Below are 72,089 nucleotides of genomic sequence, written 5' to 3'. Positions count from 1 at the left end.
CTTACCACAAAGTTCCCACCATTGGTTACAATGGAGCGCATAGGCACTACATTGTAACATTGCCGTGTGCTGCCTGTCATACACTACAGGAGCACACAGCCAATCAGGAGGGTGCCACAACGTGGCGCTCCCTGATTGGCTGATGGAACCGTCTTAGACATAAGTCAGAGGGGGTTCCTGGCATTCGGGGAAAGGGGTCCCAAGTGAAAACATGGGGCCCCTTTCAGTGCGAGGTCGGGTGTCCGTTTTTTTATTTTGCAAAGTACCTGGATTACAAATGGATTAAAAGAGGAGCCATCTACACTGGATTTTGTGAGTATAATTTTTTCAACAGGTACACCATGGATTCTACATGGAGAAGAGGACCGACCCTCGTGTGAACATAGGTAAGTATGTGTATATGGAGGTGTGGATGTATGTATTAAAGTTTTACTTTCAAGGTGTGTGTCTTATGTTTTTATTGGGGTATTTTTTTAGTAGTAGTACTACAGGTACCAGCGGGCCCTTTTTTCCTCCGCATGCTGGTACTTGAGGTTCTCCAAGTACCAGCTTGCGGGGGAGGCTTGCTGGGACTTGTAGTACTGCTACTAAAAACAATATTCATTTTTTGACAAAAAGGCTATCAGCCTCCCATCCGCAGCCCTTGGATGGGGGGGACAGCCTCAAGCTTCACCCCTGGTCCTTGGGTGGCTGGAGGGGGGGGACCCCTTGATTGAAGGGGTCCCCACTCCTCCAGGGTACCCCGGCCAGGGGTGACTAGTTGGTTATGTAATGCCAGGGCCGCAGGGACCTAGATAAAAGTGTCCCCCGGCTGTGGCATTATGTATCTGGCTAGTGGAGCCCGGTGCTGGTTTCAGAAATACGGGGGACCCCTACGCTTTTTGTCCCCCGTATTTTTGGAACCAGGACCAGGCGCAGAGCCCGGTGCTGGTTGTTTAAATATGGGGGAACCCCTGACATTTTTTTCCCATATTATTTCAACCAGGACCGGCTCAAAGAGCCCGAGGCTGGTTTGGCTTAGGAGGGGGGACCCCACGCAATTTTTTATTTTATTTTAACACTGATTTCATTTTTTTAAAAGGTGCACAATGAAGCCCAGCACGGATCTCTCAGATCCGGCCGAGATTCATTGTACTAAAGTCGGCAGTGTTTTACAAGTCACTCACGTAAAACACTGCAAAAAAAACGAATGACATCGACATCGGTAAATCCGAAAATGCAGAATACGACAGCTTAGTAAATTAGTCGTAATAAATTCAAAAAGTTGCAACTTTACACTTTCGATGTCATTCGTGATTGAACTTTGACCTCAGACGGGAAAATACGAATTTTAGTAAATATACCCCAGAGTATTAATTCGTCCCCACTGGTATCCACCATCACAGGTCCCTGTGTACTTTCTGGAGGCAATTGCTGGTAAATGTCTCCATGGAGGTATTTATTATAATTAATTTTGATGAACATCATCTTCTCCACATTTTCTGGAAGTAACCTCCTACGCCGTTTGCTGACAAGGTTACCGGCTGCACTAAACACTCTTTCGAAGTACACACTGGAGGGGGGGGGTCAACTTAGGTAAAATAAAGCCAGTTTTTGCAAGGGCCTCCAAATTGCCTCTTTTTCCTGCCAGTATACGTACGGACTGTCTGACATGCCTACAGTGATGCTGTCACTCATATAATCCTCCACCATTCTTTCAATGGTGACAGAATCATATGCAGTGACAGTAGACGACATGTCAGTAATCGGTGGCAGGTCCTTCAGTCCGGACCAGATGTCAGCACTTGCTCCTGACTGCCATGCATCAACGCCAGTGGGTGGTTTTTGGAAAAAAAATTCTTATCCTGGCAGCCCAGTGGCGGTAGAAAATGAAGAAGGAGCTGTTGGCGGGTCACGTTCCGCTTGACTTGACAAGTGTCTCACCAGCAGGTCTTTTAACATCTGCAGACTTGTGTCTGCCGGAAAGAGAGATACAATGTAGGCTTTAAACCTAGAATCGAGCACGGTGGCCAAAATGTAGTGCTCTGATTTCAACAGATTGACCACCCGTGAATCCTGCTTAAGCGAATGAAGGGTTCGATCCACAAGTCCCACATGCCTAGCAGAATCGCTCTATTTTAGCTCCTCCTTCAATCTCTCCAGCTGCTTCTGCAAAAGCCTGATGAGGGGAATGACCTGACTTAGGCTGGCAGTGTCTGAACTGACTTCACGTGAGGCAAGTTCAAAGGGTTGGAGAACCTTGCACAACATGGAAATCATTCTCCACTGTGCTTGAGTCAGGTGCATTCCCCCTCCTTTGCCTATATCATAGGCAGATGTATAGGCTTGAATGGCCTTTGGCTGCTCCTCCATCCTCTGAAGCATATAGAGGGTTGAATTCCACCTCGTTACCACCTCTTGCTTCAGCTGATGGCAGGGTATGTTCAGGACTGTTTGCTGGTGCTCCAGTCTTCGGCACACGGTGGCTGAATGCCAAAAATGGCCTGCAATTCTTCGGACTACCGACAGCATCTCCTGCACGCCCCTGTCATTTTTAAAAAAATTCGGCACCACCAAATTCATTGTATGTGCAAAACATGGGACGTGCTGGAATTTGCCCAGATGTAATGCACACGCAATATTGGTGGCGTTGTCCGATGTCACAAATCCCCAGGAGAGTCCAATTGGGGTAAGCCAATCTGCGATGATGTTCCTCAGTTTCTGTAAGAGGTTGTCAGCTGTGTGCCTCTTATGGAAAGCGGTGATACAAAGCGTAGCCTGCCTAGGAACGAGTTGGCGTTTGCAAAATGCTGCTACTGGTGCCGCTGCTGCTGTTGTTGCTGCGGGAGGCAATACATCTACCCAGTGGGCTGTCACAGTCATATAGTCCTTAGTCTGCCCTGCTCCACTTGTCCACATGTCCGTGGTTAAGTGGACAGTGGGTACAACTGTATTTTTTAGGACACTGGTGAATCTTTTTCTGACGTCTGTGTGCATTCTCGGTATCGCCTGCCTAGAGAAGAGGAAACTAGGTGGTATTTGGTACCGGGGACACACTACCTCAAGCAATTCTCTAAGTCCCTGTGAACTAACAGCGGATACCGGATGCACGTCTAACACCAACATAGTTGTCAAGGCCTGAGTTATCCGCTTTGCAACAGGATGACTGCTGTGATATTTCATCTTCCTCGCAAAGGACTGTTGGACAGTCAATTGCTTACTGGAAGTAGTACAAGTGGTCTTCCAACTTCACCTCTGGGATGACTATCGACTCCCAGCAGCAACAACAGCAGCGCCAGCAGCAACAGCAGCAGAAGGCATTACACTCAAGGATACATTGGAGGAATCCCAGTTAGGAGAGGACTCATCAGACTTGCCAGTGACATGGCCTACAGGACTATTGGCGTTCCTGTCTGAGGAGGAAATGACCATTGAGGAAGTTGTTGGTGTGGTATGCAGGAGCTTGGGTACAAGAGGAAGAAGGGATTTAGTTGTCAGTGGACTGCTTCCTCTGTCACCCAAAGTTTTTGAACTTATCAATGACTTCTGATGAATGTGCTACAGGTGATGTATAATGGAGGATGTTCCTAGGTGGTTAACGTCCTTACCCCTAATTATTACAGCTTGACAAAGGCAACACACGGCTTGACGCCTGTTGTCCGCACTTCTGTTAAAATAATTCCACACAGAAGAGGTGATTTTTTTGTATTTTGACCAGGCATGTCAATGGCATTATTCATCCCACGGACAACAGGTGTCTCCCCGGGTGCCTGACTTAAACAAACCACCTCTCCATCAGAATCCTCCTTGTCAATTTCCTCCTTAGTGCCAGCAACACCCATATCCTCATCCTGGTGTACTTCAACAGTGACATCTTCAATTTGAATTTCAGGAACTGGACTGTGGGTGCTCCTTCCAGCACTTGCAGGGGGCGTGCAAATGGTGGAAGGAGCCACCTCTTCCCATCCAGTTTTGGGAAGGTCAGGCATCGCAACCGACACAATTGGACTCTCCTTGGGGATTTGAGATTTAGAAGAACGCACAGTTCTTTGCTGTGCTTTTGCCAGCTTAACTCTTTTAATTTTTCTAGCGGGAGGATGAGTGCTTCCATCCTCATGTGAAGCTGAACCACTAGCCATGAAAATAGGCCAGAGCCTCAGCCGTTCCTTGCCACTCCGTGTCATAAATGGCATAATGGCAAGTTTACGCTTCTCCTCAGACACTTTTAATTTAGATTTTTGGGTCATTTTACTGAACTTTTGTTTTTTGGATTTTACATGCTCTCTACTATGACATTGGGCATTGGCCTTGGCAGACGACGTTGATGGCATTTTATCGTCTCTGCCATGACTAGTGGCAGCAGCTTCAGCACTAGATGGAAGTGGATCTTGATCTTTCCCTATTTTACCCTCCAAATTTATGTTCTCCATTTTTTAATGTGTGGAATTATATGCCAGTAATATATCTGGAATTAGATGGCAGTAATGTCTGGAATTAAATACCACCAGATAGATACCAGATACCACTGTGACTGGAATGATGATGACCTATGCACGGTGACAGGACACTACCACAGCACCCTACAACAGCAAGATGCAGCAAAAGACACTGGACTTTTAGTAATGTACTGTAGTATACTGAGCACCACAATGCAGCACAAGACAATGAGTAGTGATACTGAGCACTGATGAGGATATAAGAACTGACACAGAGCAGCAAGATGCAGCACTGGACTATTGTACTGTAGTATAATGGTCAACACAATGCAGCACAAGACAATGAGCAGCGATTCTGAGCACTAATGAGGATACTAGAACTGACACAGAGCAGGAAGATGCAGCACTGGACTATTAGTAATATACTGTAGTATACTGGACACCACAATGAAGCACAAGACAATGAGCAGTGATACTGAGCACTGATGAGGATACTAGAACTGACACAGAGCAGCAAGATGCAGCACTGGACTATTAGTAATGTACTGTAGTATACTGGTCACCACAATACAGCACAAGAAAATGAGCAGTGATACTGAGCACTGATGAGGATACTAGAACTGACTCAGAGCAGCAAGATGCAGCACTGGACTATTGTACTGTAGTATGCTGGTCACCACAATGCAGCACAAGACAATGAGCAGTGATACTGAGCACTGATGAGGATACTAGAACTGACACAGAGCAGCAAGATGCAGCACTGGACTATTAGTAATGTACTGTAGTATACTGGTCACCACAATGCAGCACAAGACAATGAGCAGTGATACTGAGCACTGATGAGGATAATAGAACTGACAGCAGCAAGATGCAGCAATGGACTATTGTACTGTAGTATACTGGTCACCACAATGCAGCACAAGACAATGAGCAGCGATACTGAACACTGATGAGGATACTAGTACTGACACTGAGCAGCAAGATGCAGCACTGGACTCTTGTACTGTAGTATACTGGTCACCACAATGCAGCACAAGACAATGAGCAGTGATAATGAGCACTGATGAGGATACTAGAACTGATACTGAGCAGCAAGAGGCAGCACTGGACTATTGTACTGTAGTATACTGGTCACCACAATGCAGCACAAGACAATGAGCAGTAATACTGAGCACTGATGAGGATACTAGAACTGACACAGAGCAGCCAGATGCAACACTGAACTTTTAGTAATGTACTGTAGTATACTGGTCACCACAATGCAGCACAAGACAATGAGCAGTGATACTGAGCACTGATGAGGATGCTAGAACTGACACAGAGCAGCAAGATGCAGCACTGAAATATTGTACTGTAGTATACTGGTTATCACACTGCACCACAAGACAATTAGCAGTGATACTGAGCACTGATGAGGATACTAGAACTGACACTGAGCAGCAAGATGCAGCACTGTTCTATTAGTAATGTACTGTAGTATACTGATCACTACAATGCAGCACAAGACAATGAGCAGTAATACTGAGCACTGATGAGTATACTAGAACTGACACAGAGCAGCAAGATTCAGCACTGGACTATTAGTAATGTACTGTAGTATACTGGTCAACACAATGCAGCACAAGACAATGAGCAGTGATACTGACTGAGCACTGATGAGGATACTAGAACTGACAGAGCAGCAAGATGCAGCAATGGACTATTGTACTGTAGTATACTGGTCACCACAATGCAGCACAAGACAATGAGCAGTGATACTGAGCACTAATGAGGATACTAGAACTGACACAGAACAGCAAGATGCAGCACTGGACTATTAGTATTGTACTGTAGTATACTGGTCACCACAATGCAGCACAAGACAATGAGCAGTGACACTGAGCACTGATGAGGATACTAGAACTGACAGCAGCAAGATGCAGCACTGGACTATTGTACTGTTGTATACTGGTCACCGCAATGCAGCACAAGACAATGAGCAGTGATTCTGAGCACTGATGAGGATACTAGACCTGACACAGAGCAGCAAGATGCAGCACTGGACTATTGTACTGTAGTGTACTGGTTATCACAATGCAGCACAAGACAATGAGCAGTGATTCTGAGCACTGATGAGGATACTAGAACTGACACTGAGCAGCAAGATGCAGCACTGGTCTATTAGTAATGTACTGTAGTATACTGGTCACCACAATGCAGCACAAGACAATGAGCAGTGATAATGAGCACTGATGAGGATACTAGAACTGATACTGAGCAGCAAGAGGCAGCACTGGACTATTGTACTGAAGTATACTGGTCACCACAATGCAGCACAAGACAATGAGCAGTGATACTGAGCACTGATGAGGATACTAGAACTGACACAGAGCAGCCAGATGCAGCACTGAACTTTTAGTAATGTACTGTAGTATACTGGTCACCGCAATGCAGCACAAGACAATGAGCAGTGATACTGAGCACTGATGAGGATGCTAGAACTGACACAGAGCAGCAAGATGCAGCAATGGACTATTGTACTGTAGTATACTTGTCACCACAATGCAGCACAAGACAATGAGCAGTGATACTGAGCACTAATGAGGATACTAGAACTGACACAGAACAGCAAGATGCAGCACTGGACTATTAGTATTGTACTGTAGTATACTGGTCACCACAATGCAGCACAAGACAATGAGCAGTGACACTGAGCACTGATGAGGATACTAGAACTGACAGCAGCAAGATGCAGCACTGGACTATTGTACTGTAGTATACTGGTCACCGCAATGCAGCACAAGACAATGAGCAGTGATTCTGAGCACTGATGAGGATACTAGACCTGACACAGAGCAGCAAGATGCAGCACTGGACTATTGTACTGTAGTGTACTGGTTATCACAATGCAGCACAAGGCAATGAGCAGTGATTCTGAGCACTGATGAGGATACTAGAACTGACACTGAGCAGCAAGATGCAGCACTGGTCTATTAGTAATGTACTGTAGTATACTGGTCACCACAATGCAGCACAAGACAATGAGCAGTAATACTGAGCACCGATGAGGATACTAGAACTGACACAGAGCAGCAAGATGCAGCACTGGACTATTAGTAATGTACTGTAGAATACTGGTCACCACAATGCAGCACAAGACAATGAGCAGTGATACTGAGCACTGATGAGGATACTAGAACTGACACTGAGCAGCAAGATGCAGCACTGGGCTATTGTACTGTAGTATAATGGTCACCACAATTAAGCTCAAGACAATGAGCAGTGATAATAAGCACTGATGAGGATACTAGAACTGACACAGAGCAGCAAGTTGCAGCACTGGACTATATCAGTAATATACTGTAGTATACTGGTCACCACAATGCAGCACAAGACAATGATCAGTGATACTGAGCACTGATGAGGACACTAGAACTGACAGAGCAGCAAGATGCAGCAATGGACCATTGTACTGTATTATACTGGTCACCACAATGCAGCAGAAAACAATGAGCAGTGATACTGAGCACTGATGAGGATACTAGAACTGATACTGGGCAGCAAGATGCAGCACTGGACTATTGTACTGTAGTGTACTGGTCACCACAATGCACCACAAGACAATGAGCAGTGATACTGAGCACTGATGAGGATACTAGAACTGACACAGAGCAGCAAGATGCAGCACTGGACTATTAGTAATGTACTGTAGTATACTGGTCACCACAATGCACCACAAGACAATGAGCAGTGATACTGAGCACTGATGAGGATACTAGAACTGACACAGAGCAGCAAGATGCAGCACTGGACTATTAGTAATGTACTGTAGTTTACTGGTCACCACAATGCAGCACAAGACAATGAGCAGTGATACTGAGCACTGATGAGGATACTAGAACTGACACTGAGCAGGAGAGACACACTACGAGTATTTCTGAGCAGCAAGAATTAAGTACTGATACTGAGCACTGATATTGAGATTTCCACTAAGAGAACATAGCAGCGTCTTTTTCGCTTTCTCTACAATGCACGAGTGAAAATGGCGGCGATGCTCGGCTCTATATATGGAATCCGAATCTCGTGAGAATCCGACAGCGGGATGATGACTATATTTGTATCAATTACTTGGTACAAGTTCTGGCGCTTAGATTGTGCTGGTTCTCTAAGCTGCTGTTAAAGTGAGAGACAGTCAATCTCTCATAGACTGAAAATACAACGTGTGAAACATAAAAACAGCGCTAATAATAAATCTAAAAAACAGGTGTTTCCTTAAAATAAATCACATACGTTTTAATGTTATTCAACATACATATAAAAAATGCTCTCACAAATGTGAACCATAATAGATAGAGCCTCTAAAGCCAGTCTCTGACCACCGACGTTTTGATATAACTATGCACACCTCTTGGTATCAGTAATGTCCCTGTGACCGGTCACAATATCAACAGGATCCTTAGTTTTAAATATGCAGGTATGTCCAATCTTGTGGTATAATTACCAGAATTGCAGTGGATTGGCTGGGTATCCCACCTAGCGAGGGTCCAGAGGCTGTCTTCGATCCGACGCAGATGTTTGGTGGTTTTCCCTCTATTAAGTTTCCACATCCATAGATTGGAGAATATCCAAGATGGTGATGACTGCAATGGTATCCTGAAGGTGGCTTTAGGGTGTCTGGGTCAGGGCTGGTTCCCTTACGCGTTTCGCTGGCGTTTGGCAGCTTTATCAAAGGTGCTCTTACTGGGCTCATATGGCTCTTATATAGGGATAACAATTAACAAAACTTGGAAACACCTGTTCCTATTTCATTAGGTTTATAAACACAAAATCGTCTTATCTATACATATATAGCAGCAGAAAGGCAGACATCTTTTAATGAAGGTAAACTAATAAAAAAACGAGATGAATAAAGGTACTAAAATATGGTTTTTATTAAGTGTCAGAATAGGTCCGGTCACATGACCTATATCATGTGATGTGAGTTTACACTCATCGTGTGTCCCTATTGGTCAGCAGCATAAACTAAATGGTAACCATAGTAACCGCCCCCACTGTTCCCCCGGTCACATGACTGTATCACCCAACTATTCAGTTGTATCTCAATGTCCCTGTTTACATGACCGGTGTTATTTCCTTATAAGGACTTCCGGTTCCGCCACGTCATGCCGTCATGTGATCGTGACTAATCCGCCCGTTACAGTGACGTGCCCTAAGGCCCGATCACGTGATCGCCGCTGGGTTTACTACAGAGTATATGAGTACTTTACATTGCGGCTGCACGGACGTAACATCAGTTCCAAATCACATGATATTATTCGATCACGTGATCGCCGCTGAGTTTCTTACACAGTATAAGAGTACTTTACATTGTGGCCGCGCGGACGTGTCATCAGTTCCAGGTGACATGATATTGTTTACTTTTTCTTAAGGGGACAGAGACCTCTTTTTTAGGGATATGAAATAAACCAATTTTTTCCATACATTTCTACGTGTCTTTTTTCATTCTAAATATCTGAATGGTGGTAAGTATCTCTATAAATTATATTTTATCTTTCAAAAAGAATCAAGTTATAAAATTAAAATTAAGATTAAAATTAAAAATTAATATAGTGCAAGGATGAGAAAGTCAGAGGGGCACAGTGGGATAAAGGAACCCACCTTGGCTGATTGATGAACTAAGGATTTTCAAGTGCAAATACATGTACACACACATGCCGCATGTATGCATACATATACACATACGTGTATATGTGTACATACATGCACACAAACGTCCACGTGCCCAACACATGGATGCAAATACGTGACATATCTGATGGATATTGAAATTAAAATAGATAAAGAGGATGACCATTATATATATCTCATACAGGAGGGATGATACATAAGAAGAACAGTATCAGCCCATATCCCCTAGGTCATTTTTGGGAATGAGGGGGAAAAAGAGGGGGGGGGGGGGAAAGACATAGCAAATCATTCATGGATCATAGTACTGAATTTAGCTCCAGGGCCTCATTCAGACCCTGGGGATGGAGTGAATTTAATTTAAAGGTCCAGAATATCTCCTGTTTACATAGCTTGCTATATCTGTCCCCACCTCTTTCAGTCTGTATGATATGTTCAAGACCAAGTAGTTTTAGCGTACTTGGATCTCCCTGGTGATATTCCAGGAAGTGTCTCAGTACGCTATGGTCCATCTTCCTATTAATAATATTACGGCGATGTTCCATGAATCTAGTCTTCAAGTTACGTGTTGTCCTACCTATGTATCTTAGATTACATCCACATTGCAATAGGTAAATAACCCAACTTGTGTCACAATTAATAAAACTTTTTATATTATATGTGTTCCCATCTCTATCTACATCCACAGTTTTTTTTCCGATTCATTACGTGTTTACATGTTGTACATCGAGATTTGCCACATTTATAAAATCCATTAGGCTTTGTGGACAGCCAGTCCCCTTCTGACGTTTTCTCAATCAATTTTAATTTTAATTTACTCTTCAGCATACTAGGTGCTAATATTGTTTTAAGAGATCTATTCTTCTTAAAAATAACTTTTGGTTGGGGGGGAGTTCATTTTTTAACAGAGGGTTTTGTTTCAAAATGGTATAATTGTGGTTGAATGCCCGTTTAATTTCTCCTGATTTATTATTAAACTTAGAGATGAATGCCAAATCACTCGGGAACATAGTGGGCTTCTTTTTCCCCCCATTAATTAAAGAATCTCTATCTACCTTTGTGACTTCATCAAAAGCTTTCGATAATAATTTCTTAGGGTATTCTCGGGATTGGAATGATTCGATCATAGACTGTGCTTGATCAATAAACAATTCCTTCTTGGAACAGTTGCTTTTGATACGCAACAACTGTCCCTTGGGGATATTTTCCTTCCAGGGAACATGATGTGCACTACTAAAATGCAAATATGCATTACTACTTGTTTCTTTTGTATAATTCGTAGTTTGGATCTTATTATCAACAATCTCCAATGTAAGATAAAAATAATTGATTTTAGACCTATTGAAGGTATGGGTGAAGGATAAATTAAAAGTGTTGGTGTTCAGTGATGTGACAAATTGTGAAGCAGTGTGAAAATCCCCATCCCAAATGAAAAATAAATCGTCGATATAATGGCCATAGAAGACCAGGTGCGCGCCGAGGTCCCCCCCCCCAGATGAGCTGGTCCTCGACCTGGCCCATATAGAGGTTGGCATAGCTCGGCGTGAACCTGGTCCCCATGGCCGTTCCCATCACCTGCAAATAATAATTATCCAGAAACAAAAAATAATTGTGCCTAAGAATGAAAGTGATGGAATCTAATATGAAATTCCTGTGTGCCTCTGCTAGGTCCCCATCTCTAGTTAATTGTTGGCGAATTGCCTCTATTCCCAATGTATGTGGGATATTAGTATATAAGCTCTGAACGTCCAGAGTGAGGAAAGCATATGTTGGTTTCCAAACTATGGACTGAATGAGTTTCAAAAAATGAGTTGTATCCCTGATGTGGGACCTCAGCAGAGGCACACGTGGTTGTAAGTGACTGTCAACATAAAAAGATAAATTGGACGTGAGGGAATCTATGCCTGAAATTATGGGGCGACCTGGGGGTGCTGTGAGGGATTTGTGAATTTTTGGCAGGTGATAATACACGGGTGTGATCGGGTGATGGGAAAATAAAAACAAAAATTCCTCCTTGGAGATGGTATCTTCTAATTGAGCCCTTTCTAGTAATGATTGTAACTCTAATTTATATCTATTCGTGGGATCCCTAGATAACTTTTCATAGAATTTTTTATCTTCTAGTTCACGTAAAGCTTCTTTTATATAATCATCTCTATCTTGTATGACTAGGCTACCGCCTTTGTCGGCTTGTTTTATTACAAGGGATGTATCCTTCAATAGATTATTTAGGGCTTTTCTCTCCCATTTGTTAAGGTTTTGATTTTTCTTTACCTCTTTCTCTTTTTTACTGCAAATTATTTTAAAGTCCTCCAAGGTAGTTTTGTAAAAACTTTCAATGCAGCTGCTTTTATAATTTATTGAGAAAAATTCAGATCTACGTTTGAATAAAGATTTATTCACATCAAATATCTTTTTAGTTGTCATCTCCGAAGGATTAGTACTCTCATTTTGCAATTCTAATAGTATTTGTATGGCTGGATCATCGGTAGAGTCTAGGAGGATAGGTGTTGCAGGATCATTGTTCCTATCTAGTGTTTTTTTAGCGAAGTATCGTTTTCTGCATAGGGACCTAATGTATCTATTAAGCTCCACAAAAAGATCAAAAATATTTGGATCTGTGGCAGGAGAAAATTTCAGACCCTTATTCAGAAGAGACAGTTCGCTTTGTGATAGGGATCTGGATGAAAGATTAAAAATGACGTTATAAGTTGATTTTTTAGTTTGTATTTTAAATCTCTTACATTTCTCCTTTTCCCCCCCTCTCTTTCCTCTGCACTTAAATTTTGTCCTCTTTTTGGTGTTGGTGGCATTCTTTCTCTGCTGGGGATTCGTTCTTTCTGTCTGGCTGTTCTCTGATCTAAAAAATCCAAAAATTGGTTTATTTCATATACCTAAAAAAGAGGTCTCTGTCCCCTTAAGAAAAAGTAAACAATATCATGTCACCTGGAACCGATAACACGTCCGCGCGGCCACAATGTAAAGTACTCTTATACTGTGTAAGAAACTCAGCGGCGATCACGTGATCGAATGATATCATGTGATTTGGAACTGATGTTACGTCCGCGCGGCCGCAATGTAAAGTACTCCTATACTCTGTAGTAAACCCAGCGGCGATCACGTGATCGGGCCTTAGGGCACGTCACTGTAATGGGCGGATTAGTCACGATCACATGACGGCATGACGCGGCGGAACCGGAAGTCCTTATAAGGAAACAACACCGGTCATGTAAATAGGGACTTTGAGATACAACTGAATAGTTGGGTGATACAGTCATGTAACCGGGGAACAGTGGGGGTGGTTACTATGGTTACCATTTAGTTTATGCTGCTGACCAATAGGGACACACGATGAGTGTAAACTCACATCACATGATATAGGTCATGTGACCGGACCTATTCTGACACTTAATAAAAACCATATTTTAGTACCTTTATTCATCTCGTTTTTTTATTAGTTTACCTTCATTAAAAGATGTCTGCCTTTCTGCTGCTATATATGTATAGATAAGACGATTTTGTGTTTATAAACCTAATGAAATAGGAACAGGTGTTTCCAAGTTTTGTTAATTGTTATCCCTATATAAGAGCCATATGAGCCCAGTAAGAGCACCTTTGATAAAGCTGCCAAACGCCAGCGAAACGCGTAAGGGAACCAGCCCTGACCCAGACACCCTAAAGCCACCTTCAGGATACCATTGCAGTCATCACCATCTTGGATATTCTCCAATCTATGGACGTGGAAACTTAATAGAGGGAAAACCACCAAACATCAGCGTCGGATCGGAGACAGCCTCTGGACCCTCGCTAGGTGGAATACCCGGCCAATCCACTGCAATTCTGGTAATTATACCACAAGATTGGACATACCTGCATATTTAAAACTAAGGATCCTGTTGATATTGTGACCGGTCACAGGGACATTACTGATACCAAGAGGTGTGCATAGTTATATAAAAACATCGGTGGTCAGAGACTGGCTTTAGAGGCTCTATCTATTATGGATCACATTTGTGAGAGCATTTTTTATATGTATGTTGAATAACATTAAAACGTATGTGATTTATTTTAAGGAAACACCTGTTTTTTAGATTTATTATTAGCGCTGTTTTTATGTTTCACACGTTGTATTTTCAGCGGGATGATGACGTTTTGCCTCGTTTTGGTTTTCCGAGTCAGGCGGGAATAACCGAGCCAGGCTCGGAACCGTGTTTGACACGTGGAGTTCGGTAGGGTTCGGTTCTCGGCGAACCGAACCCGCTCATCTCTACTTAAAACTATTCAATGCTATATTTTTGTTGAGGCCGTCCGGCACTAGAGTTCTTATGGAAAATAACCAGCAGGCCTCTCTCTTGCACAACTGGGTATATCTGTCCCTGCCCCTCACTGATGCGGCAACTTGCTGGACTCCTTGGATCCTCAGTACCGATACATACATCTAATAGGGTTGTTGCTCTTTCTCCCATATGACAAGCACTTGCTCTAACCCAGTCCCATGTATGGAAAAGACCACTACCAAATACTGCTTCTGATACTATGTGTATAACATCAATAATATTGAAGTGGTGAGAACAAATTTGATTGATATACCACAAAACTTAAGCCAGCTATATGCATATGTGCAGGAATGCAATTGACTAAAATCACTGGGCTTGACTATGGCCCTGAGACACTTTTAAAACTAATTGTAGCATGGTACTCAGAAATGGCCATTAGGTGCTTATATGTTGTCAATATTATTGGGATTTATTTATTTTAATGATTTACTTATTTTATTAAACAGTATTTGTAAATAAATTTGAACTATGACTTTTTTTTTTTTTAATTATGTTTATTGAAAGTTTTTCAGTCATACAGAAGTAAACAGAAAAATAATCAAACATGTAAAGGCTGAACCGAATAAGTATGTAAATTCAAATACAGTGTGGAGAAGAACAGTCTATTACGAAGACACCTTGGTATAGAGAAGAACTATGATATACATCAAATCTTAACATACTTGGAAAAATCCTAGGTGTAAAATCTTAACAAGGCAAACTATTTGTAGGTTATATCCAACTTAAAACCTGCCAGGTTTCGAAAAGGGTGGTAGACCCATACCTATACAATTATCACTGTATAATCAGTGCTCCCACACTGTATTAGTCAATGAAGAGAAAAATTCAAAGAGGTAAAAAGAGGACAGCAAGATAAAGTAGTAATGGAAAATGGGGAAACACAAGAGGAAAAGGAGGGTGAGGGGGGTGGGGGCGGGATGAAGATGAGTGAAGGGGCCAGCCCCTAACACTCAATATATCTACCTATAGTGCCAGAGAAGACCAGTTAACTACATACTTATAAACGATATCAATGAGATAATTTAGTCATATGCATACAACTCATATGAGGCCGAAGAACAGTCAAGAGTTCTTAATATATGCTGTTTGGTTGAAGGAGGTAAAGTGTCTAAGACGGCACCATTTGAGGCAGAACTTTCGTGTGCTAAAAGAGGGTGACAATAACACTGTCTTTCTATCATAGTACATCAATTGCAATAGTTTTTGTTGAACTTCAGTAATGGATGGGGCTGAACGATTAACCCATTTAATCAGTATACATTTTCTGCCAAGCGTGAGAATTACACTAATAATAGACAAATATTTCGGAGCAATCTGCCAGTTTGCAAAATTTAAAGCAAGACAGGCCCACTGATCCGGGAGTACATGCGAGGAAATGAATCTGTTAATATAAGCGAGAAGTTTACACCAAAAGCGCTTAATTTTTCTGCATTCCCACACACAATGTATAAATGTTGCTGAGGACCTCCCACATTTATGACATTCGCCAGTTTCTGAGGGAACCATATGTGCTCGTTGAGAGGGAGAGATGTAAGCTCTGTGCAGAAATCTCAGGTGAACTTCCTGAAAATACGCTGAGGACAAAAATTTAAGAGATCTCTCACAAGTATGTGTGAGATCAGCAATGTTCGACAAGGTAGGTATATCAGCTTTCCATTTAGAAAATAAGTAATCCCATTGTATGGTAGGCAGACAAGTTAGCAAAATAGTGTATGCATATTTCACTTTATATGGCCGTATCTGAAAAGAACGTAGGAGAGCATCAATAGCATGAGAGGTTGAATTCAAGCCACTGGGGTCTCCCCCTTGAGGCTGATCACCATAGGAGAGTACAAAGTGACGCACCTGGAAATACATATACATGTGGCGCGGAGATAATTCATATTTTTGGCATAGATCTGGAAAGGAGTATAAAGTTCCTTCAGGATCAAAAACTTTATGAAAAGCATCGAGACCTTTCTCCTTCCATTGTAAGTATGTGGCATTAAGCAACGAGGGTGGGAACATTGGATTTCCCCATAATGGGATATATTGGGAAAAGCGGGGATCGCGCTGGCATAATTTATTCATAGCTAACCATGCGGAAAAGGTGTCTCTGAATAAGATATGGCCTTTTATTGGCGCAGGTATCCGAGTCGGATGTAGGTGCAAGAGTGCACTAGGGGCGTATGGGGAAAATATCGCTGCTTCTAAGTCATAATCAATATATTGTGATGAGCAATGGAGCCAGTCAGCAATATATCGAAAATGAACTGCTAGGGAGTATGCCTGTATATCTGGAGCTGCAAAGCCGCCTTTCAATTTAGGAGATTTCAATTTCTGTCTGGCTATTCGTGGTCTTTTACCTTGCCAAAGAAACCTCGAAAAGAGTGCATCAAGCTTGAGAATATCGGAACGGGCTAATGAAATAGGGAGCATTTGTATAAAATAAAATAGCTTGGGGAAAATAATGCACTTAATCACTTCCATTCTGCCTAAAAGAGACAGAGGTAAGTCCTTCCATGAGTCTAGTTTGAGGGCTAAATTGTCTATAACAGGGGAGTAATTAATTCTGTAAAGATTGGATAAATCAGAGCAAACATTAATACCTAAATATTTAAAGTGGGAATGTGTCACTTTGAAAGTAGTTACATCTGTGTGGGAGAGTAAGGATGGGGACGGTTTACCCAATAGTAAGAGTTCCGATTTATTAACATTGATTCTATACCCGGCTATTTTCCCAAAGGAATATATCAATTGTAATAAGGAAGGTAGTGATTGCTCTGGATTTGTTAAAAATAAAAGAGTGTCATCAGCAAATAATGCAATTTTCAGAATCTGCGAGTCAATTGTAATTCCGTGTATATGAGGTGAATTACGTATAGTTAGTGCTAGGGGTTCAATCGAGAGATCAAAAAGGAGAGGGGAAAGGGGGCAGCCCTGCCTCGTCCCTCTTTGCAATACGAAGGGGGAGGAGAGAAGACCGTTGCAGGAAATGGAAGAAGAAGGTGAAGAGTATAAGATGCGTAAAATTGAATTAAAAGTATCAGGGAAACCAAAATTATGTATGGTTTTAAAAAGGAAGGGCCACAGTAAAAGGTCAAAGGCCTTTTCTGCATCAATAGATAATATGAGAGCAGGGGGAGAGGTATCAGAGGAATTTGAATTAGCGTGCTGGATGACCGAGAGGACACGCCTGAGGTTTACAACCGAGTGTCGACCAGTTATAAAACCAGTCTGGTCCTTGTGAACAAGAAGTGGCATAATTGGTTTTAACCTCTGGGCTAGGATAGAGGTAAAAATTTTGAAGTCCACATTTAATAGTGATATAGGCCTGTATGAGCCCGGCAAGGAAAGATTTCGTCCTGGTTTAGGTAGAACTTTAATCAATGCGTCTGTAAATCTATCCGGGAGGATCCCCTCGGTCAGAATTCTGTTAAAAACAGCTTGCAAAGTCGAGCCTATCTTAGGGGACATTTGTTTGTAAAATTTGTTCCTGTATCCGTCTGGCCCTGGGGCTTTACCCGGTTTAAGTCGTTTTATAGTCGCTAAAACTTCTGAGAGTGTAATGGAAGCTGTTAGAGAGGAGACCAATTCAGCAGGTACTTGGGGCAAGTGTAGAGTGTCCCAGAATTGGGGGGGGGGGGTAAACGTCATGAGGCGTAAGGGTATCATTTGGATCTGGGGAAGAATATAAGGACACATAATACTCACGCAAAATGGCCGCAGTTTGTACATTAGAACTAGAGAGGGAACCATCCGATTTTTGTAAGGGGTGGACCAACATCGGTTTTCTAGTTCCCTGTAACAGTGAAGTAAGAAGTCTACCCGTCTTGTTCCCAAAACGATGAAACTTATAGCTTACATTGAACTTATATTTGTCTCCTGTTTACTGCAGAAGATCATTGAAAGTAGATTTGGCCAAAAGGTAAGTTGTTTTATTGTCAGTGGAGGGATGTAATTTAAAAGCTTGGTAAGCTGCGGATAAGGCAGCTTGTGAATCCAGGTATGCCTGATTAAGAGATTTCCTGAGGTGTGAATAATAGGTGATCACTTCACCCCTTAACACCGTCTCAGCAGTTTGCCAGAAAAGGGAAGGGTTAGCTGATTCATGTGGAGAATTATCCATTCGGAAATTCTACCATGCCTCATCACATTTATGTTGGAAGCCATCTGATGTTGCTAAATGGGAAGGAAATTTCCATAGCGGAGGAGAAGTTTTTTCCATTGAGTAAGTCATTTCGGTCCAAACCATTCCATGATCCGATATAGAAATTGGCTCAATGGTGGCCTGGGAAATATTAGGGAAGAGCATGGAAGAGATCAGGATATAGTCAATACGGGACCAAGTGTTATGAGCCATAGAAAGACATGAGTACTCTTTTTCAGTAGGGTTTAAAGCTCGCCAGGTATCAACTAAATTAAATCGCTTGGCTAGCCACGGAATACCTAATTTGGGAAGAAGCCTAGCGCTGTTAGAATGTTGCGATTTGTCCATATATAGAGAGGAGACCAGATTAAAGTCGCCACATAGAATTAAGGATGCGATGTCACAGTCGTATAATTTAACCATAAGTGAAGTAAAAAATGTTTTTTTATAATTATTTGGGGCATATATATTGCCTATATGGTAAAGTTTATTACCCAGTTTAACCTGTATAATGACATACCTGCCGTCCGGGTCCGCGTCTACTGTCAAAACTTCAATGGGTAAAGATCGTCTCGCTAAAATTGCCACTCCACATGATTTAGAATTAAGCTCTGCTGCTCCTAGTAAAGACCAATTCAGCATCTGCAATTTTTTGGTTTCCTGTAGAACCAGGTGCGTCTCCTGTAAACATGCAATGTCAATACTGTGTTTGTTCATGTAAGACAATATCTTCCGCCTCTTAGCTGGTGTGTTAATACCTCCTACATTAAAAGTGCATATCTTAACCGTAGCCATACCATAGGAAATAAAGAAACTCCATCTGGCAAAGGCAAAACAAGGTAAAACATTGCATCCCTAGAGAGGTGGTGTGAGATTGGGGGGGGGGGAGGGGGGGGTAAGACAGGAGGTAAGAAGAACACGACTGGGGGTACAAACAAAAGAAAAGTGAGAGAGAGAAAAAGAGACAGCAAATATAAGAGTAATGAGACAGACATTACACAAATAACGTAAATAGGAACAAACGGACTTCGGGTGAAGCACAAACAGTTGGTGGTGACAACCATATAGAATCAACAGATGGGCGGGGCTGCTCCGTTACCGCCAGCAACAATGAGATAACATAATTAGTAGAAAAACACAGCTGAAGCTCATGAAATGAGCACTATAATAAGAGGCAAATGACAAAACGGCACAACTTTGCACGGCCAGACACTCTCAATGTAATTGAGCACATAAACGCCGTAATAGGATCTTGTGAAGTATTAAGAAGGGGGGGGGGTGAGGAGAGTCATCACTCTGGGGCGTCTGAGATATCGCTTGTAAGAGAGTCATCCTCCTCCTTAAGAAAGGCTTCTGCGTCTCCGGGGGTGGTGAAGTCAGTGAAAGAGGATCCCCGAAAAATCCTGAGTTGAGCTGGATATATCATAGCAAATTTACGTTTGTTTTGCACCAGGAAGGAGCAAACGGGGTTAAAGGCCTTGCGAAGATGGGAGAGTTCCACAGAATAATCCTGAAAAATCCGCAAAGTGGTACCTTCCAACTGGAGGTCTGTCTTGCGAGAAGCCTTCCAAATTGCATTCTTATGGAGAAAGTTCAGGGTTTTAAAAATAACCACTCGTGGCCTCTTAGAGCTTGCACGTGTCTGGTCACCCATTCTATGCACACGTTCAATCACCATGTCAGCACACTCATCCTCAATATGGAGCAATTTAGGCAGGGTGTTTCGCACAAAAGTTTCCAGGCCCTTAAATGATTCGGGTAAACCTATTATGCGTAGGTTACACCTGCGTGTACGGTTTTCAATATTGTCCATTTTATCAAGGAGATGTCTATTGTCCTTCTCCAAGCGCCCCACAGTGGATTTCAGCTTTTCAACATCATCCATAGTCACCCCTAAACTGATTTCAGTATTTGATACCCTGCTAGAGAGTTGCTGCAATTGGACAGTAATATCTCCGACTGCCTTCTGTAACAGAGGGGCCATAGTGTCATGAATGGCAGCCACTATATCTTTATAAGTCAGGGATGTAGCGGTGGAATCAGTATCATTACGCACCTGGAATTGTGCATCGTCAGAGGCTGCTTTAACTGATTTCTTGGCGACCGGTTTCACAGGACTGGAATCGGCACTTGTTATGGAGGACTGATCAGCGCGACGTTTTTCTTGCCTGGGAGGCATCGCTGACGGAATCTTAGACACATTTGAGGGACCCAGAAATTTTTCCATTTTGTGCGGGGATGATATAATATTATGCCAGGAATAGCTCTGGGGAGAGTACTGATGTTTTGAGCTAAGTAGATAGTGCTGGGCCCTGTAAATGTCGCAGCAGCATGTGCAGGGAGGCTAAATTGAGTGAGGTGAGGGTTAACTTGTACTCCTTTGGAACTGTCCCTGTAGAGCAGAGCATGCGGCGGGTGCCGGGTCCGGTGTAAGCCTCAGCCTCCAGATCACATGAGGCAGGCTGTCTCCGGCGTGTGTCTGAGTGCACAGCTCTTACCGCTTACAAAACGAGCTGGCGTGTTGATAGACCCACAGGCTGCCTCCGGAGTGCGCCTTGTTAGCGCGAGTATCACGGACGGCTGACGGGACGGGTGTGTGGGCGGGAACACAAGCTGCCTCCGGAGAGCGCCTTGTCGGCGCGGGTAGCGTGGACGACTGACGGGACGAGTGTGCAGGCTGGAACCCAAGCTGTATCCGTAGAGCGCCTCGTCAGCGCGGGCAGCGTGGGCGGCTGTCGGAGCAGATGTGCGGGCCGCGGCACAGGCTCTCTCCGGTGCGCGACTCAGCAGCGCTCACAGCACTTACGGGTTGGATGGGGATCAGGCAGCAAGTGAACACCCGGACAGTAGAGAGGCTGGGGTGCAAAGTATGCCTGTTATGAGCTGGGCATCTGGCAGCAACGGAGGAGCACACAGGAGCTGCTGCTTACTCCGCCATGCCGGAACCGGAAGTCGAACTATGACTTTTATGCATACTGTGATTGATACATACTGTATGTTCTTATATTAAATTTGCGCTCCTAGTGGTGGGGCATTGCATATATATTTATGTGTATATATTAGAGATGAGCGAGTTCGGTTCTCTGAGATCCAAACCCTACTGACACTTCACTTCCCGAGCCCAGATCCGAGTCCGGCTCGGGACTTCCCGACAGACTCAGAAACCAGAACGAGGCAAAACTTCATCATCCCACTGTCTGATTCTCGCGGGTTTTGGATTCCATATAAGAAGCCGCGCCTCACCACAATTTTCACTCCAGTCCTGGAGAGTGTAGAGAGAGGACATGTCTATCTGCTCAGTGTCTGTCTGTGCAGGAAAGTGGTGTGGTGACCTGCTCTGTCTTATGTGTGTCATTCCAGTGCTGTATTGTGCTCATCAGTCCAGTGGTGGTGTCTTGTGATGCATCAGTCCAGTCACAGTGGTTGTGTCCTCTGCTGCCATATGTCCAGTGCTGCTGTATAAGTCCATTTCAGTGGTGCTGTGTTGTGCTGAATCAGTACAGTGGTAGTGTCTTGTGCTGCTGTATAAGTCCAGTGGTACTGCAATATAAGTCCAGTGATACTGCCGTATATGTCTAGTGGTTCTGCCGTATAAGGCCAGTGATACTGCCATATAAGTCCAGTGATACTGCTGTATATGTCCAGTGGTACTGCCGTATAAGGCCAGTGATACTGCAGTATAAATCCAGTCTAGTGGTACTGCCGTGTATGTCCAGTGATACTGTCATATATGTTCAGTGGTACTGCCATAAAAGTCCAGTGACACTGCCATATAAGTCCGGTGATACTGCTGTATATGTCCAGTGGTACTGCTGTATAAGTCCAGTGATCATGCCGTATAAGTCCAGTGATACTGCCATATAAGTCCAGTGATACTGCTGTATATGTCCACTTATACTGCCGTATAAGCCCAGTGATACTGCAGAATAAATCCAGTCCAGTGGTACTGCCGTATAAACCAGTGATACTGCCTTATAAGTCCAGTGATACTGCCGTATATGTCCAGTGGTACTGCCGTATAAGTCCAGTGATACTGCCGTATAAGGCCAGTGATACTGCAGTATAAATCCAGTCTAGTGGTACTGCCGTGTATGTCCAGTGATACTGTCATATATGTTCAGTGGTACTGCCATAAAAGTCCAGTGATACTGCAATATAAGTCCAGTGATACTGCTGTATATGTCCAGTGGTACTGCTGTATAAGTCCAGTGATCATGCCGTATAAGTCCAGTGATACTGCCATATAAGTCCAGTGATACTGCTGTATATGTCCACTTATACTGCCGTATAAGCCCAGTGATACTGCAGTATAAATCCAGTCCAGTGGTACTGCCGTATAAACCAGTGATACTGCCTTATAAGTCCAGTGATACTGCCGTATATGTCCAGTGGTACTGCCGTATAAGTCCAGTGATACTGCCGTATAAGTCCAGTGATACTGCCGTATAAGTCCAGTGGTACTGCCGCATAAGTCCAGTGATACTGCCGTATAAGTCCAGTGATACTGCCGTATAAGTCCAGTGATACTGCCGTATGTGTCCAGTGGTACTGCCGTATAAGTCCAGTGATACTGCTGTATAAATCCAGTCCAGTGGTACTGCCGTATAAGTTCAGTCCAGTGGTGCTGCCATATAAGTTCAGTGGTGCTGTCCTGTGCTGTATATTATTTAAATAAAGGGGTTATTAATATTGAATCCAAATAATTTTTACAGGGTTTGCCCCGTGTTGTGTAGAGGTACGCTCTCCTTTGCTGCATTTTGATATATAACTCCAGAAAAATAATGGAGAACAAAAATTTGGAGGATAAAATAGGGAAATATCAAGAACCACTTCCTCCTACTGCTGCTGCTGCCGCTGCTGTTGTTGCTGCTGGAAATCGATCGTCATCCCAGAGGGGAAGTCGGAAGACCACTTGTACTACTTCAACTAAGAAAATGACTGTCCAACTGTCCTTTGCGAGGAAAATGAAATATGACAGCAGTCATCCTGTTGCAATGCGGATAACTGAGGCCTTGACAGCTATGTTGGTGTTAAACGTGCATCCGGTATCCGCCATTAGTGCAGTGGGACTGCAGTGCCACTCCTAAATGGGCCAGGTGTTTGTACCGCACACTTGTGGCGCTTAGCTAAGTCATACAGCTACCTCATTGCACCTCTTTTACTTCTTTGCATCATGTGCTGTTTGGGGACTATTTTTTTTTAAGTGCCATCCTGTCTGCCACTGCAGTGCTACTCCTAGATGGGCCAGGTGTTTGTGCCGCACACTAACTTAGTCATACAGCTACAGTACCTCGGTGCAACTTTTAGGCCCAAAAACAATATTGTGAGGTGTTCAGTGTTCAGAATAGACTGGAAATGATTGGAAATTAATGTTATTGAGGTTAATAATATCGTAGGATCAAAATTACCCTCAAATTCTGTGATTTTAGTAGTGATGTGCACCGGACATTTTTCGGGTTTTGTGATTTGGTTTTGGATTCGGTTCCGCGGCCGTGTTTTGGATTCGGACGCGTTTTGGCAAAACCTCCCTGAAATTTTTTTGCCGGATTCGGGTGTTTTTTACAAAAAAACCTCAAAAACATCTTAAATCATAGAATTTGGGGGTCATTTTGATCCCATAGTATTATTTAGAGATGAGCGGGTTCGGTTTCTTTGAATCCGAACCCGCACGAACTTCACTTTTTTTTTCACGGGTCCGAGCGACTCGGATCTTCCCGCCTTGCTCGGTTAACCCGAGCGCGCCCGAACGTCATCATGACGCTGTCGGATTCTCGCGAGACTCGGATTCTATATAAGGAGCCGCGCGTCGCCGCCATTTTCACACGTGCATTGAGATTGATAGGGAGAGGACGTGGCTGGCGTCCTCTCCATTAGAATAGATTAGAAGAGAGAGAGAGAGAGAGAGAGATTGTGCAGACAGAGTTTACCACAGTGACCAGTGCAGTTGTTGTTAAGTTAACTTTTATTTAATATATCCGTTCTCTGCTATATCCGTTCTCTGCCTGAAAAAAACGATACACAGCAGTCACACAGTGTGACTCAGTCTGTGTGCACTCAGCTCAGCCCAGTGTGCTGCACATCAATGTATAAAAGCTTATAATAATTGTGGGGGAGACTGGGGAGCACTGCAGGTTGTTATAGCAGGAGCCAGGAGTACATAATATTATATTAATTTAAAATTAAACAGTGCACACTTTTGCTGCAGGAGTGCCACTGCCAGTGTGACTAGTGGTGACCAGTGCCTGACCACCAGTATAGTAGTATATTGTTGTATACTATCTCTTTATCAACCAGTCTATATTAGCAGCAGACACAGTACAGTGCGGTAGTTCATGGCTGTGGCTACCTCTGTGTCGGCAGTCGGCACTCGGCAGGCAGTCCGTCCATCCATAATTGTATAATTATATACCACCTAACCGTGGTATTTTTTTTTCTTTCTTTATACCGTCGTCATAGTCATACTAGTTGTTACGAGTATACTACTATCTCTTTATCAACCAGTGTACAGTGCGGTAGTTCACGGCTGTGGCTACCTCTGTGTCGGCAGTCGGCAGGCAGTCCGTCCATCCATAATTGTATTATTATAATATATACCACCTAACCGTGGTTTTTTTTTCATTCTTTATACCGTCATAGTGTCATACTAGTTGTTACGAGTATACTACTATCTCTTTATCAACCAGTGTACAGTGCGGTAGTTCACGGCTGTGGCTACCTCTGTGTCGGCAGTCGGCAGGCAGTCCGTCCATCCATAATTGTATTATAATATATACCACCTAACCGTGGTTTTTTTTTCATTCTTTATACCGTCATAGTGTCATACTAGTTGTTACGAGTATACTACTATCTCTTTATCAACCAGTGTACAGTGCGGTAGTTCACGGCTGTGGCTACCTCTGTGTCGGCAGTCGGCAGGCAGTCCGTCCATCCATAATTGTATTATAATATATACCACCTAACCGTGGTTTTTTTTTCATTCTTTATACCGTCATAGTCAGTCATACTAGTTGTTACGAGTATACTACTATCTCTTTATCAACCAGTGTACAGTGCGGTAGTTCACGGCTGTGGCTACCTCTGTGTCGGCACTCGGCAGGCAGTCCGTCCATCCATAATTGTATTATAATATATACCACCTAACCGTGGTTTTTTTTTCATTCTTTATACCGTCATAGTCAGTCATACTAGTTGTTACGAGTATACTACTATCTCTTTATCAACCAGTGTACAGTGCGGTAGTTCACGGCTGTGGCTACCTCTGTGTCGGCACTCGGCAGCCCGTCCATAATTGTATATACCAGTGACCTAACCGTGGTTTTTTTTTCTTTCTTTATACATACATACTAGTTACGAGTATACTATCTCTTTATCAACCAGTCTATATATTAGCAGCAGACACAGTACAGTGCGGTAGTTCACGGCTGTGGCTACCTCTGTGTCGGCACTCGGCAGCCCGTCCATAATTGTATACTAGTATCCAATCCATCCATCTCCATTGTTTACCTGAGGTGCCTTTTAGTTGTGCCTATTAAAATATGGAGAACAAAAATGCCACTCCTAGATGGGCCCGGTGTTTGTGTCGGCCACTAGGGTCGCTAATCTTACTCACACAGCTACCTCATTGCGCCTCTTTTTTTCTTTGCGTCATGTGCTGTTTGGGGAGGGTTTTTTGGAAGGGACATCCTGCGTGACACTGCAGTGCCACTCCTAGATGGGCCCGGTGTTTGTGTCGGCCACTAGGGTCGCTTATCTTACTCACACAGCGACCTCGGTGCAAATTTTAGGACTAAAAATAATATTGTGAGGTGTGAGGTATTCAGAATAGACTGAAAATGAGTGTAAATTATGGTTTTTGAGGTTAATAATACTTTGGGATCAAAATGACCCCCAAATTCTATGATTTAAGCTGTTTTTTAGTGTTTTTGGAAAAAAACACCCGAATCCAAAACACACCCGAATCCGACAAAAATAATTCGGTGAGGTTTTGCCAAAACGCGTTCGAACCCAAAACACGGCCGCGGAACCGAACCCAAAACCAAAACACAAAACCCGAAAAATTTCAGGCGCTCATCTCTAGTATTATTAACCTCAATAACCATAATTTCCACTCATTTCCAGTCTATTCTGTACACCTCACACCTCACAATATTATTTTTAGTCCTAAAATTTGCACCGAGGTCGTTAGATGACTAAGCTAAGCGACCCAAGTGGCCGACACAAACACCTGGCCCATCTAGGAGTGGCACTGCAGTGTCAGATAGGATGGTCGATTTAAAAAATAGTCCCCAAACAGCACATGATGCAAAGAAAAAAAGAGGTGCACTGTGGTCGCTGGATGGCTAAGCTAAGCGACACAAGTGGCCGACACAAACACCTGGCCCATCTAGGAGTGGCACTGCAGTGTCAGGCAGGATGGCACTTCAAAAAAATAGTCCCCATACAGCACATGATGCAAAGAAAAATGAAAGAAAAAAGCCACACGACTGTGACTGAAATGACTGGTTGGTTTGGGCCCCCACCAAAAAAGAAGCAATCAATCTCTCCTTGCACAAACTGGCTCTACAGAGGCAAGATGTCCACCTCCTCCTCATCGTCCGATTCCTCAACCCTTTCACTGTGTACATCCCCCTCCTCACAGATTATTAATTCGTCCCCACTGGAATCCACCATCTCAGGTCCCTGTGTACTTTCTGAAGGCAATTGCTGGTGAATGTCTCCACAGAGGAATTGATTATAATTAATTTTGATGAACATCATCTTCTCCACATTTTCTGGAAGTAACCTCGTACGCCGATTGCTGACAAGGTTACCGGCTGCACTAAACACTCTTTCGGAGTACACACTGGAGGGGGGGGGGGCAACTTAGGTAAAATAAAGCCAGTTTCTGCAAGGGCCTCCAAATTGCCTCTTTTTCCTGCCAGTATACGTATGGACTGTCTGACGTGCCTACTTGGATGCGGTCACTCATATAATCCTCCACCATTCTTTCAATGGTGAGAGAATCATATGCAGTGACAGTAGACAACATGTCAGTAATCATTGGCAGGTCCTTCAGTCCGGACCAGATGTCAGCACTCACTCCAGACTGCCCTGCATCACCGCCAGCGGGTGGGCTCGGAATTATTAGCCTTTTCCTCGCAGACCCAGTTGCGGGAGAATGTGAAGGAGCAGCTGTTGACGGGTCACGTTCCGCTTGACTTGACAATTTTCTCACCAGCAGGTCTTTGAACCTCTGCAGATTTGTGTCTGCCGGAAAGAGAGATCCAACGTAGGTTTTAAATCTAGGATCGAGCACGGTGGCCAAAATGTAGTGCTCTGATTTCAACAGATTGACCACCCGTGAATCCTGGTTAAGCGAATTAAGGGCTCCATCCACAAGTCCCACATGCCTAGCGGAATCGCTCTGTTTTAGCTCCTCCTTCAATGTGTCCAGCTTCTTCTGCAAAAGCCTGATGAGGGGAATGACCTGACTCAGGCTGGCAGTGTCTGAACTGACTTCACGTGTGGCAAGTTCAAAGGGTTGCAGAACCTTGCACAACGTTGAAATCATTCTCCACTGCGCTTGAGTCAGGTGCATTCCCCCTCCTTTGCCTATATCGTAGGCAGATGTATAGGCTTGAATGGCCTTTTGCTGCTCCTCCATCCTCTGAAGCATATAGAGGGTTGAATTCCACCTCGTTACCACCTCTTGCTTCAGATGATGACAGGGCAGGTTCAGGACTGTTTGCTGGCGCTCCAGTCTTCGGCACGCGGTGGCTGAATGCCGAAAGTGGCCCGCAATTCTTTGGGCCACCGACAGCATCTCTTGCACGCCCCTGTCGTTTTTTAAATAATTCTGCACCACCAAATTCAATGTATGTGCAAAACATGGGACGTGCTGTAATTTGCCCAGATGTAATGCACGCACAATATTGCTGGCGTTGTCCGATGTCACAAGTCCCCAGGAGAGTCCATTTGGGGTAAGCCATTCTGCGATGATGTTCCTCAGTTTCCGTAAAAGGATGTCAGCTGTGTGCCTCTTCTGGAAATCGGTGATGCAAAGCGTAGCCTGCCTAGGAACGAGTTGGCATTTGCGAGATGCTGCTACTGGTGCCGCCGCTGCTGTTCTTGCTGCGGGAGGCAATACATCTACCCAGTGGGCTGTCACAGTCATATAGTCCTGAGTCTGCCCTGCTCCACTTGTCCACATGTCCGTGGTTAAGTGGACATTGGGTACAACTGCATTTTTTAGGACACTGGTGACTCTTTTTCTGAGGTCTGTGTACATTTTCGGTATCGCCTGCCTAGAGAAATGGAACCTAGATGGTATTTGGTATCGGGGACACAGTACCTCAATCAAGTCTGTAGTTGCCTGTGAATTAACGGTGGATAACGGAAACACGTTTCTCACTGCCCAGGCTGCCAAGGCCTGAGTTATCCGCTTTGCAGCAGGATGACTGCTGTGATATTTCATCTTCCTCGCAAAGGACTGTTGGACAGTCAATTGCTTACTGGAAGTAGTACAAGTGGTCTTCCGACTTCCCCTCTGGGATGACGATCGACTCCCAGCAGCAACAACAGCAGCAGCACCAGCAGCAGTAGGCGTTACACTCAAGGATGCATCGGAGGAATCCCAGGCAGGAGAGGACTCGTCAGACTTGCCAGTGACATGGCCTGCAGGACTATTGGCTTTCCTGTGTAAGGAGGAAATTTACACTGAGGGAGTTGGTGGTGTGGTTTGCAGGACCTTGGTTACAAGAGGAAGGGATTTAGTGGTCAGTGGATTGCTTCCGCTGTCATCCAAAGTTTTTGAACTTGTCCCTGACTTATGATGAATGCACTGCAGGTGACGTATAAGGGAGGATGTTCCGAGGTGGTTAACGTCCTTACCCCTACTTATTACAGCTTGACAAAGGCAACACACAGCTTGACACCTGTTGTCCGCATTTGTGTTAAAATAATTCCACACTGAAGAGGTGATTTTTTTTTTGTAATTTGACCAGGCATGTCAATGGCCATATTCGTCCCACGGACAACAGGTGTCTCCCCGGGTGCCTGACTTAAACAAACCACCTCACCATCAGAATCCTCCTTGTCAATTTCCTCCTTAGCGCCAGCAACACCCATATCCTCATCCTGGTGTACTTCAACAGTGACATCTTCAATTTGACTATCAAGAACTGGACTGTGGGTGCTCCTTCCAGCACTTGCAGGGGGCGTGCAAATGGTGGAAGGCGCCACCTCTTCCCGTCCAGTGTTGGGAAGGTCAGGCATCGCAGCCGACACAATTGGACTCTCCTTGGGGATTTGTGATTTAGAAGAATGCACAGTTCTTTGCTGTGCTTTTCCCAGCTTAAGTATTCTCATTTTTCTAGCGAGAGGATGAGTGCTTCCATCCTCATGTGAAGCTGAACCACTAGCCATGTACATAGGCCAGGGCCTCAGCCGTTCCTTGCCACTCCGTGTCGTAAAAGGCATATTGGCAAGTTTACGCTTCTCCTCAGACGCTTTTAATTTTGATTTTTGGGTAATTTTACTGAACTTTTGTTCTTTGGATTTTACATGCTCTCTACTATGACATTGGGCATCGGCCTTGGCAGACGACGTTGATGGCATTTCATCGTCTCGGCCATGACTAGTGGCAGCAGCTTCAGCACGAGGTGGAAGTGGATCTTGATCTTTCCCTATTTTACCCTCCACATTTTTGTTCTCCATTTTTTAATGTGTGGAATTATATGCCAGTATCAATAGCAATGGCCTACTACTATATATACTGCGCACAACTGAAATGCACCACAGGTATGGATGGATAGTATACTTGATGACAAAGAGGTAGGTTGAGCAGTGGCCTACTGTACCATACTGCTGTATATTATATACTGGTGGTCAGCAAACTGTGCAAAACTGAAATGCACCACAGGTATGGATGGATAGTATACTTGACGATACAGAGGTTGGTAGAGCAGTGGCCTACTGTACCGTACTGCTATATATTATATACTGGTGATCAGCAAACTGTGCAAAACTGAAATGCACCACATGTATGGATGGATAGTATACTTGACGACACAGAGGTAGGTAGAGCAGTGGCCTACTGTACCGTACTGCTATATATTATATACTGGTGTTCAGCAAACTGTGCAAAACTGAAATGCACCACAGGTATGGATGGATAGTATACTTGAAGACACAGAGGTAGGTAGAGCAGTGGCCTTCTGTACCGTACTCCTATATATTATATACTGGTGGTCAGCAAAATTCTGCACTGTACTCCTACTATATACTAGAATGCATCACAGATATGGAGCGTTTTTCAGGCAGAGAACATATAATACTGGTGGTCACTGGTCAGCAAAACTCTGCACTGTACTCCTCCTATAATACTGCTGGTCCCCAGTTCCTACAATAAAGCAGTGTGAGCACAGATATATGCAGCACACTGAGCACAGATATGGAGCATTTTTCAGGCAGAGAACGTATAATACTGGTGGTCACTGGTCAGCAAAACTCTGCACTGTACTCCTCCTATATAATACTGCCGGTCCCCAGTCCCCACAATAAAGCAGTGTGAGCACAGATATATGTAGCACACTGAGCACAGATATGGAGCGTTTTTCAGGCAGAGAACGTATAATACTGGTGGTCACTGGTCAGCAAAACTCTGCACTGTACTCCTCCTATATAATACTGCTGGTCCCCAGTCCCCACAATAAAGCAGTGTGAGCACAGATATATGCAGCACACTGAGCACAGATATGGAGCGTTTTTCAGGCAGAGAACGTATTACTGGTGGTCACTGGTCAGCAAAACTCTGCACTGTACTCCACCTATAATACTGCTGGTCCCCAGTTCCTACAATAAAGCAGTGTGAGCACAGATATATGCAGCACACTGAGCACAGATATGGAGCATTTTTCAGGCAGAGAACGTATAATACTGGTGGTCACTGGTCAGCAAAACTCTGCACTGTACTCCTCCTATATAATACTGCCGGTCCCCAGTCCCCACAATAAAGCAGTGTGAGCACAGATATATGCAGCACACTGAGCACAGATATGGAGCGTTTTTCAGGCAGAGAACGTATAATACTGGTGGTCACTGGTCAGCAAAACTCTGCACTGTACTCCTCCTATATAATACTGCTGGTCCCCAGTCCCCACAATAAAGCAGTGTGAGCACAGATATATGCAGCACACTGAGCACAGATATGGAGCGTTTTTCAGGCAGAGAACGTATAATACTGGTGGTCACTGGTCAGCAAAACTCTGCACTGTACTCCTCCTATATAATACTGCTGGTCCCCAGTCCCCACAATAAAGCAGTGTGAGCACAGATATATGCAGCACACTGAGAACAGATATGGAGCATTCTTCAGGCAGAGAACGTATAATACTGGTGGTCACTGGTCAGCAAAACTCTGCACTGTACTCCTCCTATATAATACTGCTGGTCCCCAGTCCCCACAATAAAGCAGTGTGAGCACAGATATATGTAGCACACTGAGCACAGATATGGAGCGTTTTTCAGGCAGAGAACGTATAATACTGGTGGTCACTGGTCAGCAAAACTCTGCACTGTACTCCTCCTATATAATACTGCTGGTCCCCAGTCCCCACAATAAAGCAGTGTGAGCACAGATATATGCAGCACACTGAGCACAGATATGGAGCGTTTTTCAGGCAGAGAACGTATTACTGGTGGTCACTGGTCAGCAAAACTCTGCACTGTACTCCTCCTATAATACTGCTGGTCCCCAGTTCCTACAATAAAGCAGTGTGAGCACAGATATATGCAGCACACTGAGCACAGATATGGAGCGTTTTTCAGGCAGAGAACGTATAATACTGGTGGTCACTGGTCAGCAAAACTCTGCACTGTACTCCGGCTATATAATACAGCTGCTCCCCAGTCCCCACAATTAAGCAGTGTGAGCACAGATATATGCAGCACACTGAGCACAGATATGGAGCATTTTTCAGGCAGAGAACGTATAATACTGGTGGTCACTGGTCAGCAAAACTCTGCACTGTACTTCTCCTATAATACTGCTGGTCCCCAGAATAAAGATATTTGCAGCCCCCTGAAACAAAGTGAGAGGACGCCAGCCACATCCTCTTACTACTGTATCATTTCCAATGCACAAGTGAAAAATGGCGGCGACGCGCGGCTCCTTATATAGAATCCGAATCTCGCGAGAATCCGACAGCGGGATGATGACGTTCGGGCGCGCTCGGGTTAACCGAGCCATACGGGAGAATCCGAGTCTGCCTCGGACTCGTGTAAAATGGGTGAAGTTCGCAAGGGTTCGGATTCCGAGGAACCGAATCCGCTCATGACTAGATTTTAGCTATTTTTTTTTTTTTTTAAATCATCCAGATCTAAAACCAGAACCAAAACCAAAACCCAAAAGGGTGGTTTTGGCAAAACCTATCCAGATCCAAAACACGAGCGGGGATCCAGACCCAAAACCAAAACACAAAACACGAAAAAAGTGCCCGCCGCACATCTCTAGTGTATATACACACTTCTCCTTCCTATCTATATAATTATTAGCTTCACCATTATCAGTCACATTTATCTGTTATTTTTATTGTACACTCCTAGCCATAAGCATTTCATTATTTTCACTCAGAATCAATCATTAATGAAATCTTAAATAACAATATTCAAATGTATTGGAACACACACACTCTTTGTAAAACAAATTTGATTGCAACCATTAAAATGCTGAGACCATTTGATTATTTTCTGTTTCTGAGAACAGGAAATAATGAGTCAGAAAATAAATTATCTCTAGAAAATTACAGACTACAGCAAACATACAAAGGTTATTATTTTGCACCGATGCAATAGAGATCATAGAAGTCAAATGGTGATCTTGCCTATGTGCACTGAGGTCCAGTTCCAATATATACATGCTATATTTCCCTGTAAAATGCTATATATTCCAATGGAGTGGTCAGTGGAGCTTTAGCAGAACATGTGAGTTAAGGCAGACAAGAGAAAATTTAAATGCAAGACTTAACACAAAGAAGGATCAAAATAATAAAGGTTGACAAGCAAGAAGTGTTCAGGCAAGAAGCAACATGGAACATAAATGTGATGTACATATATAAAATAAAATAAGGAAAGGTAGTCAAGGGATAAAAAAAATAATAGGCATGAGGGGAGAAATCATGCAAATGAAAGGAGCAGAGACAAGAAACAACAAGCTCATGCAGAGATACAGTAGAAGAATACTGTTAGTGCATCTCAACTTGTGCCCAACTGCACATTTTATCAGGGTCGGACTGGCCCACAGGGGTACAGGGGAAACCCCCTGTGGGTCCCACTGCTGGGGGCCCACATCCTCCTCTAAGGATACAGTTCCAGACTGTGCACTTTAATTATACAGTTTACTTGCCAGGACTATGGTCTATTTTCTCCTGTGCATTGCTGTTATTACTCTGCTGCTATTAATCTGTTTTTTTTTAACATACATGCGCTAGCAGTATTTACTACAGTATATATAAATTTATCAAGGGGCCCAGCCCATGCACTCTCTAATGCTTAAAAACACCAATGTGGTGTCTGGCTACACCCTCTGCATTCCGCCGGTGGGCCATTCAGTGCATATAGCTCTATTTTTTTTCACTTTGGCAAAAAAATTGAGCTTTTCGCTATTTTTAGAGCGAATGGGGATTCTCCCTATGCAATAGCAGGGCCAGTTTTTCACATAGGCGAAACATTCAGCTGGAGTAAAAAACGTGGATCGGGCAGGGCAAGAAATTGTTTTGGCGTGCCTATAACGCTGAAGGTCACCCCCTCAGGGGCAGCTGGAGTATCCCAAAACACCACCAACCTAATGCAAGGGTTAAAGCAATGCAGGGATTTCGAAAGCAAGGAGCTAAACAGTGGCAGTCTGGATTGTTCAGGTTTGCTGGACACTGTGGTGCATCTGGTGCAGAATTAGATTGGTGAAAAATTAGATTGTGTACTCTGTTGAAGGTGCAGCCTCGTGATGTCATTCTTCATGATTGTATCCTCAATATTTTTACCACGTGTATAACATGGCATAATTGCCACATCAAGCAGGTTTAGCTCCTCATCTGAGTTCACAATCGGCCACAAGTTTCTAATAGCTCGTCCAATATCTTTGCTAGCTGTAGAGTAATGATTCACCCATGGCATTCTTTTATTATGCTTATTCAAATTTTTAGGTCTCAACAGAGCTTCCCTAGTCATCATCTGCCTTCTGCTTTGCCCTGATTAATGAAGTGTACTCGTACCCCCTATTCAAAAATTGTCTGACCATGGTATGTATAAGTTGTTCTGTCACAATCTCGCTAGTGCAAATCCTGTGAGCCCGCAGGAACTGAGAGAACGGAAGCCCATCCTTCAATTTTTTTTGGTGAAAACCATTTACATGTAGAATTGTGTTCGCAAATAGGAACACAATTCTACATGCAAATAGTTTTCAGTCACAATGGGAGCTCTGTATATTCTAAGAGTGTGACTATACAGAGCTCATTGATAGGGGGATCCCATCTATTTGGGGTTCACTAGAAGAATGGCGCCAAGTGTGAGTTTGATGAGATGACGTGCATGGGTCAGTGGTTGACAACCAAGTGGCATACTTAGGAGTGCCCCAATATGTGTCTTTGTTATATTCCTATAGCAACAGAGTGTATACTGTGAGTGACCCCTGTGATATGGGATGCTGCAGCAAAGAAAGATAGTTCATGTTGGAGGAGATGTCATTTTAAAACTGCATGTAACAGACTGCTGTGTGTAGTGATGTGTGAGAAACTGTAACCTGAGATGCTGTGGTTCTACTGGTCACATAATATCCAGGTATGTACTACTGCTAGTGCTCACCATATCATATGCCACTGTAGATAAGCATGGTGCTGGAGAAGGTGTTCAACTCTGTTCTTGGTCTAACCAACATTCTGACTGAGCAGGAGGAGTTATCAAGATCAGAGCCGTAACTACAGTAGGTGTGGGCGAGATGGTCATTGCAATGCGCTGTGAGGCGGAAAAATCTCCGCAGGCAACCGTAGGGCCACGCCATACTACCTCCTGCACGCCATCGCCACTGCAGCGCTGCCGACTTGCCGAGGAGCAGGGTGTGGTCTACCAGATACCATCCTTGACCTCTACATCCCTCTTCCTTCTCCTCCCCAACCCCAGACTGGGCTGCAGTGTGCTCCACTCCACTCCACTCACCTGCATTTCTAAGTGGAGTGGAGGACGAGGACTGTGTCACTCGTCCCCCGGCAGCAGCTGATCTTCCCTTCCCACCAGCTGCGCTCCTTAACACCGGGCATGACGTCATCATGCGCGCCCACACAGCGTTCCATAGCGTGCGCCAACACACTCTGACATGAGGAGCTGCAGCCACGGAAGAGCCGGGGAAGGCGTGGATGAAGCAGGGACCCGTACACCAGCACCTGTCAGCGCTGCACTTCTCACTCCAGTCAGATTCACAGGGGTGCACACCACCACCACAGGGTAGACTTTTTACAACCCCCCCTCCTTCCCTCCCTCCCTGGTGTGCCTCTCACATGCTCTCTCCATAACTCTCCCCTCTATATACGCTCACCTCTATGTCAAGCACTCCCCCCCATGTTACTCTCACCTGCTGTCTCCCGAGCCCCCCCACCCGTGTTTCTCTCACCTGCTCTCTCCCTAGCCCCATCCCACATTCCTCTCACCTGCTCTCTCCCTAGCCCCCTCGCATACCTCTCACCTGCTCTCTCCCTAATCCTCCCCACCTGCGTTCCTCTCACCTGCTCTCTATCTAGCCCTCCCCCCGCGTTCCTCTCGCCTGCTCTCTCTCTAGCCCTCCCCCTGCGTTGCTCACTCCTGCTCTCTCCCTAGCCCCCCCATGTTCCTCTCACCTGCTCTCTCCCTAATCCTCCCCCCGTGTTCCTCTCACCTGCTCATTCCCTAACTACCCCCTGCTTTCCTCTCACCTGCTCTCTCCTTAATCCTACCCCCACGTTCCCCTCACCTGCTCTCTCCCTAGCTCCCCCGCATTCCTCTCACCTGCTCTCTCCCTAATCCTCCCCCCGTGTTCCTCTCACCTGCTCTTTCTTTAGCCCTCCCCCTGCGTTCCTCTCACCTGCTCTATCTCTAGCCCCCCCCACGTTCCTCTCACCTGCTCTCTCCCTAATCCTTTCTCCGCATTCCTCTCACCTGCTTTCTCCCTAGTTCTCCCCCACTGTGCCACTCTCCAGCTGTAATGTGTAAAAAAGAGGGACTCTGCTGCCTATTGTGTAAAAAGGGGAACTCTGCTGCCGTAATGTGTAAAAAAAGGACTCTGCCTGCCTAATGTGTAAAAATGGGACTCTGCCGCTGTAATGGTACAAAGGAGACTCTGACTGCCGTAATGTGTAAAAAGGGGGACTCTACCTGCTGTAATGTGTAAAAGGGAGCTCTACCTGATGTACTGTGTAAAAGGGGACTCTACCTCCCGTAATGTGTAAAAGGGGGCTCTACCTGCCGTAATGTGTAAAAGGGAGCTCTGCCTGCCGCAATGTGTAAAAGGGAGCTCTGTGGCCATGCCCCTTCTTTGTGAAGCCACACCCCTATATATTTTTTGCGTGCCAGTGGCACGCACTGGCCCTGATTTGTATATGGTGGGGGGGGGGGGGGCACTGCTGCTGTTTCTTGCACACAGCGCTAAAATGTCTAGTTATGGTTCTGATCAAGATATGTGGTAAGGGGTCTATTTATGAAGCAGAGAAAACAGTGGAGGTAACAGACCAGTGGTGAAGTTCCCATGACAACCAATCAGCATCTCCCTTACATTTTAGACAATGTACCTGATAAAGGCTTCCTTCAAAACTGATTGGTTGCCATGGGCAATTTCTCCATTGTTCTTTTTCTCCACTCTTTTGACTGCTTCATGAATAGACCGGTTAAGTGACCTAACATATAACCATTATTTTTTTTGCTGGATGAAAAGAGAGTGATATTTCATGTTATCCCTGATTTTATTTTAATAATATTAATTCCTGCTTTTATGAGACGGACTGTCGCACAATCTATCTACATGTACTAGTACACTAGTACCCACTCCATCACACCCAAGTAGTCGTGGGGCCCACTGTTACTTGTGCCTCACCCACGACCAGCCAGAACAGAGTGTTGTGCCCCACATACCATAATACTGACAGAATTCTCACCCAGTACCAGTTCCTACACTCAGGGCACTGACTACTATTATTATATTCTGTCACTCAGTTGTACAGTATGTTGCATATTTCACTGTGTGATTTTTTTCCCCATCAAGTCTGTTTGTATTGTTTGGTTATCTATAATATCAGTGTATGGTGCTATGGACACTTTGTCATGCTCTATAATAAAGGATATAATAAAGAATATAGTAAGTCTGACAATTTTGCAACTCTTCAAAAACCATACACAATTAATTAAAATATGACCCCAAATAAGTAATGTAAATCCTACAATACAGTATGATCGTTTAATTGCAAACACAATAGTGTTTTTGTATGTATAGGTGGGGAGGACAGTGTGGGTCAGAAAAGTGTAAAATGTTGGTGTGTGGGGGGGGGGGGAGTAGGGGAGTCTCTCAGAGCATCAATATTAGAAAGTCTGTGAGGCATAATGCCAGCATATAAATAAAGCCATACCTTTGTAAATACCACAATTTACATCTATTTTCAAAGGGTTTCTGATGTGATCATCACAATTCACAATAACCAGAGCAACTGGTAGCCTTTTTAAACATATCTTTCAATGTGCATGTAGCACACACAAACACACACACACACACAGACACACATACACACGTGTGTGTGTGTGTGTGTGTGTGTGTGTGTGTGTGTGTGTGTGTGTGTGTGTGTGTGTGTGTATATATATATATGTATGTATAACTTACAAGCACTGCACTGCATGTCTTATCTTTTATCCAGATAAAAAACTGGATTCCTAATCCACTAATGTTCCTTTAGGTCTTCACTTGATTTGTGGTACAGAAAGCCCTGAAACATTATTCCAGGTGCTTAACTGTAAAATCAGGCTCTATTCAACTTTCGTAAGAGGAAGTATCTATTGATAGTTACTGCTGTCACCTGTGATGAAATTGATCATCATACGTTGCAGCACATATGAATAAAACCCATAAATTATAATCAACTTGTATTCAAGAGTTTTAATAGAGCTTTCAGGGGAGAAACAATAGTAAACTATTTTCAAATCCAGAATCTTTTTCAAAAACAATACAGCCTTATTCCCCCAGACAGGAGCAGAGTATGTAATATTTTATGTAATATTTTAGTGGCTATGGTTTAAAGTTAAACATACCAAAACACTGAGTGCTCAAATAACTTTATTCTTTTTTTTTTTTTTTAACATATCCTTACTGTATATTAGATGTGTTGTGGTAGCATTTATACATTTATAGATGACAAGATACAGCTTCACTTATCTTTTAGTCAGCACAATAAAGTGTTTATATACCATGAATTGGGAACAAGGGGCCTGATTCAGAGTTATACACAAACCCAGTCATTTGCGTGTAACTCCGATTTGAGAGATCCACACATCCCACACTTCACATGTGCAGAGCTCTGTGTGCGAGATTGCATGAAGAGCGCCCAAGCCACAGCCACCTGGGGGCTAGGGCGACAATAGGGACCATTTTAAAGAATGGGGTGTTTCACAGTTATTCTTAGCAAGCTTAGGCTTACTTAGATGGCTGCGACCACTCAGACTGATTCTGCATGTTCGGATGCAGCACTCAGATCCAGTGGCGGAACTAACGAGCGGTGGGCCCAGGTGCGACAAAATGCTTTGCCCCCCCATCCCATCCAAGTCCACCCCCTCACCCCTGGAGAGGATCTGGTGAGGGGGACCTGCTCAGGGCCAGAGAAATGGATACCTAGCAACAGTGCCGTAACTAGACATTTTAGCACTGTGTGCAAGAAACAGCATCGGAGCCCCACCCCTGCATGCAAAACAAAAATACATAGTGGCGTGGCTTCGTGGGGAAGGGGTGTGGCCACAAAATAATACCAATTCATAAAACGGTGCACAGTAGTCTCCATTATTCAAATTACGCCGCACAGTAGCACCACTACACCAGGTAGAGACCCTTTTACACCTTACGGCGGACAGATTCCTCTTTTTACACATTACGGCAGACAGCGTCCCCTTTTTACACATTACGGCTGACAGCGTCCCCCTTTTTACACATTACGGCAGACAGCGTGCACTTTTTACACTTAACGGCAGACAGCGTCCCCTTTTTACACATAACAGCAGACAGTGTGCCCTTGTTACACATAGCGGCAGACAGCGTACACTTTTTACACATAACGGCAGACAGCGTCCCCATTTTTACACATTACGGCAGACAGCGTCCCCATTTTTACACATTACGGCAGACAGCGTCCCCTTTCTACACATTACGGCAGACAGCGTACACTTTTTACACATAACGGCAGACAGTGTCCCCTTTTTACACATTACGGCAGACAGCGTTCCCTTGTTAAACATAGCGGCAGACAGCGTACACTTTTACCACACATAACGGCAGACAGCGTCCCCATTTTTACACATTACGGCAGACAGCGTCCCCTTTCTACACATTACGGCAGACAGCGTACACTTTTTACACATTACGGCAGGCAGATTCCCCCTTTTTACACATTGCGGCAGGCAGATTCCCCCTTTTTACACATTGCGCTGTGTCATTGGTGGAGGCGCTGCTGCTGCTGCACCTCTGCTTCACTATAGGCTGTTCTCGGAAGACAGCCTATAGTGAAGCAGAGGGGCAGCTGCAGCAGTGCCTCCACCAGTAACAAAGCGCTGCTGCGGCTCCCTCCTCCACCTCCCTCCTCCTCCTTCCCCCGTACCGCTGCTCCTCTCCGGGCGGCTGTGCGCTGCGGGCATCAGTTGCCCACAGCACACAGCGGCATGTAATGAGTCAGTTTGACTCATTACATGCTTTGGGCCCCTGGACAGAGGCGGGCCCCAGTGCAACGCACTGGTTGCACTGGCGGTAGTTCCGCCTCTGCTCAGATCTGTGATGCCGGCGAGAGTCTTTCTTCTTAATGTCATATGTTATATTAGCATATTTTTGCATTGTTGCTGTGACCAAAGATGCAGCAGCAATGCAAATAGCATCCACCTTTGGTTCAGGCCCAAATTCAGGTAATGGGTACAATCTGAAACCAAGGGGTAAATTTACTAAGATTCGTATTTTCCCGTTTGAGGTCAAAGTTCAATCACGAATGACATTGAAAGTGTAAATATGCAACTTTTTGAATTGATTACGACTAATTTACTAAGCTGCCGTATTCTGCATTTTCGGGTTTTCCGATGTCGATATCATTCGTTTTTTTTTACAGTGTTTTACGTGAGTGACTTGTAAAACACTGCCGACTTTAATACAATGAATCTCGGCCGGATCTGAGAGATCCGTGCTGGGCTTCATTGTGCACCTTGTAAAAAAAAATGTTTTTTTTAAATGTTAAAAAAAAATTGCGTGGGGTCCCCCCTCCTAAGGCAAACCAGCCTCGGGCTCTTTGAGCCGATCCTGGTTGCAGAAATATGGGGAAAAAATGGACAGGGGTTCCCCCATATTTAAACAACCAGCACCGGGCTCTGCGCCTGGTCCTGGTTCCAAAAATACGGGGAACGAAAAGAGTAGGGGTCCCCCGTATTTTTGAAACCAGCACCGGGCTCCACTAGCTGGACAGATAATGCCACAGCCGGGGGTCACTTTTATACAGTGCCTTGCGGCCGTGGCATCAAATATCCAACTAGTCACCCCTGGCCGGGGTACCCTGGGGGAGTGGGGACCCCTTCAATCAAGGGGTCCCCCCCAGCCACCCAAGGGCCAGGGGTGAAGCCCGAGGCTGTCCCCCCCATCCAATGGGCTGCGGATGGGGGGCTGATAGCCTTTGTTCAAAGTGATTGATATTGTTTTTAGTAGCAGTACTACAAGGCCCAGCAAGCCTCCCCCGCAAGCTGGTACTTGGAGAACCACAAGTACCAGCATGCGGCGGAAAAATGGGCCCGCTGGTACCTGTAGTACTACTACTAAAAAAATACCCCAATAAAGACAACACACACACACCTTGAAAGTATAACTTTAATACATCCATCCACACCTCCATATACACATACTTACCTTATGTTCCCACGCAGGTCGGTCCTCTTCTCCTTTAGAATCCATGGTGTACCTGTAGAAAAAATTATACTCACATAATCCATGGTTGAAGGCTCCTCTGCTTGTAATCCTTTTGTAATCCACGTACTTGAAAAAATAAAAAAACGGACACCCGACCACGAACTGAAAGGGGACCCATGTTTTCACATGGGACCCCTTTCCCCGAATGCCAGAAACCCACTCTGACTGATGTCTAAGTGGGTTTCTTCAGCCAATCAGGGAGCGCCACGTTGTGGCACCCTCCTGATCGGCTGTGTGCTCCTGTACTGTCTGACAGGCGGCACACGGCAGTGTTACAATGTAGCGCCTATGCGCCCATTGTAACCAATGGTGGGAACTTTCAGGTCAGCGGTTGACCGAAAGTGACCTCACCGCTGACCTGAAAGTTCCCACCATTGGTTACAATGGAGCGCATAGGCGCTACATCGTAACACTGCCTTGTGCCGCCTGTCAGACAGTACAGGAGCACACAGCCGATCAGGAGGGTGCCACAACGTGGCGCTCCCTGATTGGCTGAAGAAACCCACTTAGACATCAGTCAGAGTGGGTTTCTGGCATTCGGGGAAAGGGGTCCCATGAAAGGGGACATGGGTCCCCTTTCAGTTCGTGGTCGGGTGTCCGTTTTTTTATTTTTTCAAGTACGTGGATTACAAAAGGATTACAAGCAGAGGAGCCTTCAACCATGGATTATGTGAGTATAATTTTTTCTACAGGTACACCATGGATTCTACTGGAGAAGAGGACCGACCTGCGTGGGAACATAAGGTAAGTATGTGTATATGGAGGTGTGGATGGATGTATTAAAGTTATACTTTCAAGGTGTGTGTGTGTTGTCTTTATTGGGGTATTTTTTTAGTAGTAGTACTACAGGTACCAGCGGGCCCATTTTTCCGCCGCATGCTGGTACTTGTGGTTCTCCAAGTACCAGCTTGCGGGGGAGGCTTGCTGGGCCTTGTAGTACTGCTACTAAAAACAATATCAATCACTTTGAACAAAGGCTATCAGCCCCCCATCCGCAGCCCATTGGATGGGGGGTACAGCCTCGGGCTTCTCCCCTGGCCCTTGGGTGGCTGGGGGGGGACCCCTTGATTGAAGGGGTCCCCACTCCCCCAGGGTACCCTGGCCAGGGGTGACTAGTTGGATATTTGATGCCACGGCCGCAAGGCACTGTATAAAAGTGATCCCCGGCTGTGGCATTATCTGTCCAGCTAGTGGAGCCCGGTGCTGGTTTAAAAAATACGGGGGACCCCTACTGTTTTTGTTCCCCGTATTTTTGGAACCAGGACCAGGCGCAGAGCCCGGTGCTGGTTGCTTAAATATGAGGGAACCCCTGTCAATTTTTTTCCCATATTTTTGCAACCAGGGCCGGCTCAAAGAGCCCGAGGCTGGTTTGGTTTAGGAGGGGGGACCCCACGCATTAAAAAAAAAAAAAATTATAACATTTCCCCCCCCTTCCCACTGAAAAACATGCACGGATCTCATGGATCCGTGCATGCCTATACAAACACGGGATAAAAAAGCCGGTCTGTTTTTTTTTAGCACTTTTTCACGATTTGTATTTTAGCACGGCAGTGTTTGGCTATTGTCGGCAGTGTTTGTGTTTTGCACTTTTTAGTAAATTCCCGATTTCTACCAAATTGCAGGCGTATTTGACCGATGGTGTATTGATTCGTGATTTTTTCCTAGGACTTCCAAAATATTACGAATGCCCTCATCACTGCCGTGATTTTTGCTTAGTAAATTACCGAGATGACACTTTGAAGAAAAAACGGCATCTCGGTCAAAATCGGGACCTTAGTAAATATACCCCCAAGATTGGATGCATGAAGAGTATATACATTTATTTGCATGCATGGAAAATATTGGATCCTTTACATTTAGTAAACAAACTCTGGGCATCTTTATTTTTACACTGCAATTTAGAGTTGAGCTACAATGAGCCCCTTTCCCAATTGTAAATCTATCAGCACGTTTTTAATTTTCCCTATTTTCCCATGCAGCATAATATAACATTGCTAAGGTGCAAAATTGTACTTTCTAGCTGCTTCTTAATGTGCGTACACACTAGGCGATGTGCTCCATGAGTGAAATCGCCTAGTGTGTCCCCCTCTGGGCCCACACATTGTGGGATATCACTAGCGATATCGCAAGGTATTGTCATACCACGGCCGGGCCGAGCATGCAGCTTTGGACAATGAGTCCACATTGAGCTGCATGCACAGCCGACACCGAGAGTCATTAACAGGGCTACGCATTGTTTGTAATTTACAGCGTACACACTGGACAATATACTAGTAAGCAATATCACTCAGGAAGGCTCAAAATGAGCAATGTCGTTTACTATAACGACTAGTGTGTATGAGCCTTTACTGTAGATGAGCCTCAATGTGTTTGCATGTTTTTGTTTTTATTTTATAAATGTAACAGGAAGAAGACAGATACCCAGGGCTGTTAAGAGAACTGAGGGGTCCAGGTACTGAAGTGGGCATAGTCAAAAATGGGAGGTGTGCCCTCATGCCATGTGGAAAAATAAAACAATGGAAAATAGTATGCGTAGTGTTGTATGGGATAGAGGATGGCATTTCATTATTATTATTTATTTATTTATTTATTTACTAGCTGTTCTACCCATTCTTAAAACATAGAAACATAGAATTTGACGGCAGATAAGAACCACTGGGCCCATCTAGTCTGCCCCTTTTTTATCCTTTAGGTAAGCTCAACCCTTTTTGAACCTTAATTCTTTGTAAGGATATTCATATGCCTATTCTTCACACGGGAGTTTCTGATTTTCACAGTTGTAAATATAAATGAGTGTAAAAAATTTGGTAAATCTGTAGAGATGTAAATTTGAGAAGTCTTAATGTAAGTAATATTAATCCACAGTTCTTGCCGTTACCCGAGGAGCAACCACAGCAGATTTGGTAAAAAGTGACAGGACCATTTTTGTAGTTTATTAAATTTTACACTCTGGAGGTGCAATCCAAATTTTGATCTGATTGTCCTGATTGGGCGTTATTGTTCATGCAATGCAAGCCACGCATCGGTAATGATGTCATTATGTCAACCCCCTTTTCATCCCTTTAGGGGAGGTTTATTAAAATTCTAATTATGTAGTTTTCCTATATCCCACTGAAGAATACCTACGTTAACTTTCAGCTTCCTAACGTATCAGGAAGTAAGAGCATTAGTGATGAGTCTCTCAGTGAGCACACACATATTCTGCTGCGCTTTACAGAGAGTATTTGGCCATTCACATCAGTCCCTGACCCAGTGGAGCTTACAATCTATATTCCCTACACATACACATTCACGCTAGGGTTAGGTTTTTTTTGGAGCCAATTAACTTACTAGTAAATTTTTTAGTATTGTGGGAGGAAGCCGGAGTACCCGGAGGAAACCCACGGTAGAATATACAAAATCCACACAGTGAGGGCCATGGTGGGAATTGAACCAATGACCTCAGTGTTTCATTTCATTCAGCAAAGGAAGGAAATGTTGTAAAATATTGCACAGTAGTGTGGCTTGCTAAACCCTTTGTTTTTTTGGCTATGGGCCGTTTTTATTTCCCATATAATATGTGTGGTAGCAAAGTAATAAACAAAGTAATAAATTCAATAATGCAGATTTTATATTTCAAGTATTTATTAACTCACATCAGCCGGGACGTAATGGGAGGCGATAATGCCGCCCAGGAAATAATTGCACCACATCGGGAATTACAAATGTGCGTCTGTTTCCGGGAACTCAGCCAATGTAATGGTGTGCGCCTATTTCCTGGCTGATCTGATTGTCGCTGTATTTAGCATAGAAAACGTCCTACATTATTGGACCAAGTGGAATGCGTCTTTTAGTATAGGAGGACCACAGTGTCAGAGGACGCACAAGCAGCTCTTGCTTTTTTAAATGATATTCAGCATGCCATCTGCATACTTATTACATTTCTAACACACATTTCGGCGGATAATAATGTAAAAATGACATGTACAGTACGTGGAGCATTTTTACAGATCAAAGTCTGTTATGTTTTTTGTTTTTTTTAAGTTTCAAAATGTATTGTACAGTGTTTATTTTGTTCAAATGTGCTTGAAAAGTGTACTTATAATTAGAGATGAGCGGGTTCGGTTCTCAGAGAACCGAACCCTACCAGACTTCACGCTCCGAGCCCGGATCCAAGTCAGGCTCGGATTTTCCCACCTCACTCTAAAACCAGAACGAGGCAAAAACGTCATCATTCCGCTGTCAAATTCTCGCGGGTTTGGATTCCATATAAGGAGTCGCGTTTCGCCGCCATTTTCATTCCGGCATTGGAAAGTGTAGAGACTGAGGATGTTTCTCCAATCTCTCAGTGTCCTCAGTGTCCGTGTCTTGTGCTGCATCTGTCCAGTCACAGTGGTTGTGTCCTCTGCTGCCATATGTCCAGTGCTGCTGTATAGGGTGCTGTGTTGTGCGGCATCAGTTCAGTGGTGGTGTCATCAGTTCAGTGGTGGTGTATTGTGCTGCATCAGTCCAGTCACAGTGGTGGTGTCCTCTGCTTCCATATGTCCAGTGCTGCTGTATAGGGTGCTGTGTTGTGCTGCATAAGTTCAGTGGTGGTGTGTTGTGCTGCATCAGTTGGTCACAGTGGTGGTGTCCTCTGCTGCCATATATCCAGTGCTGCTGAATAATAAGTCCCTTACAGTGTTGCTGTGTTGTCCTGCATCAGACCAGTGGTAATGTCCTGTGCATCAGTCAGTCCAGTGACCAGTCACAGTGGTGTCCTCTCTGCCATATCTCCAGTGCTGCTGTATAAGTCCAGTCCATTTCAGTGTTGCTGTGTTGTCCTGCATCAGTCCAGTGGTGGTGTCCCTGTGCTGCGGTATATCTTCAGTGGTACTGCGGTATATATCCAGCGGTACTGCCGTATAAATGCAGTGATCCTGCTGTATAATTCCAGTGATCCTGCCGTATTATTCCAGTGATCCTGCCGTATAATTCCAGTGATCCTGCCGTATATGTCCATTGATACTGCCATATATGTCCAGTGATCCTGCCGTATACGTCCAGTGATACTGCCGTATATGTCCATTGATCCTGCCGTATATGTCCAGTGATAATTGATACTGCCCTATATGTCCAGCGGTACTGCCGTATATGTCCAGTGGTACTGCCATATAAATCCAGTGATACTGCCGATTAATTCCAGCGGAACTGCAGTATAAGTACAGTGATCCTGCCGTATAATTATTATAAATAAATATTTATAAATATATATAAATATTATTACATTTCTAACTAGAGATGTGCACCGGAAATTTTTTGGGTTTTGTATTTTGGATTCGGTTCCGCGGCCGTGTTTTGGATTCGGACGCATTTTGGCTAAACCTCCCTGAAAATTTTTTGTCGGATTTGGGTGTGTTTTGGATTCGGGTGGTTTTTTTCCAAATACCCCTCAAACACAGCTTAAATAATAGAATTTGGGGGTCATTTTGATCCCATAGTATTATTAACCTCAATAACCATAATTTCCACTCATTTCCAGTCTATTCTGAACACCTCACAATATTATTTGTAGTCCTAAAATTTGCACCGAGGTTGCTGGATGACTAAGATAAGCGACCCAAGTGGCCCCCAAGTGGCCGGCACAAACACCTGGCCCATCTAGGAGTGGCACTGCAGTGTCAGACAGGATGGCACTTAAAAAATTGGCCCCAAACATCACATGATGCAAAGATAAATTAAAGAAAAAAGAGGTGCAAGATGGAATTGTCCTTGGGCCCTCCCACTCACCCTTATGTTGTATAAACAGGACATGCACACTTTAAAAAACCCATCATTTCAGCGACAGGGTCTGCCACACGACTGTGGCTGAAATGACTTGTTGGTTTGGGCCCCCACCAAAAAAGAAGCAATCAATATCTCCTTGCACAAACTGGCTCTGCAGAGGCAAAATGTCCACCTACTCCTCATCGTCCGATTCCTCACCTCTTTCACTGTGTACATCCCCCTCCTCACAGATTATTAATTTGTCCCCATTGGAATCCACCATCTCAGGTCCCTGTGTAGTTTCTGGAGGCAATTGCTGGTGAATGTCTCCACGGAGGAATTGATTATAATTCATTTTGATGAACATCATCTTCTCCACATTTTCTGGAAGTAACCTCGTACGCCGATTGCTGACAAGGTGAGCGGCTGCACTAAACACTCTTTCGGAGTACACACCGGAGGGGGGGGCAATTTAGGTAAAATAAAGCCAGTTTGTGCAAGGGCCTCCAAATTGCCTCTTTTTCCTGCCAGTATACGTACAAACTGTCTGACGTGCCTACTTGGATGCGGTCACACATATAATCCTCCACCATTCTTTCAGTGGTGACAGAATCATATGCAGTGACAGCAGACAACATGTCAGTAATCGTTGGCAGGTCCTTCAGTCCAGACCAGATGTCAGCACTCGCTTCAGACTGCCCTGCATCACCGCCAGCGGGTGGGCTCGGAATTCTGAGCCTTTTCCTCGCAGCCCCAGTTGCGGGAGAATGTGAAGGAGGAGCTGTTGACGGGTCACGTTCCGCTTGAGTTGACAAGTGTCTCACCGGCAGGTCTTTGAACCTCTGCAGACTTGTGTCTGCCGGAAAGAGAGATACAACGTAGGTTTTAAATCTAGGATCGAGCACGGTGGCCAAAATGTAGTGCTCTGATTTCAACAGATTGACCACCCGTGAATCCTGGTTAAGCGAATTAAGGGCTCCATCCACAAGTCCCACATGCCTAGCGGAATCGCTCTGTTTTAGCTCCTCCTTCAATCTCTCCATCTTCTTCTGCAAAAGCCTGATGAGGGGAATGACCTGACTCAGGCTGGCAGTGTCTGAACTGACTTCACGTGTGGCAAGTTCAAAGGGTTGCAGAACCTTGCACAACATTGAAATCATTCTCCACTGCGCTTGAGTCAGGTGCATTCCCCCTCCTTTGCCTATATCGTAGGTAGCTGTATAGGCTTGAATGGCCTTTTGCTGCTCCTCCATCCTCTGAAGCATATAGAGGGTTGAATTCCACCTTGTTACCACCTCTTGCTTCAGATGATGGCGGGGCAGGTTCAGGAGTGTTTGCTGGTGCTCCAGTCTTCGGCACGTGGTGGCTGAATGCTGAAAGTGGCCCGCAATTCTTCGGAACACCGACAGCATCTCTTGCACGCCCCTGTCGTTTTAAAAAAAATTCTGAACCATCAAATTCAATGTATTTGCAAAACATGTGAAGTGCTGGAATTTGCCCAGATGTAATGCACGCACAATATTGGTGGTGTTATCCGTTGTCACAAATCCCCAGGAGAGTCCAATTGGGGTAAGCCATTCTGCGATGATGTTCCTCAGTTTCTGTAAGAGGTTGTCAGCTGTGTGCCTCTTATGGAAAGCGGTGATACAAAGCGTAGCATGAATAGGAACGAGTTGGCATTTGCGAGATGCTGCTACTGGTGCCGCCGCTGCTATTCTTGCTGCGGGAGGCAATACATCTACCCAGTGGGCTGTCACAGTCATATAGTCCTGAGTCTGCCCTGCTCCACTTGTCCACATGTCCGTGGTTAAGTGGACATTGGGTACAACTGAATTTTTTAGGACACTGGTGACTCTTTTTCTGACGTCTGTGTACATTCTCAGTATCGCCTGCCTAGAGAAGTGGAACCTAGATGGTATTTGGTACCGGGGACACACTAACTCAATAAATTGTCTAATTCCCTGTGAATTAACTGTGGATAACGGACACACGTTTAACACCACCACAGCTGCCAAGGCCTGAGTTATCTGCTTTGCAGCAGGATGACTGCTGTGATATTTCATCTTCCTCGCAAAGGACTGTTGGACAGTCAATTGCTTAATGGAAGTAGTACAAGTGGTCTTCCGACTTCCCCTCAGGGATGACGATCGACTCCCAGCAGCAACAACAGCAGCGCCAGAAGCCGTAGGCGTTACACTCAAGGATGCATCGGAGGAATCCCAGGCAGGAGAGGACTCGTCAGACTTGCCAGTGACATGGCCTGCAGGACTATTGGCTTTCCTGTAAAAGGAGGAAATTGACACTGAGGGAGTTGGTGGTGTGGTTTGCAGGAGCTTGGTTACAAGAGGAAGAAGGGATTTAGTTGTCAGTGGACTGCTTCCGCTTTCACCCAAAGTTTTTGAACTTGTCAATGACTTCTGATGAATGCGCTCCAGGATACGTATAAGGGACGATGTTCCTAGGTGGTTAACGTCCTTACCCCTACTTATTACAGCTTGACAAAGGCAACACACGGCTTGACACCTGGAGGTAAATTTACTAAAATTCGTATTTTCCGAATGAGGTTAAAGTGCAAACACGAATGACATCGAAAGTGTAAAATTGCAACTTTTTGAATTTATTACGACTAATTTACTAAGATGTCGTATTCTGCATTTTCGTGTTTTCCGATGTCGATGTTATTCGTATTTTTTGGCAGTGTTTTACGGGAGTGAATTGTAATACACTGCCGACATTAACACAATGAATCTCGGACGGATCTGTGAGATCCGTGCTGGGCTTCATTGTGCACCTTTCGTAAAAAAAAGAACATTGTTAAAAATAAAATAAAAAAATGCGTGGTGTCCCCCCTCCTAAGCAAAACCAGCCTCGGGCTCTTTGAGCCGGTCCTGGTTCACAAAATATGGGGGAAAAATTGACCGGGGTTCCCCCATATTTCATAAACCAGCACCGGGCTCTGCGCCTGGTCCTGGTTCCAAAAATATGGGGGACAAAAAGCGTAGAGGTCCCCCATATTTTTGAAACCAGCACAGGGCTCCACTAGCAAGGTACATAATGCCACAGCCGGGGGACACTTTTATATTGGTCCCTGCGGCCTTGGCATTACATACCCAACTAGTCACCCCTGGCCGTAGTACCCTGGAGGAGTGGGAACCCCTTAAATCAAGGGGTCCCCCCCTCCAGCCACCCAAGGGCCAGGTGTGAAGCCCGGGGCTGTCCCCCCCATCCAAGGGCGGCGGATGGGGGGCTGATAGCCTTTTGAAAAAATGAGAATATTGTTTTAAGTAGCAGTACTACAAGTCCCAGCAAGCCTCCCCCGCAAGCTGGTACTTGGAGAACCGCAAATACCAGCATGCGGTGGAAAACCGGGCCCGCTGGTACCTGTAGTACTACTACTAAAAAATTACCCCCAAAAAAACAGGACACACACACCGTGAAAGTATAAGTTTATTACATACATGTACACCACCATACATACATACTTACCTATGTTCCCACGAGGCACGGTCCTCTTGTCCCAGTAGAATCCTTGGGGTACCTGTTAAAAAATGATACTCACATAATCCAGGGTTTCTTGTTTTCTTTGTATAATCCACGTACTTGGCAAAAAAAATAAAACGGAAACCCGACCACGCACTGAAAGGGGTCCCATGTTTACACATGGGACCCCTTTCCCCGACTGCCAGGACCCCCCCCTGACTCCTGTCAAAGAGGGTCCCTTCAGCCAATCAGGGAGCGCCACGTTGTAGCACTCTCCTGATTGGCTGTGTGCTCCTGTAGTGTCTTTCAGGCTCCACACGGCAGCGATACAATGTAGCGCCTATGCGCTCCATTGTATCCAATGGTGGGAACTTTGCGGTCAGTGGTTGACTGAAAGTAACCTCACCGCTGACCGCAAAGTTCCCATCATTGCATACAATGGAGCGCATAGGCGCTACATTGTATCTCTGCCGTGTGGAACTTGAAAGACACTACAGGAGCACACAGCCAATCAGGAGAGTGCCACGACGTGGCGCTCCCTGATTGGCTGAAGGGACCCTCTTTGACAGGAGTCAGGGGGGTCCTGGCAGTCGGGGAAAGGGGTCCCATGTGTAAACATGGGACCCCTTTCAGTGCGTGGTCAGGTTTCCGTTTTATTTTTTTGCCAAGTACGTGGATTATACAAAGAAAACAAGAGACCCTGGATTATGTGAGTATAATTTTTTTAACAGGTACCCCAAGGATTCTACTGGGACAAGAGGACCATGCCTCGTGGGAACATAGGTAAGTATGTATGTATGGTGGTGTGCATGTATGTAATAAACTTATACTTTCACGGTGTGTGTGTGTCCTGTTTTTTGGGGGGTATTTTTTTAGTAGTAGTACTACAGGTACCAGCGGGCCCGGTTTTCCACCGCATGCTGGCACTTGTGGTTCTCCAAGTACCAGCTTGCGGGAGAGGCTTGCTGGGACTTGTAGTACTGCTACTAAAAACAATATTTTCATTTTTTCAAAAGGCTATCAGTCCCCCATCCGCCGCACTTGGATGGGGGGGACAGCCTTGGGCTTCACCCCTGGCCCTTGGGTGGCTGGAGGGGGAGACCCCTTGATTTAAGGGGTTCCCACTACTCCAGGGTACCCCGGCCAGGGGTGATTAGTTGGGTTTGTAATGCCAGGGCCGCAGGGACCAATATAAAAGTGTCCCCCGGCTGTGGCATTATGTACCTGGCTAGTGGAGCCCGGTGCTGGTTTCAAAAATACGGGTGACCCCTACGCCTTTTGTCCCCCGTATTTTTGGAACCAGGACCAGGCGCAGAGCCCGGTGCTGGTTTATGAAATATGGGGGAACCCCGGTCATTTTTTCCCCCATATTTTTTGAACCAGGACCGGTTCAAAGAGCCCGAGGCTGGTTTTGCTTAGGAGGGGGGACCCCACGCATTTTTTTTAACAAAATTAACACTTTCCCACCCCTTCCCACTGATAAACATGCACGGATCTCACGGATCCATGCATGCCTATCAGAACACAGTAAAAAAAAGCACGTCTATTTTAAAACTGCTTTTTTTTTACGATTTGTAATTATTCACGGCAGTGTTTGGCTATTGTCGGCAGTGTTTGTGAAATACAAATTTTAGTAAATGACGAGTTCTTTAAAATAAAAGGCGTATTTGACCGATGGTGTATTCATTCGTAAAATTTTTCTTGGACTTCCAAAAAAATACAAATACCCTCATCACTGCCGAGATTTGTGCTTAGTAAATTCCCGAGATGACACTTTGAAGAAAAAACGCAAAATCGGTCAAAATCGTGAGCTTAGTAAATTTCCCCTCTGTTGTCCGCATTTCTGTTAAAATAATTCCACACCGAAGAGCTGATTTTTTTTTGTAATTTGACCAGGCATGTCAATGGCCATATTCGTCCCACGGACAACAGGTGTCTCCCCGGGTGCCTGACTTAAACAATCCACCTCACCATCAGAATCCTCCTTGTCAAATTCCTCCTCCGCGCCAGCAACACCCATATCCTCATCCTGGTGTACTTCAACACTGACATCTTCAATTTGACTATCAGGAACTGGACTGCGGGTGCTCCTTCCAGCACTTGCAGGGGGCGTGCAAATGGTCGAAGGCGCCACCTCTTCCCGTCCAGTGTTGGGAAGGTCAGGCATCGCAACCGACACAATTGGACTCTCCTTGGGGATTTGTGATTTAGCAGAATGCACAGTTCTTTGCTGTGCTTTTGCCAGCTTAAGTCTTTTCATTTTTCTAGCGAGAGGATGAGTGCTTCCATCCTCATGTGAATCTGAACCACTAGCCATGAACATAGGCCAGGGCCTCAGCCGTTCCTTGCTACTCCGTGTCGTAAATGGCATATTGGCAAGTTCACGCTTCTCATCAGATGCATTTAATTTTGATTTTTGGGTCATGTTACTGAACTTTTGTTTTTTGGATTTTACATGCTCTCTACTATGACATTGGGCATCGGCCTAGGCAGACGACGTTGATGGCATTTCATCGTCTCTGCCATGACTAGTGGCAGCAGCTTCAGCACGAGGTGGAAGTGGGTCTTGATCTTTCCCTATTTTACCCTCCACATTTTTGATCTATTTGTGGAATTATATGCCAGTAAATATCAATATATATATATATATACTGGTGGTCAGCAAAATTCTGCACTGTCCTCCTACTATATACTGCGCACAACTACAATGCAGCACAGGTATGGATTGTATACTTAACGACACAGAGGTAGAGCAATGGACTACTGTACCGTACTGCTATATATATACTGGTGGTCAGCAAAATTCTGCACTGTCCTCCTACTATATACTGCACACAACTACAATGCAGCACAGATATGGATAGTATACTTGACGACACAGAGGTAGAGCATTGGACTACTGTACCATACTGCTATATATATACTGGTGGTCAGCAAAATTCTGCACTGTCCTCCTACTATATACTGCACACAACTACAATGCAGCGACGATATGGATAGTTTACTTGACGACACAGAGGTAGAGCAATGGACTACTGTACCATACTGCTATATATATATATACTGGTGGTCAGAAAAATTCTGCACTGTCCTCCTACTTTATACTGCGCACAACTACAATGCAGCACAAATATGGATAGTATACTTGACGACACAGAGGTAGAGCAATGGACTACTGTACCGTACTGCTATATATATATACTGGTGGTCAGCAAAATTCTGCACTGTCCTCCTACAATGCAGCACAGATATGGAGCGTTTTCAGACAGAGAACGTAGATATTTGCAGCACACTGAGCACAGATATTTGCAGCACACTGAGCACAGATATTTGCAGCACACTGAACAGTGAACACAGAAACTGAGAGAACGCAGCCACGTCTTCTCGCTGTCATCTCCAAAGCACGAGTGAAAATGGCGACGACGCGCGGCTCATTATATAGAATACGAATCTCGCGAGAATACGACAGCGGGATGATGACGTTCGGGCGCACTCGGGTTAACCAAGCAAGGCGGGAAGATCCGAGGCTGCCTCGGAGCTGTGTAAAATAGGTGAAGTTCGGGGGGGTTCGGATATCGAGGAACCGAACCCGCTCATCTCTATTTCTAACACACATTTCAGCGGATAATAATGTAAAAATGACATGTACAGTACGTGGAGCATTTTTACAGATCAAAGTCTGTTTTGGTTTTTTTAAGTTTCAAAATGTATTGTACAGTCTTTATTTTGTTCAAATGTGCTTGAAAAGTGTACTTATAATTAGAGATGAGCGGGTTCGGTTCTCAGGGAACCGAACCCTACCGGACTTCACGCTCCAAGCCCGGATCCGAGTTAGGCTCGGGTTTTCCCGCCTGACTCTAAAACCAGAACGAGGCAAAACGTCATCATCCCGCTGTCGGATTCTTGCGGGTTTGGATTACTTATAAGGAGCCACACGTCGCCGCCATTTTCACTCTGGCGTTGGAGAGTGTAGAGACAGGACGTGTCTCCATTCTCTCAGTGTACTCAGTGTCCATGTCTTGTGCTGCATCTGTCCAGTCACAGTGGTTGTGTCCTCTGCTGCCATATGTCCAGTGCTGCTGTATAGGGTGCTGTGTTGTGCTGCATCAGTTCAGTGGTGGTGTATTGTGCTGCATCAGTCCAGTCACAGTGGTGGTGTCCTCTGCTGCCATATGTCCAGTGCTGCTGTATAATTAGTCCCTTACAGTGTTGCTGTGTTGTCCTGCATCAGACCAGTGGTAATGTCCTGTGCATCAGTCAGTCCAGTGACCAGTTACAGTGGTGTCCTCCGCTGCCATATGTCCAGTGCTGCTGTATAATAACAAGTCCCTTACAGTGTTGCTTAGTTGTCCTGCATCTGACCAGTGGTAGTGTCCTGTGCATCAGCTAGTCCAGTGACCAGTCACAGTGGTGTCCTCTGCTGCCATATGTCCAGTGCTGCAGTATAAGTCCAGTCCATTTCAATGGTGCAGTGTTGTCCAGCATCAGTCCAGTGGTGGTGTCCCTGTGCTGCCGTATATGTCCAGTGGTACTGCCGTATATGTCCAGTGGTACTGCCGTATATGTCCAGAGGTACTGACGTAAATGTCCAGCGGTACTGCCATTTAAATCCAGTGATCCTGCCATATAATTTCAGTGATCCTGCCGTATAATTCCAGTGATCCTGCCGTATATGTCCATTGATACTGCCATATATGTCCATTGATACTGCCGTATATGTCCAGTGATCCAGAGCCGGCCCTAGGTATAGGCAAACTAGGCAAATGCCTAGGGCATTTGGTATGCTTAGGGGCACCAGCAGCCTCTGCTGATTAAAATGATATGTGGCATGCCTATATTCTGTGTGTAACTGAGGCTGTATCTGCATACAAAATGCTACGTTGCAGTGTACTCCTGGAAATCACTGTAATGTAGCATTTCATATGCAGATACAGCAGCAGTCGCACACAGAATATAGGCATGCTGCATATCATTTTCATCAGCAGATGCTGCTTGTGCATCAGTAGCCACATAGTAATGCAAATAAGACACATTTTCATAAACAAAAGGCGCCTCAACGTTAGCAGGGCTGGCAGCTGACTCATGCCAGGCATGTCCTGTAGAACTAGCGGCGGTGCTAGGGGGCACCAGCCAAAATCTTGCCTAGGGCATCATATTGGTTAGGGCCGGCTCTGCAGTGATCCTGCCGTATATGTCCAGTGATTCTGCCGTATATGTCCATTGATCCTGCCGTATATGTCCAGTGATACTGCTGTATATGTCCATTGATACTGCCATATATGTCCAGCGGTACTGCTGTATATATCCAGCGGTACCGCTGTATAAATCCAGTGATCCTGCCGTATAATTCTAGTGATCCTGCCGTATAATTCCAGTGGTACTGCTGTATAATTACAGTGGTACTGGCGTATAAGTCCAGTGATCCTGCTGTATAATTCCAGTGATCCTGCCATATAATTTCAAATAAGTCCATATAATTCCGTTTAAGTAAAGTCCAGCGGTGATGACATATAAGTTCAGTTGTGCTGTCCTGTGCTGTATATTTTTTACTCCAAACATTGGGGTTATTAATATTTAATTCAAATAATGTTTACAGGGTTTGCACTGTGTGGTGTAGGGGTACACTCGCCTGTGCTGCATATTATTATAATAGCTTCAAATAAAAGGGTTATTATTATTATCCAAATTAATTTTACAGGCTTTGGTGTGTGTGTGTGTGTGTGTGTGTGTGTGTGTGTGTGTGTGTGTGTGTGTGTGTGTGTGTGTGTGTGTGTGTTTGGTTTAGGGGTACGCTATCCTGTGCCACCAATATTGTGCGTGTATTACATCTGGGAGAATTCCAGCACGTCCCATGTTGTTTGTGCCGCACACTTGTGATGTGCTATTTGGGGCCTAGTTTTTATAAGTGCCATCCTGTCTTCAACTGCAGTGCCACTCCTATGTGGGCCAGGTGTTTTTTTGCCGCACACTTGTGTCGCTTAGCTTAGTCGTCCAGCTACCTCATTGCACCTCTTTTTCTTCTTTGAATCGTGTGCTGTTTGGGGCCTATATTTTAAATCTACCATCCTGTCTGCCACTGCAGTGCCACTCCTAGATGGGCCAGGTGTTTGTGCCGCACACTTGTGTTGCTTAGCTTACTCATACAGCCACCTTGGTGCAACTTTTAGGCCTAAAAACAATATTGTGAGGTATGAGGTGCTCAGAATAGACTGGAAATGAGTGGAAATGAATGTTATTGAGTTTAGTAATACCGTAGGAGCAAAATTACCCCCAAATTCTGTGATATTAGCTGTTTTTATGTTTTTTTCAAAAATCATCCAGATCCAAAACCAAAACACGAAACAGTGGTTTTGGCAAAACCAAGCCAAAAACAAAACACGAGCGGGGAATTAGAACCAAAACCAAAACACAAAACACGAAAAGTGCTCACCGCACATCTCTACTTATAATTGAGTTCTAACCTTTTCATAACCAACTCGCCCTAAAAAAAACTATACATTATTTGAGAGTTTTAGAGCTCTTTTTTGCTGTCTGAGATTTTGCCTCAGACGCCGGTCTTAATAGCAATTTATGGAAGACCGCGGATTGGCTGAGAGATCTGTCTGTCACGGCTCTCAGCCAATCAGTATGTCCCCATAGGCTACAATGGCCCCAAGATGGATGCCCCCACAGCACTAATAGTGCCGCCGCCCGCACTGCCGACACTGCACTGCCCGCACTGCCGACACTGCCGGAACCCTGCACTTGGGACACTGCCAGCACTCCTGCACTGAGGACACCTCCCGCACTGCCAACACTGCCAGCACCCCTGAATTCCTGCCCTGAAGACACTTCCAGCACTCCGGCATTACCGAGACTGCCGTCACTCCTGCTCTGAGGACACCTCTGACACTCCCGCTTTGAAGATGGTGCTTTGACATTAAGTAGATCATCACTCCCATCTTTATTATTATTATGAAGATGCAAATGCAGTAGTTAGATTTCAGTTGCCGCCTTAAAAATCTACTGAGAAATTCTACCTAAATACAGCTAGATTAGGTGAATTCTTACAGAATAATTTGACTTTGAGAAATAATTTTAAGATGCTAGTAAAGAGAGGATTAAAAACAAGACATACAATCATTTATCATGCATTCGTTGTATAAAGCTAATTTGGAACAAGTAGAATATATCACTAGGAAAGAATGACTAAATTAAAAAATAAAAATAAACAAAATCTAAAATATTTTTTTCACACAAAATAACTATTAACAAAACTTAATGATTTTTTTTTAATGGGTTATTTCATTAAAATATCTACTTTGGAAATAATTAATTTCCACCAGTACCACAATTAATATCATGGAGAGCTTACACGCTGAAAATTGACTGTCTCCAACCAAGCTAAGCATAACAAGCCCTACAAAAGGGACAAGTTATAGAATGATAGAGTGTTTTAATTCTTGAATTTTCAGAGTTTTTTGCTATAATAAAGTTTAAAATGGACAAACAACCATATCCAATGAGTAGACTTCATCTGGGCCCCCTCCTTTCTAGCCGGCAGCATTGTAGACTCTGAGCTATAGGGTCAATAGGGGATTCTAGCGGTGTCCCAGAGTCTAGTAGTGTGAATGCGCAGGTCTCTGTGAAAATGGTATGACAGCCATTTTCCCAGTGATTCATTACTGTTCATGCAGAAAAAAATTGGAAAATCCTGGTGATTTCTGAAGTGCTTTCTGAACTCCAAAGGGTAAGTATTGTAAAAATGGGTGCAGGTTGTGCGATGTAGGTCCCGGGGGCCCCACTGCACCCATTATAAATATGCCATTGTGCTGAAGCATGGTCTTAACTAGGAATGAGTGAGTGGCACCATCAGACAATGTGAAGAATCCTGGGGCAACACCATCGCTGCCCCATCGCAACTGCATATGACTTGCTGGGTGCCTGTAACTATTTTTCTTGTTGCTTACTTCAGCCATATAAATTACCATCCAAACATGCAATTTTAATAAAAGTTTTAAAACTGCTTATTTTTTGCAAAGTAAAAAATATTAATCTTTTACTGCATGCAGTCAGAAGTCAGAATATTGGAAAAAAATATTTCACTTGCACTAATAGAAATTGTTATCTTTGTCGAAGAAATCTCAAGGTGTGTTTAATTTTTTTTTTACAGATATATTGGTGTGAAAAATAAAGCACAAACAGATGAATATGGAGTATTAATATTCAGAATAGATGAACATGTCACAGCAAATAACAGTAATGAACAGAATCCAGTATAATCCAATAGCAGAGACAGGCACAGAGCCCCTCAGCAATGTCCCAAGATACAAAGTATGAATAGACTCCTGTTTAGGCAAATGTGGAAATGGTAGATGTTTAGTCATAGTGTGGCACCCCGGGAAGTTGTTTGTTTGTGTGTGTGTGTGTGTGTGTGTGTGTGTGTGTGTGTGTGTGTGTGTGTGTGTGTGTGTGTGTGTGTGTGTGTGTGTGTGCCCCTTTAAATTGACTTACAGTGCCTGAATTCTGCTTAAGTGTCATGCTGGTACAACAGGGGTTAAGGTTGGAATCAGAGTCCGGTCACATGTTGTAGCTGGTGAGCGCTGATTAGACAAGGAAGTCTTGGAGCAGAGGATCCTTGTGGGGAGAGGAAGGTGGAGTTGAGAGGAAGCAATTGTAGTGCTGGACACGATGAGAGGAGCGGAGCGGGAGCTGACAAGACTGGGTGGTGGAGAGCAGTGCTGCAGAGCTGAAGCAGCAGGTTGCTACCAGAGTGCAGAGAACTGGGTAGCGGGTATGAGACGTCACAGCTGGGGACTGGACCCCGAAAGGCCTTTTGAAAGGTGCAGATGCCACGGTCATCATGTAACACTGGGAACTGCTGAGACAGGTTCAGCCAATGGAAGTAACTTCAACAGAGGATCAGAGTGAGTACACAGACACTGTTGGTGTGGAGGGCTGCAAGGAGGCAAGCGCCAGGCCCAATTGTCCTTTGGTTACACACACTGCACATTATTATGGGAAGAAAAGTGTTGTCCCCAGGCCCTAAAGTAACAGTTTACAAATTAGTGCCTCATTTGAATACAACTATCAGGACAGAGACACTTTCTAAGAAGAGCTTGAAAGACATTTAGCTGTTGTAATGAGTAATAAAACTGAGTTATTTATCCAATGTATATTGAGTTATGTAATAAAGAAAGACTGAGGGGGTTATTTAGGTGGTTAGCAAACCAAGAAAGTTGGCAATGGGGCAACACCATGAAGCACTGCATGTGGGGCAGATGTAATATGTACTCGGACTGATTCTGTTCCACAGCTGCCAGAAACAACCGGTATTGAATACCCAGACAACAGTACAATTGAGGGCTCCAGCCTACTATATACTATGTTGGCCTAGGAGAGCACCCCTCAGGCGGTAAACACTTAGGGACCTACCGTATAAGGCATATTGGTTCATGGAAACAAAATAACTTTTCTTCGGATCAATACCAAAAGTTCTATTGATAAATTCCGTGGAGCTGGAAGCAATCTTGGAATGGGCATATACTGTATAAGAAGGACTGGTAATTTACCATGATATTCCAGTGGATGAGAATTTGATTTTATATTGTAATGAATGACATTCACTTTTTAATATGCAATTGACATATTCATTTTTAAAGAAATAAACATACACACATAAGAGCTACTTCATTTTATTGTATTGTATGTTCACAGGAGACTATCTCCATTCAGCAGCAAAAAACAAACCTTGCCAGCACCTGTAATACCTATTTGGTTAATTTTGGTCTTTCAGATGACAATCCTAGATGCCTTCAACTAAGTCAGGAATTTACTCTCAGCACATGGAAGCTTGACTGGATGCAGGAGCACAGATGGCTGACTGGGAGCCACAACAGAATCCCAGCTTGGCCCTGTTGGTTATTAGAACCAAAGTTTGTAGCCGTCTAACGCTACAGGAATCAGGAATAGAAGCAGCTGTATAAGAAAGCAGAACCAGGAACATACAGCACTTCAACCAGGAATTGCAGGTGCTGTAACAGGAAACAACACCAAGAGTATACATACAGCAAGGGAGCCAGGGCTTAGTGCAAACTCAACCCATGCCCATGTAGAGAGTCAAGACAAAGCTTAAATACCAGGCAATCAGCACTACCAGGTAACCACACCTGCATAGCAACTTAACTCAGTTAAGAGCAAACTCTCCCATGCAGGGTAACACTATAGCAGAAACTGACATTCTCCCACTTGCATGCAGCACACCTGCATTACAGCTCAGAGTGATTGAAGGAACACACATGAAAAGTTACTGACAAGGCAGAAAACTAATAGAATTACTTTGAGATCTCAGGGGTAATTCATTTGTTTTTTTAGGCACCAACCACTAGATGGTGCCTGGCAGCAGAAATTAAATTTTTCCACCTTTTCCACACAGGCACCATCATCGCCGTCATTTCTGCTTTCAGCCTCCTGATTTGGTGAGCAGAAATGTGTGAAAAGTGTCCTGTGCACTATTTTAGTTGAACGACCGATGTATCGTGGGTGTGTTGGCGGGTGTGTTACCCGATTAGTCTGTGAATGACTGGGTGAGCATTGACGTGTACTAAAATAACTGAAGATATATCTACCATCAGCTGTGCTACAGTACTGATGTAATATGTCTGTGAATGATGTCCTTCTAAAACATATTACATCAGTACTGTAGCACAGCTGATGGTAGATATATCTGCAGTTATTTTAGTGCACATATCAATGCTCACACAGTTGTAACATCAGGCACAACACATCGGGTTGACGATCGGTAAATTGGGGGACATTGGTCTAGAAGTGTGTACCCAGCATAACAGTCCAGATTTTCAGATTGATTACAGATGGTTTAATCAACGTGAATGAGATTAGTCTCCTGTTCTCAAGCTTGGCTATACTTAAAATCTAGATTGTTAGGTTGCTTTGTGTACCAAGTTTGGGAACCGCTGAGTTAAAGTGATGGCAATTAGAACTCATTCATTACTTTCAGTGGGATAACATTAACCCACCTAGGCAAGGTACATGTATAATATTTGTACATAAAATAATTCACATTTAAACTACAAATGTGAAATGATGACACTTAATGGCACCATGATTGACCATTACTGTCCTGATAGAGGAGAAATGTGAGGCTTATATTAATCCATAAACTAGGACATATAAAAGTAGGCAACAATTAAATTTAAGATAATTTTTTTAATATGTATTTTCCTGACGTGAGACTCCTTTAGGTTGCTGTACAGTAAATATGGAAGGTCTGATGAAATCAAGACTTCTGGGGGATATGACTGCTAACAACAACAACCTCACAATTACTACCATTAATAATGGGATTCCAACTCTCCATCTTAACCTCTTTCACTTATTCCCCCTGCTGACTCGAATAATACATATGCATAATTCATATTTTGTATGAATAATGCATCTGGCAAATTGTTCATAAATAATAGTTCTTGAGCATGGAGGTACAATTTTATTTTACTGTTAGAAAAAATAGAATGTTTTATAGGAGTAATCCAGTTAATAAGAATGACAATGATCATTAACTAATCTTCATATTACTGCTCAGTTTAATCTCATTCACAGTGAAAGCCTAAAACAAATCAATGCATATTATTAATGCATATTGCAGAATACCATGGATTGTACTCTTTCTGCATTGATCATTACCTTTCATTTTAGGGATTTTTTTTTTTTTTTCATTTGAGCTAGCAAGAGGTGAAGGCATTTGGTAAAAAATAGTAGCTGTTTTTAATCTTGTCAAAGTCAAGTTCTGTTCTATAACATGACCTTTTCACATTCCTTGTCAGTCTTAAATATATGTGATTAAGACATATGTGTTTGAAAGTGTGATCTTTTTATCCTCTCTCTCGTCCAGGCCTTTGAAGTATTTCAACATATGATTGAATAGAAGTGGGTTTTTCAGCTTTCCACTGTGTAAGCATTAGAAAACTTGTTCTACTTTCAGTGTATTTTTTGTAATATTCATACTGTATTTATAGCTAAAGATTCTCCAGAACTATACCTGACATTGGGAGGTAAAAAATTAATTTGCAAACATTTTATTTGTTTAAAAGTGACAGAAATGTAAAAATATGTATAAAAAAAAAAAATCTAAACATTATCTTTAGAGCAAAAGTTTATTTAAATAAACATTTAAGTGTAAGCAAATCCATAAATCTCTTACACAATATGTTCTCCAATTTATCTAGGTAGACAGAAACATTAAATATTACCAGACATTTTGTGCTACCCCGGAGATAGCTGTGTGTGCCCCTCTAATTGGAAAGAACAGTGGGGCAGATGTATTAACCTGGAGAAGGCATAAGGAAGTGATAAACCAGTGATATGTGCAAGGTGATAAACACACCAGCCAATCAGCTCACATATGTAAATTAACAGTTAGGAGCTGACTGGCTGGTGCCATTATCAACTTGCACATATCACTGGTTTATCACTTCCTTATGCCTTCTCCAGGTTAATACATCTACCCCAGTGTTTGCTAACCTTATGAGTTTTACATGGCAAGCAGGAGTTGATGGAATGAAACAGAGCCTGGTCACATATTCTGTGCCATAAGGTGGCAGGAATCAATTGGACAGAAACAGTTAGAGCAATCGGGGCCTTGTGCGCAGAAGTGGGAGGTGATACAGTTGTTGGAGATAAGCTATTGAAGGAGCTGGATGTGTGGCGAGGAGAGGAGCCGAGGAGCTGACAATGGCGTACCAGGTGGTCACGCAAGGCAGTGGTGAGCAGCACTGCAGAGTTGAGGCAGCAGGGTTCTCCCACAAGTGTAGAGAACCGGGGGAGTAGGAGTGAGATGTTGCAACCGGGGCCTGGACACCACCAGGCCTATGCAGAGGCACAGACGTCGTGGACATTTTGAGAGAGCTGAAACTGCTGAGACAGGTTCCAGGAGAGACTGAAATAACCTGAGTGATTCAGAGTGAGTAACAGAGACTGTTGTTGTGGACTGCAGGAGGGTGTGTGCAAGGTGTAGCTACTATAGGTGCCGGGAGTGCAGCTGCTATGGGGCCTGGAGCTGAGAGGGCCACCTTCCCTTTCACAGTTACATGCATCATATACATTTTCACATTGAGGTGGAACATAGGGGCCCTTACAAATGTGTGCCTTGGGCCCTACAATTTATCTAGTTAGGCCCTTTCCATTTGCCCATTGTAATGTATAAAATGAACTGGAAGGCATTATAATGTTAGCTGATATGAGCTGGGGCACTGTAATGTGGCACAATATGAAGTGGGGGTACTATAGTGTGGAATAATAGGAACTGAGGGCACTGTAATGTGACATACTGTAATATGAAATGGCGCACTGTATGTCACAATGTGAATTGGAGGTACCTTGTTGCATAATGTGTACCGGCAGCCCTTCAATGTGACATAACGTGAACTAGCGTGCTACTATGGGGCATAAAATTATATGCTGTGGAGAAGAGTCTATCTAGAAGCATTGGCCCATTCAAAATGAAACTATGGGGCCCACAAAGTTCTGGCTATGCCCCTAGGTGAGTGCTAAGCCCTATTGTCCTTTCTCATACACATACTACTCATGACCTGATGTAATAAATGGATGCTACCAGACACTTAACTGAGAATCACGCAGAGTGACCCCTGCTTAAGCACAGTATTGGCCAGCACAGACATTATTTATGAGGAGAACTCCACAAAGACATTGAGCTGTTTTAGAGAGTAAAAGAATGAGTTATTTGTTCCAAGAGATAATTACTACAGAGACAGTTGCTTGTTATAGATTCTATGACACCTTCATTACCCACATCCTTATACCACGTTGGAGTACACTGACATTTGCTAAAGAATCCAGGACCAATCTTTCTTCTTAAAGTAGTTATACCACAGCCACTCATTGCAACACTGTGGCACTGTAGGAGTTCCATCCCTTGTGCAACAAGTCCAGTTATACCACAGTCACTCCCCACTGCCATACTGTGGCACTGTATTATCCATGAGCTCCAACGTAAATTGCTGTGAAGATTGAGACATTTACTGAGTATCAGGGATATTTAGAAAAGTACATTTGATGTTGAAAACTGTATTCTTAATCACCTTTTCACAGTTTCTTTGCTGTATAATGCTTCTCAGTATATATATATATATATATATATATATATATGACTATATTGATTGAAATCATTGAATTATTGAATGTCCTAGTGCAATGTGAGATGTAGCTAAATGTGATTTTCTTGCAATTGTTCTCTTCCATTTTCATCATTGTGATTATCCAATTCTTGTCATAAACTAATTACCATCTTTAATCCAGAAGTCTTTGCGGCCTAATAAAACTTCCTGTTGGAGATTGCTGTCATTGAATCACTTTTGCATATCAATTTGTCTTCTGAACCCTATACAATGAACAAGGTATGGGTTGAAAAATCTAGGGAAAGGGTCTATCACCTAGCCAATGAACATCTGTGACACTGCTTCCAACCACTGCCAACCTTCCAAACCCAGGGTGTTACACATAGCATAATCATCCAATAATTGATGTTCAGTATATTACCTATACATGATTTCAGTGTATTTGCTTATTTATATTACATGGTTTCTGAGTTCTTGGGTATTCTACATTCTAGATTTGTGTTTTATTCTTCTCTTATAATACTATATTACATTATTGAACCCCCGTTCCCTTTTTCAAATCTGAGATACAGTACCATCCATAAATGAGATGTGGAGGGAAGAGAGATTCACAGTTGTGAAACCTTGAAAGAATCGTTGGGCTACTTCGGAACTGTATAAACTTCACGTTGAAGATTTTTACCCATCGTGTTAGGAGAAGTGAGAACTTTCTGTTCTGTTATTTGAACTTCACCCTTACCACAATAAGAGTATGCGCTACACCTTACATTCTTTATATGTTCTACAAGTGTCTAGGAGTCTTGGGTAAGGTTGTGTATAGAACTATTATAGTGTCTGTACTGGATGTACATGGCAATAACCGTTTATTCTTTTATTGTCAAATATCCTGGGATTTTGTTTGCAGAATTCTAACCCATGCAAAATTATTTCACTTATCTCTATTCAGTTTAATGTATACCGTACATGTAGAGCAAAATGATAAAAGCACAAGATTCTCTTTTCCTATATTGTTACTTTCTCCCACAGTAGTGCTCACATTCTGTGAAAACAATATTTATTTTAAAAAATATTGTAATGTATTTTTCATATATAAAAGAAGATGAAAACAGTAAGTGCTGTAAAAGGCTTTTCCTGTTTATAAATCTTAGAAATGTTGGGAAGACTGTCAAAAATGACTACTCACAGTACAACAGTGACATTATATAGTAAGAAGTGGTATATGCAGAAATACAGTAAGTAAATAGATAACAATGCCCTAACCTTTCTGCTTCTGGAGGCAGTAACTAACATGTTATATTTCTTATACTGTATGTTACATATAATATAAGGAATATGCCACCCTGTACCAGCCATGCCCCCTGACCGCATGACATCATGCTGAGGTGGCAGGGTTGCTAGCTGCTGGGAAGAACAGCATTGCCTGAAGCATGATCAGGATGCTAAAGGGGGCTGTATAGGATGCAGTGTTAATATCTGGAGTGTTCAAAGGACTGTCCGGACATCAGTGCAGCAGCTATACTGACTAAAGGGTGCTGCTCCAACCATCCTGCTAGCCAGATGAAGGGAGAGTGGGGCAGTGACATACATGTCCTGTATATCGCAATTTTGAGCTTACTGTTGGTTGAGGATTTTATTATTTGCAGTAATATCTATCTAATATTTATCTAATATCTATACTAACAACCACTTAAACTACAAATTAACACACAAACGACTTGTATTAGTTAAAATTGTTGTCAGAATTTATTTAAAACAAGCTGGAAAGAATGAAAGGTGGCCACAAAAGCAGACATCAGTCCGCAGCACCAGAGTTAGTGTGAGAACCATTACCACTCACTAGTCTGGTTTGTAACTATAGTCTGAAACTCACCAAAAATACTCTTTTTTTTGCTTGATTCGTAAGAGGAAAAAATGAGTAAAATGTAGGGATGAGCAGGTTCGGCTTCCTGGAAACTTAACCCCCCCGAACATTGTGATCCGAGGCGTGATTCGAATCCGGCTCGAGATTTCCTGGCCAAAGCGAGGCCAAACTTCATCTTCCCGCTGTTGGATTCTCGTGGGTTTTGAATTTTATATAAGTCCCGTGCATTGGCGCCATCTTCACTGTGGCTGTCGAGAGTGTACTGGACGGACGTGTCTGTCTCCAGTACTGTGTTGTCTGTCTCTCTCTGTCTGCAGTATCTAAAAAAGGGTGCTTTCTTTGCTGTATCTGAAAAAGGGGTGCTCTGTCTACTGTATCTGAAAAAGGGGTGCTCTCTCTGTCTATTGTATCTGAAAAAGGGATGCTCTCTCTGTTTTATCTGAAAGATGTGCTCTGTCTGTCTACTGTATCTGAAAAAGGGGTGCTCTCTCTGTCTGCTTTATCTGAAAGGGGTGATTTGTCTGTCCATCCAGGGACTCTGCCCCAGTGTAAAATTAAAATAATAAAGCTAAAAACAAAAAGCCTTAAATTATAATTATAATTATTTTGTTTTGGGGTGTACCTGAGTTTACTATACAATTTTTATTTTATTTTCACAAGTACTGTGACACTGTCGGTCTGACAGCAGTATATTATTTCCTACTCATAAATGCATTGTGCGACGCTGTCGGTGAAGTCAACTGCAGTGTGTAATTATTATATATATTTCTGACTCATTTGTGCAACACTGTAACTGCCGATGTGTGATATAGAAAATAATCTATATATTTTGATTTAAATTTATATTTTGTACTGTGTCATCCCAGTATACATCCAAGAACTGCAGCTGCTCCATCCATCTAGGGGTTTTCTGTCAGTCCACCCAAAATAAAAGAATTTATTTTATACTTATTGTCCTATTTTCATAATTCTTCTTATCACCATATTGTGATTTATATAAATCTATATTATTAATAATAATAATTATAAATTAACTAAATTTAAATTAAATTAATATAAATAAACTCTCCACATTTCTATAGTGAACCTTCTGCATATAATTTGAGGAACATAAGAATGTGATCCAAAATAAATTAAATTAAAATAAATTAAAATTAAAATAAATTAAACAAATTATATATATTAAATCTAAATATTGTCTTTTTTATTCTTCTTTGCTTTAATCATCTTTTTTCTCACCTTCTGCATATCAAATATATCTTTGAGAAACATAAGAATTTGATTAAATATAAATCAAATAAATGAAATCTAAAATATTCTCTTTTTTATTTTTCTTTGCCTTTTTGTGAACTGCAATCTTGAGCCTTGCCTAATGCATCATTTTTTTTAAATACATTCTTTATTTTTAATATTTTGTCCTCCCATTATATACATCCAAGGGCTGCTGCTGCTCCGTCCAGCTACCTTGGTGCAACCTTTTGGCCTTAACTGAATAAAAACAATATTATGAGCTATGAGGTGAGTGGAAATTAATGTTATTGAGCTTAATAATACTGCAGTAACAAAAACAGGACAAAATTCTGTGATTTTAGCTGTTTTTATGATTTAAAAAAAATACAGATCCAAAACCAAAACCGACAAGGGTGGTTATGGAAAAACCAATACAAATCCAAAACATGAAGGTGATACAGATCCAAAAACAAAACACAAAACCAGAAAAATGGCCAGGCGGACACCCCTAGTAAAATGGGTAAAAACATTTCTTTCAAATTCTCCAACTAATGTGACAAGCATCGGTTTGTCACACACCGACAATACCATCCCTAAAGCATTACAATTTGAAGCTCCACATCTGCCCACGTACTATACACCAAGCAGCTGCAGCTCAGAAAAAAAAACTTAACAGTGGGAAAACCACCAATAGCAAACTGAATGCAGCTAAGTAAAACCCACAATCTAGCCACAGGTGCCAATACAATGACCTCTTCTGAGGGGCATTGCCTGGTGGGCATTGAATGTGGATGTGCCTGACTGGGGCTGTAAAATTCCCTCATACTAACCCCTTTTGCCCTCACACAGCTGCCCCACTGTATCTCTACCTACAGGGAGAACAGGTCTGCATAGCCATGGTCCGCTTTTGAGAGTCCCTGCAGGTTGCAGCCTGTACTCCTTGCTGAAGCCGGACCTGGCAGCCTCACACCCACGGCAGGACCCATGGAAGCCACGTCTCACCCTCCTGCACCCCCTTTTCCCGGCAGGTCTCTGCACAATGGCTGGTCGCCTGCAATGTGAAACTTGGTGTTGCCTCTACTGAGTGAAGCTCCTGCTGTGGCACTTGCACCCATCACCTGCAACTGGAACTGGCAATGTTCCCAGACCTCCACAGGTTCCTGACATAGAGTAGCTGGCTCTTAGTATCCTGAGGCTGCTCTTGCTGCTGGAAATATCCCAGCCCTCCTACACACTCTGCCAGTAAGGTAGCAGTGCTCCCTGGGCTGCTACATTCTCCATTGTAACTGGCTCCTGTGCTTCCTGGTTGTACCTGAGGCGTAGGCTACATTGGGTCCTGTCACCACTGTGATTCCTGAGCGACCCCACAGCAAGAGTGGTAGGAAGCTTTCATGCTTATTTTTCAATAATGTTTTGATGGTGCACTGTGTATTGGAGACTGTCCTCATATATTTGGTGATACTAAAGCTCCCTCTGGTGGCCATTTCTTGCAATTGTACTGTACTCTGCTTCAACATTTTTGCGGATCAATCACACTGCAATTCAGTGATTTAAACTGCGACAATGTATAGTAATGATTTCTGGGATTACGACTAGTGCTCACCACCCCATCATTACCCAATATCTACAGTGCAACATGATATGGTACATGACCCTTCATCCATTTAACTCGATTATTTTTCTATAGACCTATCCCCCTCTTAGTTTGCAGCTGCTGAGTGGAATGTTGCATGGTGTTCATCAGTTTCTTCTGGGAATGGATCCACCCAACTGAAGATGCCTGCCTAGTCATTTTTCTGGGGAATATGGGTCATCAGAAGCCTTGACAGTATTACACTCTACTCACATATTTCCTCATTTGTTTATTTCTTCATCCTCCTCTTTTGCTGCCTCATTGTTCATCCCTACATACCTCATAGTTCAGGGCTAGAAAAGCTCTCCAACACCCAAAAGAGGCTACCATGGGAAGGATTCAGCTCACTCTAGGGACACTCCCTTCAATATGCTGCAGTTTCTACTACAACAGGGACCTGTTCCTGCAGCAGATACCTCTGCTCCATTTATCCACAGCCTCTCAGTGTCTTCTGACTCTCCATCCCGGGTGTAAGAACCACCGCTGGGTCCCATGACCGGACATCAGAATTGGCTGGTTTATCACAGATTTTGCAATTACTCTGCTCTATGCCTATAAAACAGGACTTTGAATTGTTGGAACGGGTGGTAGTCATGTGACCGCCGGTCGGCTGACTTCCAGTCACATGACCTCCTCCGTGAGCCCGACGGCTCACTATCCCAATGGTCGGCATGCCGACCAACAGGGACTATTTCCACTCGTGGGTGTCCACGACACCCATAGAGTGGGAATAGAACCCGTGGCGACCGCAGGTCGCCACCGAGCCCGCAGCTTGGCGAGCGCAGCGAGCCCGCAAGGGGCTTGCTGCACTCGCCCCTCCCCGCCGGGATCCTGGCGTCGGTATGCTGCCGGGATCCCGGCGTCGGTAAGGTGACCGGCGGTCAGGAGACCGCCGGTCACCCGTACTACACCCGTTGGAACGGCTGCTGCGTAACACTGTCCACTGAAAAAGTGCATTGGTTCAATCAGAGATGTCCCACCTTGGCAATCGGTTGTCTGCTTTAGAAGATTTCACCTCGGACTCTGCTTCCATTCACAATGCCCTTCATGCAGCTGTTCTCTGACAGGCTGTTGAGTTCCAACAGCTTCAACATCACCTGGAAGATTTGAACGATAGAGGGCAGAGGAATAATCTGTACATTACGGGTGTGTCAGAAGACATCCACAATAGGGCATTCTTACCAAGATTTTCAATCACCTCCTGGGCAAAGATCCCACCTCTCCAATGGAGTTTGACAGAGCACACTGAGAGTTGCACCCTAGGGGAGCTCCTACTGACCACCCGAGATACATTATATGACATTTGCACTATTACACCCAGAAGGAGGAATACTTTGCAAGGTTCATCAAGTGGATTTTTTGAATATTGATGGCCACCATATCAATATTTTTCAGGATTTATCCTGGACAACTCTCCAAAAGCGCAAGGCACTACAACCTATAACAGCTGAACTCCATAAGCTGAGCATTAGCTATAAGTGGGGCTTACCCATCAGCCTTCAAGTCTTCCACAATGGCAAGATGTATACTTTTAAGGATTCGGCTGACCTTCCTCCTTTTTGCTCCACTCTTGGTATTCCTCAGATTTCCCTTCTGGACTAGCAGGAGCCCCTGTTACGATCTGTCCCACCAGATCTTTCTCACCCTAACAATGATTGGCAGCTTTTTCAGCACAATCTGAAACTGGCTATGGAACAGCATACATTGAGAGCCCCACCCCCGGTGTGAAGGATTGCTGTGCAACTGGCTTTGAGTGTTACTAAGCTTACCAGACACTTTTTTCTTTTTTTTGCTAATGTTTGATTAGTTATCACTACTGCTTACTGAGGTTTCTTCCCCCATCTCCCTCATCTTTTGTTTCCATAGGTCTCTTACTGGGCCTATTTGCTGCAGTCAGAGGAATTTAAGCCTCATTCTTCGCTTGACATATCACCATATGCCTGATTCAGAGTCCCCTGTACCTGTGGTTTATATGTGTGTGCATTTAAGAATGCCATTTCTTTATGATATTATAATGCTGGTTTACTGTCCTGTTATGCACCATATATTGATAAATGTTTTATCCTTCTTCATGTGTTTGAAGTATAATCCTTACTCATTACTAGGCCCAGGAGTCTTAGATTCTAACCTATTCTAATCCTTCCCTGTTACACTCAAAATTTCAGTTTCCTTAAATGTTTTATGTGCCAGGGAATAACATACTTAGGGGTATATGCAATAGCGGGCGAAATCGCGGCAATTATCGCCGTTTTTTCAATTCGACCAAATTCGCCAGGTGAATTCCGGAAGGTGGCTTCCGGAA

At 43.9% G+C, this 72,089-nt stretch overlaps 1 long non-coding RNA gene across 1 annotated transcript; it reads left to right on the top strand.

The window, feature by feature from the left end:
- The first annotated feature begins 35,881 nt into the window (after nt 1-35,881).
- LOC134969213 (uncharacterized) lies at nt 35,882-61,512 on the top strand. Its single transcript, XR_010189439.1, has 3 exons — nt 35,882-36,017; nt 59,087-59,247; nt 60,710-61,512. It is a non-coding gene; the product is annotated as an uncharacterized LOC134969213 (long non-coding RNA).
- The last annotated feature ends 10,577 nt before the right edge of the window (nt 61,513-72,089 follow it).

Source organism: Pseudophryne corroboree, chromosome 1, assembly GCF_028390025.1.
Source record: "Pseudophryne corroboree isolate aPseCor3 chromosome 1, aPseCor3.hap2, whole genome shotgun sequence".
NCBI lineage: Eukaryota > Metazoa > Chordata > Amphibia > Anura > Myobatrachidae > Pseudophryne > Pseudophryne corroboree.
The sequence above is the reverse complement of the archived record's forward strand: the minus strand, read 5'-3'. Positions and strand labels throughout refer to the sequence as shown.